At 28.4% G+C, this 72,089-nt stretch overlaps 2 protein-coding genes, 1 long non-coding RNA gene and 1 pseudogene across 5 annotated transcripts in view; 1 reads left to right on the plus strand and 3 right to left on the minus strand.

Moving 5' to 3' along the window:
* Positions 1–11,054: 11,054 nt before the first annotated feature.
* Positions 11,055–20,106, minus strand: LOC111038951 (mitoguardin). 2 transcript variants are annotated; one of them, XM_022322221.1, is made up of 10 exons: positions 20,029–20,106; positions 17,007–17,166; positions 16,778–16,939; positions 16,508–16,698; positions 16,324–16,425; positions 14,725–14,822; positions 14,426–14,594; positions 14,123–14,356; positions 11,700–11,870; positions 11,055–11,500 (listed from the first exon to the last, which is right to left on the minus strand). In XM_022322221.1, the coding sequence occupies exons 1-10, from the start codon at positions 20,104–20,106 to the stop codon at positions 11,339–11,341; spliced, it is 1,527 nt and encodes a 508-aa protein (XP_022177913.1). In that variant the 3' UTR covers positions 11,055–11,338. The 2 variants fall into 2 exon arrangements, with proteins under 2 accessions (XP_022177913.1, XP_022177914.1); XM_022322222.1 differs by lacking the exon at positions 20,029–20,106 and adding an exon at positions 18,616–18,634 and having other exon boundaries at positions 11,056–11,500.
* Positions 20,107–23,509: 3,403 nt separating this feature from the next.
* On the minus strand, positions 23,510–35,830 carry LOC111038953 (X-ray repair cross-complementing protein 5-like). 2 transcript variants are annotated; one of them, XM_022322224.1, is made up of 15 exons: positions 35,214–35,830; positions 34,082–34,195; positions 33,758–33,993; positions 33,121–33,243; positions 31,812–31,878; positions 30,834–30,968; positions 30,545–30,722; positions 29,778–29,911; positions 28,766–28,903; positions 28,462–28,601; positions 28,223–28,399; positions 28,005–28,144; positions 26,251–26,460; positions 25,596–25,720; positions 23,510–24,179 (listed from the first exon to the last, which is right to left on the minus strand). In XM_022322224.1, the coding sequence occupies exons 1-15, from the start codon at positions 35,229–35,231 to the stop codon at positions 24,162–24,164; spliced, it is 1,953 nt and encodes a 650-aa protein (XP_022177916.1). In that variant the 5' UTR covers positions 35,232–35,830; the 3' UTR covers positions 23,510–24,161. The 2 variants fall into 2 exon arrangements, with proteins under 2 accessions (XP_022177916.1, XP_022177915.1); XM_022322223.1 differs by having other exon boundaries at positions 28,005–28,147; positions 35,214–35,829.
* A 4,415-nt stretch (positions 35,831–40,245) lies between these two features.
* On the minus strand, positions 40,246–43,763 carry LOC111038955 (annotated as a pseudogene).
* Positions 43,764–58,352: 14,589 nt separating this feature from the next.
* Positions 58,353–72,089, plus strand: part of LOC111038950 — a 20,945-nt gene continuing 7,208 nt past the window's right edge. Inside the window, exons 1-3 of the long non-coding RNA XR_002605041.1 lie at positions 58,353–58,481; positions 58,546–58,757; positions 58,820–58,908. This is a non-coding gene — a long non-coding RNA (uncharacterized LOC111038950). The remainder of the gene's footprint in view (positions 58,482–58,545; positions 58,758–58,819; positions 58,909–72,089) is intronic.

Here is a 72,089-nt window from a genome sequence, read left to right on the forward strand (position 1 = left end):
CGATATGTTCTTTGTGTAATCGTGTGAAAAAAATATTTTTTTTATAATTTCGTTAAAAAATATTTCAAGTTTATTTTCTTTTCTATATTTTTTCTATTGTTTTGTTATCGTTTTACTGTGGTTTTTCGTTTTATTTTTCGTTTTCAATTTTTTTTTAATAGCATTTTCCACCACAGAGTTTTATAGGTACCTATACATAAAGGATGTCAGATCGTCCTCGCACAGAAACCTTTTTTGAGTGCAATGAATTATCATAGGATTCAAATTTTAACACGTCATACACTCATATGCATTATGATGACTCATTCAACGACGAAGAATGCTCGACACCTTTTATACAAAGGACTATGTACTTTTTTCGTTCAGGTAATGATGCAGAATTCATCCATATTTTAATTTTTGGAATTCTCAAGCTCTAATACGTCTTAATACTTAATAGCAAATAATATTATCCTGAATAAACTACTTTTTTTCCCAATGAGAATCACGCCTTTTCCTTTAAATTGTTAAAGACGATTTTTTTTTTTAAATGTTGATGATTTCTATATCAAAATGCAAATGATTAGTTTTTGAGTACCTTTAACTTTGTGCACACAACGTTGTGCTGTGGCGAGTGATTATTGTTTTGCAATGTATGGACTTTATTTAGATTATCATTGAAAACACTGTACCTTTAAAATAGTGTAGGCACCATCTACCATGTGCATTGTATACATACCTCAGTCCTACTACAATTAGGTCAATACTAAGGGTGTACCTAGTCAATTTCCGTTTAACACAGACTTCGATGCCAACCCGTCATTCCATTTCATTAGGGACGTGTCATCGTTCATTATTATAATAATAATATAATGTACTAATATAATAGTACTATTATGTTGTTTTCGTCAGTCGGTCGTGTTTGGACGTTAATGTAGTCGGACTCGCGCCGCCGCCGGTGAAGCTTTCATGTCGTTCGGCAGTATAAATTATATAATATTATATAAACGTGACTTATTAATATAGGCTCGATCCCTAAATCAAGGACGAGTTGTGACCTGGCCGGGTTATAAGATGGTTACTTCGGACGAATTACACCAGTGGCCATGTGATAATTAAGTACCCATACTAATTTATATTAGCCTATTAACGATACCCCCGGGAGACCAGGGCTTGACATTGATTTCGAAATATCGATTAAAATCGTACAAAATTGTCTAAGAAATCAAAAGTAAGAAAATGTAAAAATCGAGATTTTTTAACGATTTCTAAAACTTATATTTAAAATTGAAAATAATAATCGTATTATAATGTTAGTCCACAAATGGATTTAAATTTAAAAAAAAAATTCAAACTCAACAAAAGCCCGTAGGTTAGTCTGTTTGGTCGTAGTTCATTAGAATAAGTAATAAGTAATAGTTCTAAGATTTATGTAATTATAATGTATTAAAAAAACCAACTTTCACCCACTTCCTATCTTCTGACCAAATAAGATAAAATAGTTTCCTCTTTTCGCCTAAAAATAATTGCATTCTCCTCAGTCCTCGCCCACTGTTTCTAGTTCAATATTTTAAAAAGAACGGTCTTAAAATGAATTTAATAGAGACATTTAGGATTAGCGGTGTAACTAAGAGGGGACGATAGGTGCATGGTCCTCCTTGGAATTTTATATTGGTGATGTTTTAATCACGGATATAGCCTAAATTTTAATAAAATAATATAGGTAGTATTTAAATAGCACCCTTCCCCTTGATAGGGTCCCGGCTACACTACTGTTTAGCATATCTAAGTAACCGCCCAAGATCTGCAACACAAGGAGACGGCTTCTATTACTTTCAAAAAATGTACCCATTGTGTTTGCGCACATTAGAATTTGGGTTGAGTCAGTCGGGGTGAATTAACTGTCATAAAAAAAAAATGTTATCTCATGTATAAGGATTCAATTATAATTTAAATTTAAATTGTTTGTATAGATGAATCCTATAGATTTAATAATGTCATAGGCACCGACCAAGTATGTACATATTCAAATTGTTGAAATTGAACACTACATGGTTTGATTCAAAGTTCTTAACACAGATTTTAGCCGACTAAAAGATCGTTCGACTTCAACAGATGTAATCGACGCAAATTTCGTAATTGAGATGTCTTTTATTTTGCAAAGGGTATCCATGTGATTCATTTTAGACAGTTTAAACCAGAATTTTTAATTTATACTCTGTGTAAGAATTTTTCAACTGTCACTTCCAATAGTCCTTCACTCCCTCTACTTGTCTTATACATTAATTTACAACTTCTTTTATGAGTCCTAAACTTTGAACTATGGTCTTTTCTTATATTTCTGATTGTTCTATTGTGTATCCTCCAAAAAACCTGAATTTATATCGACCATAAGTCATACGTCATGATTGGCGATTATTTGGACACGTAGATACTTTACAAAATATGAAATCGTCACAGAATTTATTGAGATAAGTTCAGAATTTTTTTTTTCATAGACATCTTCTCAAGAAGTAAGTTGACACTTAATTTTGATAGAAAAAAGTGCAAAAAAAATCATCAAACCTCAAAGTGGCCATTTCACACATATCGTTCCGCTATACACTTTATTTTTGATACAAGAACCAATTTCGTATTACCCGTTGGCCGTTATTATGATGATATCATCAATGATATTATTATTATTAATTGTATTAATAATTTATTCGGACAAAATACAATAATACGGTGAATACCAAAAGCAAAATATACATATATATAAATATATATGGGTAGGTATTATATATTTCGTTCGTGTCGTTTTTAATATTCGTCGGTTCCGCCTCGGCTGACAGTTGTTTCTGAAATGGTAACAATAATAATATTCCCATCGCTAGTCTACGACGATGATACCCGTGATTGATATACCACACAGATTCACGATGATTATACGCTTTTCCTTCCTTCGATTTATCAACCGCATATCTTTTTGTGTTTCCGACATCTCTCGTTTTGGCATCGACTTTGAGAGCGGTTCCGTGTATACCCCTCATCAACGCTCATGACGGCGTTTTATGAGTTTTGTTTAGCAGACCTTTTACTACCGTGATACCTATCTAATAATTTACTACCTAGATATTCCATCTTAGTTAAAATATGGAGCATTCTCACAATGGTTGACCTCCGAATCAATGGTGATAAATAGGGCTGGGATTTATATGTAATAAAAAATCAAAAATATGTACATATATATGTAATTAAAATTGCCAAAATATGTAGTATAAAATAAAAAATATGTTCATAATTGAAATACAATAAATTGATGTTTAATCAATTGTAAGGGAAACAATGACAAACCATATATTGTTTTAAATTTTCAAAATTAAATGTACGGCGATTTGGTCTTAACACTGACTTATACCTACTAAAGGAGCGTTCCACATCACTAGATGTTATCGGTGCATACTTCATAGCTGTTATTTCACTAGGTGAAAGATTGAGCTCCATCGTGTCTTCATCCGCAATACCACAAAGAATGTTTCTTATACATTTAATGGTCTTCAGTCCCGAATTTTTGTTTAAAACGACGTTCATTTTATTCTTTAATAATTCTGCTGTTGGGCCCTCTGATTCATTAATTTTTGAAATAGATAAATCAATAATTTGTATGCTTTCACTCAACGGAATCTTGGTGTTTTCTAATTTTGAAATTGATTCACCCAAAAAACTAAAATTAGACACAATATATGATAGAGCAGAATTTATATTAGGTCTCTCAAAAATTTCTTTTCCCTTGGAAATTGATGCTGCATGTTCAGAATCCAACATAAATACTATATTTTTAATTTCATCATAAAATTTGGAATAATAGTTTACGGCTTGTAACCATGTCCCCCATCTTGTTATAATTGGCTCCGGAGAAAGCGGGATATTTGGATAGTTTGGAAGTCTTTAGTTTATAAATTACAATTTATAACTCGAAATGCAAAGATGTTTCACAACCACGCGAACACAAGAACTGATAGTCTGATAAGGTAGGTGCTGTTGTAAATTCGTAAATATATTTTGTCAAATAATTGTATAAGATAAAGTATAGTCTAACATCATTAAGGTATGGTTATCGAACAGAAACAGATAAGATAAACTAAAATCAAGTTATTAATATTTATTTTAACCTACTTATTTCCTATATGCATTATACACTTATAATTTGTCGAATACCGTTATCGAAATATAAATGTAAAATATTACTAAACCACTGAAATTGTCAAAAATTACGAAGTATGTAAATAAAAACGAAAATTTTACAAAGTATGTAAAAATATGTATTTATGNAAATATGTAAAATAAAATATGTCTTATTTTATTGCAAATCACGTGAAACGAATTTATCATTTGCAATAATTAATTTATCGTGTTTCACTAAAAATATGTATTTACATACAAATCCCAGCCCTAGTGATAAATATAGGTATACTAAAGATTTATTTGTCGTCATCTACGAACATAATAAGCACGCACAATAAAAGCTACGCATTTCATATATATATATTATATATTATAGACATGATCAGGGGGGAGAGCAGTATGCCATGGCATCTTATGTGAAGTTATCATCAGGGCTCGTAAGTTCATGCCCTAAAAAACGCCTAAATAATCATGCATATTTTATGCACTCAAAATTGACAAAATATGCATTGCAATATATGACTTAAAAGTTTAAAAAATATATGCATTTATATGCTCTGAATATCGAAAATGATGCACTTCAAAAAAATTACATAAAAATGAAATAAAAATAAACAATTTTTTTTTTGTAGTTTCTTGAGCCTTCGTGTACTGTGTATAATGTACGTCCTTGTCAGTAATTCATTTTATGAATGGGTTTTTTTTTCGTCAAATGTTGATTTTTTCATAGTACTTAAATAAAAAAATGCGTATTGATATAAGTATGTAATAATATGAATAGGCATATCAAAATCGTGAGTAATATGCCCGATAAAATAGAAATATGCATAAATATGACAAATAGGCCAAAAAAAACCTTTAAATACGCAACAACATGCCAATTAAGACTTCACATATTATTTAACCGTGGTACCTCCAAAGTTGAAATGGATTTATATGCCATCTAGCATTAAATAGAACTTAGCACGATTTACATGCAAATGCATGAACTTACGAGCCCTAACCATGACCTACAAGTTACACGTATACCTTATAATACGATTACTAGTTATCATAGTTCATGATGAGAATATTTAAATATATATTTTTCATTTTTTCTCATAAAAATATTGGGAGTTGTGACGACGGACGAACTCAAATATTGACAAGATGTCTTGATTATATTTTTATAATCACCACGGATAGGTACGTATAAATATTAAAAGAGATTTGTAACTCGTGATAATAATATATACATAGTTGGTAAGTCAAAATCCACCATTTTCCACCAATCGTAGGTTTTGTCACAGAGCTATTTATTTTCAGACTTGTATTAAAAATAAAACAGTTTCGGCCAGTTAGTTTGTCATTCTTGTCATTATTGTATTATTTTAACAGTTATTTTTTGTATTGAGTTAGGTGCAAATTCTGGGATACACTCCGAAAAAAAGTCTGCATACGCCTGTGATATATAGTAGTATGCATATAACTATGTATATGTCACCGGCAATATGAATAATTGAGGTATTTTGAAAAATGCCTAGGCATTATGTATACTGCCGACCCATTTTAGGTAATGTAAATAAAACATTGGATTTTCAATATTATTTCATATATAACCTAGGTATTTTATGAAATACCTAGGCGTTATGTAAAATACCAATTTTTTTTTAGGCAAAGTAAAAAAACAATTTATCATAATATGTTGTAATATTATAATAAGATTCTTATAATTATAATATATTATTACTCGTATTACAAAATCTAATTTTTATCTACTATTATATTTTTTTACACAGGTATTGCTGTATTATTAATATTATTGTTATACCTATTAAGTACTATTATTACTACATGTTGTAGAAAAATGACATTTTGAAGTGCAAAAAAACATTATTTTTAAGGCATATGCACTTTTTATTTGGAAACTTGATCATACAAACACATTTTAAAAATCATTGGCTAGTTCCTGTCACCTGTTCCTTTGCGACTGTTCTTAACTCCACTTTTGTGCCTATTGGAACATTGTAAATTTGTAGCAGTTTTTTTTGACATACAGTGAACTGACTTCAGAATTTCAATCCTCATTGCACCAAATCGTGCACACGCGGACACGGTGCGTGCATTCACGATAAGGTTAGGTTAGGTTAGGTTAGGTAAGTAAAGTCGCTGGTATTAGGCGATACCCAATTTTGTTTATTTTTATCATATTTCCTACTCCGCCTTGGGGATTATACGTAATACCTAGGCAAAGCTTGTATCATGTATATTTCCAAATGATTTTTGGCATTTTATATAAATCCTAGGTATTTTGTAAAATACCCGATTCTCCATATTGCAGGTAACATATTATATAAATATTAAACTATACGTTTATAATATTTTATGATAGTCTTTAACTAATACACTTATAATACGCTTTGCGCAAGAAAAAATTATTGACAGTTGTTTATATAGCTTAAAAAATGTTAAAATTCAGGTTAAAAAATGTAGTCGCTGACATTTACAAATAAATCGCACCAATAGAAAAACACAATGGCACATGACAACACAGCTGAACTGATTGCGTAAAATAGAGCAACCACCTACCTATCTATATTCATATTCCAATATAATACAATTTAAACTCGGGACATTCGAAATACCTGAGCACCTAACCTAAGCCACGAGGCATGTATAAAGATAAAACATATTGTCTAAAAAAAATCTGAATTTTAAAAACCTCAACGGTTTGTAATCAATTAGAAAATAATGCAAATGAAACCCAGTGTAATGATGTGTTGGTGGATAATTAAGTTAGCTAAAAAAGACTTGAATAAAATTTCTAATAAATAGTTAACTTATTAACCGTTACAAATTAGTCGACTTTAGCTAGATTTTTCTCTTTAACAACGCAGATCGCCGAAACTGGCAACGGATTTTGTTGTTTTGGGTCTTTTATTAGAATCGCATTGGCTTGGAAAAGTGAAGTAAAAAGTTTAGAGACCTCTACCGTTAATAGCTGGTCATTATAATATTATGGAGACCTTAAAAATTTTACATCATAAAATATACGTTGACAAAGATCGATGGTGCAAAAAAAAAAATTTGGGGAAATCATTATTTTTAAAGTTATATCCTTCCAAAGTTTGAAATTATTACTTTAAATACAGTACAACGCTATTATATTTTACTGCCTCGCGCAGCACTTAAAACGAATTTTGAATTTCTTTTTACGTAATTTAATAAGTTTAGAGTGATGGTGAAATCACAATTTGATCAATCAACGGGTCCCCTTATTCTCTTTAACACATTGAACCAGGACATTTAAAAAGTAAGATAAACACATTTCTGACTTAATTAAAATATTATTTTTTTCCTTTTACACATCTTAGACTTCGTTTTACATATAAATTCCTCATTTTTATTATTACGTATATTTAGTTATCTTTACGATAATATAATTTGCAACATTAAGTTATTTTGCAATTATCTCAGGTACACTACAGGTTAATATGAGTACCTATGTATATTATTATTGTAACCTTGCCATTTAAAGTAACATAATTATAAGCTGATGACCCCCCGGACCACCAGTTGGAGGGGGGCTCAGTCTGCAAGCCCCCGGATCTAAAATAGCCAAACCGGTGTTGAGGGGAAGGGATGAAGCCCTTCAGGATAGCTTGGGAGCATGCCTGCCGCCCGGGCAAACAGCTGACCTAACATGTAAACTTAACTTTGTTAGTTAAAGTAACACAAGCATAGCGGCTCCCTTCGCCTACCGGTTCCTGCAGTCGCAGCAAACTATTGAGGTCCTCCGCGCGGCATTAAAGTATTATGTTCTACGCACGCGTATAAACGTATAATTACAAACTTTGAAAAAAATCATAAAAATGCCGGGTAGCTATAATTAAATTATGCCTACAACAATTACTAGGTACTAACAATTGGTATCTTAAATCGTAAAATATCGTCATTATTGTCAAAAACCATTAACCCAACCAGTAACCTGCAGTAACCATTCGACTTTAATCACGATTCTAATAATAATAATAGTTTCTTTGCTTTTTTAAAGCATATTACAGGACGAGAGCATGTATTAATAGGTGGTTGTGTAAGTATGATAAAATAAGATATCAACTTTTAACTAATATTACATTATTGTACAACACAATATATACATTGTTTGCCAAGTTCTAAATAAAAAAAATTCTTATTTAATCATCAATGTTTTTTTTCATATTTACGTATACTTAGGTAGGTACTCAACTTTTTATTTATACTTATACATACCTACGAGTGCATCTATAATTCACTATTTAATTTAAGAATATATTATTGAACATATATTTTTCTTTTATTCGTCTAAATTAATTATTTTTTAAATACCTGCCTAGTTTAAACTAATTTTATATTATACATTTATACTATTAACTTCAATACTTCAATACTCGATAACGATCACTAATATTTCCAATATACCTACTAAGTATATATTATTTTAATCCAGCATAATCATTCACAATTCACTATATCTACCTACCTACTCATTATAGTTTTACACTCTCGCTAATGCGCAATTTTTTACTGTCTTCAACATAAATTTGTATATTTATAAATTGTACTTTGAATAATTCAGTTTTAAAGTGTACTTACTGATAATAAGTATATATATTTATAAGTCACATATTTATATATACCTAGTACAGTAGTGTGGGTAGTATAAAAATCTGTGATCAACAGATAGATTACCTACTGCAAGACATCATGAATATTCATGATACATTATAACAATATTAGACATAACATATGATGAGGACTTTTTTAAAATTATTCCAGTCGTTTTCAAAATAACTTTTATATAAAGTTTCTTTCAATTAATTTAAAATCAAATTGTTTTTATAAAAATGTATACAAGTTTCTAATTGAAATAATTACATGTCTAGGAAAAACCATGCCCATTTAAAGTGTAGAGGAAATTTCTTAGCCATCATACAAAAGATTACCTGGATAATATTTATATTACAGAGCAATAGCTGTTAATAAGAACATGTTTTAAAAAACTTATAAATACAGAAAACTCTCAATTATCTACGGAATCTCAAGGTAATAACATTATTACATAATATGTATACACATAATACAATACATCACTACATTTAAACAAATTGTTACAGTCGCTCTAATCAGTCTCAACAAACAACTACCCAATTATTCATTGTGAAAAAGTAAATGTTAGTGTAAATAAAAATTCAGTATAAAATGTTTTATATTTAATTATAATTTTTGATAATAATATATTATTATAGCATTTTCGTTTAAACTTGTGTTTTTCTTCAGGCATATTGCAGATGAACCATGGAATTAATTTATAAATTATTAGCATCACCTTTATCCTCACATTACCGACAGTACTTTGATAGTATTATAATTTATAATAGCCATAGCTCACCATATTTAACAAAATAAGGCATTAAGGGTTAAAATTCATTAAATACCCAGTGTGGTGAAATTATTATGAAAAATAAGTATTATTTCATTAAAATAATAATATTATTAAAATATATCTAATAAAAAAACATATTAAAGTTAGAAATTTACATAAACATCATAATGTTAATAACCATTGTTCTAACAAATATTTAATGGTTAAAATTGTACTGATTAATATTAAGTCTTAGTTAAATACTAATATTACTGTATGAATAGATAGGACAATAAATAATAGCAATTGATAACACTGAAGATTTTTTTTTTCAAAAGTATCAAATAAATTGTTTATGCGTGATCATTTATTACAATAATCATAAAATAAAAAAAAATAACAGTACATTTATCATATTATATTAAATTAAAAATTGTATCCCCATATATAATATTATTATAATACATTTCCTATTATTAAACATTAGACTTATTAAAAAATACTCAAACCATGAACTATACATAGATAGAATTAGTTTATGTATATTAAATTATTTACTTGTAGGTACATTTTTGTCAGCCCACAACGATAAACCCAGAACATATAGGTATACGTTGCAATTAATTCTAAAAAAAATTGTTCTGAGATAGTAATTATATATTATGAACTAATAATTAATAACATAGAATACAAATCAACTGAATCTAATTTTTCTAAACTAAACACATTTATAATAGTATACCAAATAACAATAATTGTCAATTAATGTTTAACTTTTGAGGACCACATTAGGAATTTAGGAAGTTTTCAGGGGCCACCAAAATTGAACATGTTTATACAAAAATCATTAAGGCAAAATCAAAAAATTAATGAAAACATAATTTAATTCACCATATAAAATAAAAATGTCCTGTCAGCGGACAGATAACATGTGTCCACAAGTAGACATTTAGTGACTCATGCTATATAACAATAATATCTAGTGATAATTGTTTTTTTTATAAAATAAAGTAAAATATAAACTTATTATCTAAATCACAAGTATAAGACTGTTAATAACTTCATTCACACTGATAGTTCAATATTTATCATTTGTATACTCTGTACCACAGAGAACGTATACGGCGGCCCGAAACAATGGAAGAGCAAACATTTGGGTGCGCGAACAATATAGGTTCTCTAGTAATACAGAGTATAAGTACATTATATTATGTTTTGCACAAATTAATGTAGAAACAATTTAACATAGCCATTTTTTCTTGTGAAAACACATTATTGATTATTATATTCTTAGAGAATGAATTGGATAACATCCGGTCTTAATGAGACTATGTTAAATAATTTCAAATCTATTAAAATATGAAATATATTTTGAAAATACAATATAAATGTAAGTTAAAAATAATCATGAGAATGATTCTTTTAATAACTTAATAATGAACTATTTTACACAATATTGAACACGGATGTTTCATATAAAAAATCAAATTCCAATAAAATAATATATAATAATATTAAATTAAATATATTAACTATAAATGTATATTCCAACTATAAAACTTAATACCAAACCATTTAATTAAAATCACAATTATTAATGATATTGAATAAAGTAAACTAATCTAAAAGCTAGTCACTTCAGTAATAAAAACTAAAAAGTCATACATTCTTACAACAAAGTTAATAATAAAACTATTATAAAAAAAAAAAAAAAACATAAATTAAGTGTCAATGTTAAACAAATGAACTAAATACATAAGCTGGTAACTTTGCAAATGTATATTTCAATCAAAATCAAAAGATCAATGATTAAGATTTAACATCTAAGCTACATTTCATTTCAATCATTTTATTGATGTTCTCTGCTCGTATTTTGAATTGCTCAAACATGTCTGACGATAGTTCTTCTTTAGTGGTGTAACGACATTTATCAAAGCTGAATATATCACGCATTAATTCAATGACTTGATCCTAAAAACATTAAAAACAATATACAACCAATACAAGCTTTAAAAAAATATTAACTTGATAGAATAAAAATCTATAATGCTTAGATCCACTATAATGAAGTGGTTTAAGTAAAGTGATTTAAATTAACTACACTAATATTGTGGTAGTAGTAAGTTACACTAGTTACACTAAGTGATATAATCAATTAATATTTACGTACTTTGAAAAACAAACATATTCGGCTCAGTTCTTCATCGGGACCTAAGAAGCCCCATGCAAGTAAAGGTGACATTTGCTCAGATATGTTGTAAAAGTGATGCATAAAACCATTTGGGTATTTCAATTTACTACGCTTGGCGCGGAGGACTGACCATACTGCAGTTGATAAAGCCTAAGAGACAAACAAATACAGTTAATATTACATAAAACATTTTTTACATCATAAACAATGGATAGAGCCATCATCCATTACTACTCTATAAAGAGTTGTAACCAACATAATAGTAGGATTTAATATAACAAAGCATGGGAAAATGTGTTGCACATTCTCACCAATATATCATATTAATAGTAGATGGCAATATCAATGTATCATAATATAATTTTTTTATTTTGTCATTATGTTAAAAAACATTCATGAATAATAGTAGTTTATATTCTACGGCATATAATCAACATTATAAAAAATTGTTTCGCACCACCTATTGCACATGAACTATTGTTTTAACTTCCTGGTCAAGACCAAACTCTAAATTGGTGCAATAGTTTCTGAGTATAAACCACAACCACAAACATATTCTCTTTTATATTGTATTATATCTACTGTATAAAAGTAAATATTTATTTATCACCCTAGTGATATTTTATTTCAATACCTTGTGTTGCATAAAAAATATATATTTATTTAAATATATTCTTTAAATATTTATTATTAAATGTTAGGTAATAGTTTATGCATATTGTATACCTTTTTTTACTTCATAGTTTATTTTTTGTTATAAAACAGTTGCCTGATGTGAAAAAAATTAGATATTAAAATATCTTATAATGAAATATGATGTGGTCACATCCTATCTTTTGTTAAGACATTTTTGAGTCGTAATTTGATGACCTTAAGGGTGGGCATTGACGCCAGAAGCCCTAAGAAGATCGATTTTTCAAAAAATTATTTGGAAGCTTACTCACTTATACTTTAGGTACGAATGTACTCGTAGTCAACTTCCCAAGCAATTTTTTGTAATTTTTGTTGGAAATGCTAGTATTTTTATGCTAAATGCGTTAGTGAAATCAGAATTTACCATCTTACTTACTTTTTATTGATAGCAAGTAACACTTGATTGCAGGTTTTAAGTGGTTTATTAACAATAAAGAAAAAGTTAGTAAGGTAAGTAAATTCTAATCTCACCAATATGTTGAGCATAAAAATACTTACAATTCATAAAAAGAAAATTCCAAAAAATGTAAATTTTTAGTATCTTTAGTTTAAAAACATGATTTTTCCGAAAATCAAGCTTATGAAGTTTTTTTGATCATAACTTAATTAAAGTTTGAGAGATTTTTATTTAAAGTACCATCAAATTTAGCATGCAAAAACACCACTATGGAAAAAAATTCTAAAAATGGTTTGTGTGCTAAACTGCATTCATGCAGTACTTAAAATTATATTTTTGAATTTAAATTGCTGTGTACTTACTCATAAAAATCAGATCTATAAGCTATAATAAAGATTATTTAATCAATCATATTAATTACAATGATTGTTGATCAATGTGCTATTACTATGTGTATTTGTTCAGAGTATTAACACTGAACCTCATATTAGCATATCAGGTCATATGAGTTAATTATTAGGTAACTAATATAGAAATACAATTTTGATCATAAATTACAAATTTAGTTTGAGCAAAGAAAAATTTGGTGTTCTATCTAAGATATTTATTTTATTTTCATACTGTAATATCAAAGATAAGTCCCTACATGGTGTACTTGTATATTATATAATAAAAGTTATGATCAAAAAACTTTAAAATACTCTTTTTTTGGAAACATCATGTTTTTGAGCTTAAAATACCAAGAATTAACATTTTTGGGGATTTTCTTTTTACAAAATCAGAATTTAGATATCTTACTTACTTTTGTTTATTGTTAATGAACCACGTAAAACTTAATTGTAAGTTTGTATTTGTTGGTTCATTAACAATAAAAAAAAAAGTAAGCAAAGTAGGTAAATTCTGATTTCACCAACGCGTTGAGCTTAAAAATTAAAAACATTTAACCTTGGATAACTATAAAGCATTTTAAAAAAAACATTTAAAAATATTGATTAGGAAGAAAACTACATTTGTTAATACAATTGTAATACTGAGTAGCAGTACACAGTATTTTTTGGAAAATCAACCTTCTTAGTGAGCTCCTGATAAAGCCATCAAATTGAGACTCACTTTTTGACTCCGAGTGACTACACCATGATAATATTATCTACATCGTGATTTAGATATTGGGGTTAAGTAAACGAGATAAGCAAGTGCGGGCATCAATAACCAATATTTTAGATTTATTGGTTACATAAATGGTTCAAGTGACACTTGCATTATATAGTATGTTCTAATGATGAATCTAATATAATATAACTTTTAAAATTACAGTTTCTTTAAATCCTTTTGATAGCCAACGATTTTGTATTACTGCAATCACTGATGTTGGAGGAGCTTCAAGATCTTCAAATGCATCCATTAAAATGTAGTCCATAACAATATCATAAAATGTCATTTGTTTCACACCCCTAGTTGACAGTTCTATTTCAGCCTCTGCCCAGTGTGCATCAGTTTTTGCCCAACTCAACATCTCTTCATAAGCTAAAAGAAAATCTTTGGGATCCTACAATAAAATAAAATTTTTATTAGCTAATAAATTGAAAGTCAAATATAATGTGACAAAAAACATTACTTTCTCGGCAAATAAAAATATATCAGTTAATATACGTCTTCCACAATCAGCAAACCACATTGAATTTTTTTCATTCTTGAAAACATTTTCAAAAGCTTGACGAATACAGTGCAATTTGCACACATATTCTCTGTCCGAAGCACAATTCACTAATGTTGTTCGATAAGTCCTACACAGAAATCAAATAATAGGTATTTAAGTATGAAATAGAAATGTAATAAATCATGGTATTATAATACCATATTCAAATGACAAGTGGTTACTGATTAGTTTAACTACAATTAACAAAAATTAGGTACCTGCATGCTATGCCTTCAATTTCAGAGTATCTTAAAGCATTTTGATATAAATAATAGTTGTCAAAATTTAATTCTTCAAATTCTTTCAAATTTGCTACCTATAACATACAAAATACTTACTATGATATTCAAAATAAATATGATTAAAATAACACAGTAAGACATGAAGGGCAAATTTAAATTTATTTTTAGTTATCAACTTGAACAAAAATGTAATCAATCTTTTTTTTAAATATTAATCTAGTATCACAATATATAAGTCATTGTGCTTTTACCGATAAATAAATCAATCTATCAGCAGAAAAGCAAGTATTCATAGATTTCAAATTGTTGAAAGATAGATGTATAATATATTATAAACTATGCAGCCATCTTCATGTTATCATTGAAGAATATAATTAGTTATTTAAAAAAGAGTGTTAGTTGTATAATATACTCTAAAATATACAAAGATAACTATGGAATGTATGATAAACTAGATAGCTGACTTCCATAAACAACAACACCTGGAACTCTGATACCCGTTAGTCACTTGGGCAATATTCACAAATTGTTATTATTTTTATACAGTCCTAATTTCTTATCACAAATAAATATTAAATAATAAAATTATTCATAAACTCGATGATTTAAGATAATATGGACTGGCAATAAGTGTAAAAGTATTATTTTATGAATATTTTATGAAAATAATTAAAACTAGTTAACATTAATTTAACCATAAAAATACTTGTTACAATATTTTAGCCACTAACTATTAGTATTAGACCTTTTACATTTTTTTTTTTATGTGTGGAAATTGAATATATGTAATGTAGACCAATGGGATTAATTTTAGTATTTGGATAGTGGCATAGTTGGGAATTAGTTAAGGCAGAGGTTTTAAACAAATGATATAAAGACAACAACGAACTTGCTAGGATAAGAACTTATATAAATGAAATACATTTATTAACATTTAAACGATTAGTAAACACTGCCCAAGTTCTAAATGGCTACTGAGCATCATTAATAAGAACAGTTGGCCATCTAGTTATTATATATTATATCTGTGTGTTTATTCAGTTGATAAACCGTACACCACAAAGTTATTGAAAACAGATTTTGTGAACATACATGGCAACACAGTCTATAAAACAAAGTTGGATTTAACTTGCCAACCAGGTAGCCTAAACTATAGTTTGAGTTGTTTTATTAATCAGTAGAAATACAAGTATTCATGGGATCTAAAATGGTTTTAAGGTTATCATATAAATGTAATACATGTAAATCATATCAGATAGAATGGACTAGAACAAGGGCCTAATCATAGGACAGCTTAAGATTTAAGATAGCTTGGGGGAAATCAACAAATACATATCAATATACTAGATGATGAATGCAGCTCTCTCTCAATACACTTGTTGCATCCCCCCTTCCCCCAATCGAAAGCCAACAATAAGTTCACTGACGCTGGCTGTTTGCTTCCAGTACATTCTGTTAAATAATTTCAATTTTTTGTTCAACAAATGACATTACACGAGGATAAGTAATAGGTTATATATATATATATATGTGTGTATCACAGTTGAGACTTGTGATACAAGATATAAGGCTTACATCTGTGCGTGCCGATACAAAACTATCTACTGACGAACGACGATCATCAAACTTCAATGTGTCTCCATTGCCATTTAGTTGAACACGAAATAATACTGACCTCTAAATTAAGAAAAAAATATGATATTATAATTAACTGCAACTTACATAAGTTGTATATTAAATACAAATATTAAATCCTTACTTGATCTAAGAAAAGTAATTGACATTGATCTTGCAATGAATAAGCAGAATCCACTAACAGCTGAAGTTCCTTACAAAATTGAGAATCTTCAGTAGACATAAGTTTATTGGATACCATTGTAGAATTATTCCCAGAAAATGCGGCCAATGCATCTTCCCAAAACGATATACTACAAGCTAATGATTCCATTCCTTAAAAAAAAAAGCGATAGACATAATTTGTGTATAAATAATTAAACAATACCAACTAAACTTTTAAACCATTACTTACCCATTACACCTAGTTGTTGAGGTGCAGTATACTTAACATCTGAAGATTTGCAATGGCTTGGAGAATCTTGAGTTGAAGATATTACAGATGTTTGTCTGTTGGTGGATTTGATGCTTGGACTTAGTGATCTATGGCTAGTTCTAAAAATTCGAAAACTAGATACTGAAACATAAAGCATAGAAATAAAATAAAATTGTTATTATTTTTTTGAATAAACATTTTAACTTACCTGAAGGTACGTCAACATTAGCTTTTCTTTTGTCGTAGGAATAATGTTTAATAACTGGTGCAGATTCCCGAGAATACTTTCTTCTTTTCCAATAGTTTCCTAATACCACAATTAATGTAGTACTTATAACTAATCCCATAGATATGGATACACGGAAACACTAAAATAGCAAATAAAAATTATTAAGTTTTTATTTTCATAACATTGAATTAAACACATCATTTAATTTTCTTAGCATGTCAAAAAGGTAAGTAATTGCTTTGTTTGAAGTAGTTTTTTTTGAACATGTAATGAAATTGAACAGAAAACGTCATACCTTATTTTTCTCAAATCAAATTTTGATAATGTATACCTACTAAAAACATCTATGTTTTCATCATTACAGTTTACACTTTATAAGTAAGTTGTTACTAATCTTCAGAATAAATCTATATAGGTATTAATTGAAAAAATAAATATTGAGTGTATCAAAGGTTAGGCTGATAAGTTTATGTAAAGAACAAAACAATTTTAGTGTTAATATAAACTTTAATCTAAGATACTTCTTTAATGGTTTGTTTCTAATGTGTGTTAGTTTCTAGTATCAGCAAATAATATTTTTAAATTACAACAAAATATCTAAAATCACTATTCTTGGTTGTAATATGGATAATTTCATCCGATTTTGAAGTTAAAATAATAATAAAAAAAAAAGGTAATTTAAACCTATACATTTTTAAAGTTTTAGGTTACAGAATGATCTTTTTATGTGGAACATTGATTTAACATTTTAAACCTAAGTTAGAAAAATGGAACATTTTATACATTTTTAACTACAAAATAATTTGTAAATTTAGTCAACATTTGAAAAAATAACACTTTTTTGACATTTATAGAAATTCAAAATTCAAAATGTCTGTGAACAGCTCAACATGAGCCAAAATATTTTTTAAATTGAATGATTTATAGAAAATTCTAATGATATAAACATTCAATGAAAATGTTATTTATTTACAGAAATTGTTTTCAATGTTACACCAAAAACAAAAATAAAATTTTGTTGAAACCTGATTCCGCTAATAATTTCTGTATTTCATAAATTTTTATTTTTTGTATCTCTTGGAGCTTTAGAAAAATACTGGGTATTTTAAATATTTACATCTTGAATGCACCAACTAGATTCATTTTTCTATCCGAAAAGATACTGAAGTTGAAAGTCAAAGCATTATTTTGATTACATATCATGTACATAGATAAAAAAATAAATATTTTTTTGAAACACGCTTCATTGTAAAATCAATACATTCATTGATCCACTCAGAATCTTAAAGAATCATTTCTTTATAATTCTACACCAACTTGTTTATTCAATAATTTTTATTTATACTTATTAATTATTAAAAAATAGTATATACCCATAAAAAAATGATCAAACTATATTGTAATAGGATTGAAAACCTAATTTGGCAGATCAATTTGTTTATTGGCTACTTAACAAATATTTTTATATGCGCCTATCTGTTCCATTTAATGTGTGTGCGATTGATATTGATATTGATTATTTAAATAAAAAATATACAATTATATTGTAGGCATATAAAACTATTAATAAAATAAAAACATAACTTACAATTTATAAATCAAATAATTTTGATATAAGAATATCTAAGGATGAATAACCTTGATTGATTGATTCACTGCCTATGTAAAATTAAAAAATGTATAAAGTGCCATTTATAGCAATTACTTTATGGAATTTCATTGGGTAATAACTATGTTAATTATTTCCAATATTTGTATTATATATTATTATATTAATTTAAATAGATATAACTTTTAAATGTTAGGTTATATAATTTAAGCCGTCATAATAAAATATAATAGGTATAAATCTCAAGTACAACACAAGTTACCTAATCTAAAACCTACTGGCTTCAGTTCTATTGTATCCCTAGATACAAAGGTATATGCACTTTATTTTGGTAGAAATATAAAAAAATTCATCAATATTTACTGTCAGAAAAAGAATAATGGATAGGCGGTAATGAAAATATTATGGTAGTATCAATATAAAATATAACAAATAGTTAATGTTGGGTAGGAATAATAGGTGTTGCTTGAAAAAATGTAATGTATATGTACATTACCAAAATAATAACATTAATAAATAACACTAGAAAAATATAGGTATAAGAGATATTAAATATTTCAAGTTATGGGTTTAGTGCAGCGTTTCCCAACCTTTTTCCTTCGCTGCACACTAATCCTAACCCATATTTAGCCGAAACACACTTGTCACTGACTTATATAATTATATGTTTACATGTTTTTTCTTTAGTAGGATTTCATCATATTAATTATTAATACCAAAGTAGTTGAATATCAGTACATTACCAATAAACAATTAAAAATGGTGTGTTTATTAAAGATAAAAAAAATATTATCACAATTATAATTAAAAATATTTCAACCTATTACCGAAATTTTAAGTAAAACGTCTAGCCTAACGTTAATAACCGTACATTTTTGGGGCACACCAATGTGCAGCGGCACGCTGGTTGGGAAACACTGGTATTGCCTAAATTAATTAATTACAATTAACAATACACTTAAGTAATACATATTTACAATACAGTAATAGTAATAAGAATTTACTTGAAACAAAAATATTGTAAATGAATAGCAGTTATAAAATCAACAATACCTACTAAATTGAATTATGTAAATACACAATCCAATTGCGATAACATAATTGTACGCAAGTAGGTATTAAAGCTGGAAAATGTGAGGTTTTTAATTTTTCACCAACAACTTACATAAACACCAAGTAGATTTTCTAATTTAAACATTGGTGAATTTGGTTTCAGTGAAACAAATAAAATAAAAATGACAAATTCTGTTTCATAGCGTCTAACGTAAGAGCACAGAGAAAAGTTAAATGAGTCGACTGTCGATCGAATGGCTGTGTTCCGAAAATGTAAAAATGAAGTGAATAATGTCCTGAATAATATCTCTTAAAGAGTTCGATACAAGACTGACTTACATGTTCCGAGATGTGCTTTCGCAAGATGCCGGTGAGTTTGGTCAATGGATACAGGACCAGAGCAGATTTTTTGCCCATAGTTCGGCGACTGATTGATTACAACTGGCGCACGAAGACGTTTTGTACATAATTTATGGAAACACGAAACACACAAATAAAATATAATATATCAACCATGATTGCACACACCGAAAACGTAAAGAAAATTATAGTATTATTGGGTCGACGGGAAAATCTGACGACGTCCGTGGCCCGTGTGTCCGACCGCCGATCGCAGTGTGAGGACGTCGTGCCGTTGCGCCGAAGCGGTGTGCGGTTCTCACTCGCACTCGCTAGGAAGACGTTGTAAGCGATGATAAACAAGCCGAGTGGGTTATCACATCTTATCACGATCACGATAAAGCGGATTCGCGATAACGCTGCTAATCACAACTCCGGTAACCGATCGAGACCGGGCCCGGTGCGATAACAGTGAAGTAGTGAAAACATTTCGATACGTCTGATTATCCGTTCGATTATCCAAAATTTCTGAACAGTAATTTGCAAATTCACCACTGTTCTGGCTTCCAAGTTCCAATTGTCTTTCCTCTAAGTTAGTAGTTTCAAATTTGTACTAGGCAAGTTCATTTATCAGTGGTGTATAACGTGAGCATCAATCCAACCAGAGCTGAAGTTCTAATGTTTTGTAAATTGAAAAAACAGTACTCACTACTACTATTAATAATTGTTAATTATTGTTTATGAAACGGGCGAAGACCAACAATACAGTATAACGAAAAATAATAATAAACGAGTACCTACCTGTGTGACTTTTGTAGTGATTGTGTGTATCAGACGGGACGTTCGTTAAAATGTGTACTGGCTAGGTGCATTACCCGCGAATATGCAATAAGGCAACGGTCGGTAAATATTGAGCTGAGGATGACAGAAAAATTGGACAGTCAATATATCTTACAGTTTGTTTTGTCTTCATATAACTTAATATATAACAATATAAAAATGTTACAAAGATTTTTTTGTCTTCTGGACCATGTTAATTTATTGTTTTAATATTCCAGACTTCAATAGAAATTACTTGCTGTCTCCTGGGCTAAGAAATATTCCGAGCACAACCAGCAAAATCTTTGAACTCTCTCTTGAATAGATGAATCAGTAGCGGTATAAGAGTCCCTTATAACGAAACTAACCATACTCGAATGTGGGACATACAAGAGAGCTGTATAGGGTTTGGAGAGAAGAGAGTCTGAACTCAAATAAAACACGTTGAAGATGCCCCCCTAACATTTTATAAGCCTTACAATTAATTGACAGAATATGAGAACGATACTTGAGGTTAGTAGTTAGAAGTATACTGTACACCTAGGTCTTTTTGAGTATAATTTTTTGTATAGCTAATGTAACAGTATAATAATAGAACCATTTATTTCGTATTTTTGTTCATAGTAATAATCTATGAGTCTATGACTATAAAATACCGCCAAAATATACAGATCAGTGTTGGCACATTGTCCTTTTAAAGGTTTAAAAGTACCTAAGTAATGACAACTTATTTTGTTTTGTTTGAATACTTTTAAATTTACCTGTAATATATAAATGTATTATTCATATTTATTAAAATGACACAAAATTGTTGTACATGTAACTGTACAACTACAGGAGTACCTACATTTTGTGTAACCCAAAATCGTCTGGAAAGTTGTTGAGTGGTTCAAGGTAAAATTTTAAAATTTGGGGCTAGGATATGTTAATCACATTTTCAAAAGAATTTGTTAAAAAAGAAGATAATAAAGAACCTAATAGAACAGCAAAAGTAAGCAAAAATGTACATACTATTGTTGTTGTATATAATTAGATAAACAAATAGTTTTTTTTATTAAACTATATTTTGTATTTCTTTCATGAACATTTAACAAAACTCAACATTACATTTTTAGAAAAGTTTTTTATCAATGATAATATGAATATTCAATACATACTTTTAGTTAATTTCACTAACATTTAGTATTTTAAATTGAATTTGTTCAATTTATGTATTTATCTAAAATATATATTTTTTTTTATTATTATTAGTTATAAACTTAAAAAAATTATTTTAATCTCATTTGACATATTTAAAACGTGGAGCTATGCCATACTTCCTGGAATTTTAAATTCTACAGATTACGGTGAAATTTTAGCTTTACCTGTCCAGCTTTCGCCTGTCACGAAAAACTGAATTGACCAAAAAACATAAATGTTACTCCTTCTAAGACAGAAAAATTAAAATTACTTAAATAGCTAAACAAGTGTTTCTGTAAATTCTGTAAAATACAAATTACTACTAGAGCGCGTTACAAGAGCTGAAGAGCTTGACCCGACAATAAGAGCACTACTCATTTGTGTATATTGGATTATGAGTTGCATGGGCCTGTACCAACCAAACATGGGACACCAATAATAATTATGTAAATATACAATATCAACAATATTATATAATCCGTGGTTTAGGCCTCATCAATTTTTAATTCTGTCAATCCAGGGGGGTTGGTCCAGACTCGAAAATCCCTCCTTGGGTACGCCCTTAATGTGCTAGATGTAACATTATCATTATCATGCAACATCAATTTTATTATTTGAAACAGTCTGAATATACATACTGATTGTGCTGACTGACGATATGATTTGATTAAATGTTAAAGTAAATAAATTATTTGATATGTTTGTAAAGTGATTTCTATTATATTGTTGTTACTTTGAAACAATTCTATTGCAATGCCACATCATGTCATAATGTACACATTGTTATGTTACTAGTATTACTAGCCAATACTGATTGTACGTCTCATCACAGTATGCATTTACAAAGAAATACTACCAAACAGCAGAAAATGAAACAAGCATGATGCCTCTCATATGGCAGTTGCCCCAATTCCAATCCCTAAATTGAACATAGACTTATCGTGTCATTGCACACATGACAATTTTGTCTTTAAACTAAAATACTGCACAGCACTAAGCAATGTCTGTGATCTTTAAATCTTTGAGCACTGAAAGCAATTGACATTGAAATGCATCATTAAGCCAAATGCAGACCTGGGGTACAATAAATGTATCCTGCTGTACGGTGCCACTTTAGGATGCAATTCATGTGAATATTATTGTATAGATACTAGATTGTGAAACTAAATATGCATAGGAGACCGCTAGTAGGCCACTACTCGAGCCGCACAACTAAAAGAAATTAAATTACTTTTAAATTAAACCAATGTAAGTATTTAGAACGAGTTGATAAAACAAAACCTTAGGATGAAATTTAATCTGGCAATGGAAGGTAGAATTTGATCGATATTGTGCGAATAAGAAGCCAATTTATTACAGGGATGATCGCTGATAGGTGATCACCAACACTAAAAATTATAACATGTATTATTTATTATTTATAAACAAAACCATATTATGTTATTTCATTGTACACAATTCTTAAATTTAAATCAGACTCCATATTTTAAAAAAAAAATAAGAATTACAATAATAATTAAAATCTTATTACACATTTAAAATCATTATTTTTCCCACTACAATACTATTTGAAGCTTAATAAACTAGTTAAAATAAATTTGTTTTTATAATTATAAAATTATTATTATTCATCTTCTGTGTCGCAAATAATATAAAATACTTTACATTGATATATTATGATTGTATACTAAATCACTGAAGTCATTATTTTTGGAACCACAATATAAAAAATAATAAAAAAATATTTTGTATTGAACATAATATCTAGCATTTACAAGATACATTTTTACTTTGTATTTGGTACTATATAATAATGGTCGGAAACTGGTGGCCAGCTCAACTATTCAATACTGCCATTATTATTTTTTAAATAAGACTCAAAGACTAATTTCTATCTAACATAGCCTCAAAATATTTTAATTTGAATGCGGCCCTAGATTCTAAAAAGTTACCGACCACTGCTATATATAAAACTGTATATTAGTAAATACATAAATTCTAGTAATATTTTATGATTTTTACTAAAGAGAATAAAATATAAATCATACTTAATTTATAATAAGATAATTTGTATTATTTAATTGTGTAGTTATACTAAGTATATTTTTATACTATATAGTTCTACTTGTTTCCATTTACACAAATTCTATCGGCTGAAACATAATAAATCAGACTATTAAAATATCCATTAAAATAACTTGTTATGATAATAATTGTAAATATTTGTACGGCATTTTTGCTAATCATGGGTTGGGAATGTATTATTTTCCTCAATCATAGGAGTTGGGTCTCATATATTAAATACCTGGGTCGTGGATGTATACATAATATTTGAATAGTACTCAATATGATAAAAAATAAGTTTAATATGGTAAATTTACCCAAACATATTTGATAAGTTTACAGAAGAACATACACAAAAATAGACTTTTAAAGTATAATTATTCAAATAAAAGTTAAAACTGTATACAACATTTATTATTTTTTCAATATGCATATAAAAATGAATTTGTTTAAATTATTTCATGGTACTGATTTATTCTATTTAATAATATAGTTGCTACTTCTTTTGAATACAAATGTACCTAATACCCCCCTATTTTTTTTGTTATGTCATTACATACAACAAAAAGTACCAGGATTAACATCATATTGTGTGTCTCCAAAAATAAGGAACGCTCTATACCTAAGTTCATATATTACTCAGTACCATATACATATTTTTGAATTTTGATAGATGGATCTGAAAGTAGACTGTTGGATTATAAATTCTTATAACTTACATTTTTTTAACTATTGTATTTATAACATGAGCAACAACTTAACTATTTTTGTGTACCCTGTTTTAACGGACAACCGGTGTAGGAATACAAAATTTACTCGGTTGGCAATGGGACCCCCCCCCCCCCCCCGCCACAAAAACAAAAAAAAATAGTATACTTTAATACATTACTAGAGGACGCTACACTCATATTTGTAGCCTCTATTTTACAAGTGCATAATATAGCAAATGTACACAGAGCAGATCACGTTTAGCTTCTATATAGTTTAAAGTAGAATGCAACTTAATGTTAAGAACATTACCTATGTCTGTATGAAAGTTTTTAACAATAATTCAGTTTATATATCAGTTATAAGCATTTTAATTTGCTCTAAAATGTAATATAAAAATGTATTGAAAAATTGAACTATCATCAAAAAACCCCCGCATAAAAACATAGATAATGTTCCAACAATTAAGTTTCATGATAGGTTGATTCACTCAAATTTTTAAACCGAAGAAGCTGAAACTCCTAAATGTGATATGCTGAACAAAATTTGCTACGTTATTCATTTATAAGGCAGAGACAACAAATGTGTGTAAAGTATGGGTGCGTAATAGCATGGTAAAAATATTAACTGTATGCACTAGCTAGGACATAATGTAATATTTTTTTCCATCTTTAAAAAAAATAATACATAGTGTATAGTTTCATTTTTGGCATCACACAAAAATTATCAACTATTAATGATTCATTGTACATTTCTTTAAAACACAGCTATATTGTTTTAATAATAAATAAACTTACTGGATTAATTTCATCCATAATAAATTCAATGCCCAAACCTCCTGATATTATTTTAAATTCTTCAGCTGATTCTTGTGAAATATCACTTGTTTCTATTTCTTCCTTTGTAATAAGTTCTATTCCACCTTAAATACATTTTTATATTTTATTATATCTGTACATTTAAGATTTAATACATTATTTAACAGTTTTTTAAATTATATATGTTCATATAAATTTAATATAGTCAAATATTATTATGTATTAGGTTCATCCTTATTTTTATTACTAAAAATAATTATTTCTACTAACATCTATGATGTATCCAAAATCCATATAGTTTTAAGTTAGGTAAATAATTAAAGAATGGCTATACCCTCAGTTTTTACATTATTAATATAAAAACCAAAAAAAAAAGTTTTAATTTAATTAACCAATTAATTTGATTTTTTGTGTCATGCTACAGAAAGAAAGGTGCACATCATGTAGTAAAATTGAACACATTACATATGCAAAAAATAAAAAATAATAAAATAATAATAATACTCCAAAAGAAAAATTAAGAAAATTAAATTTTTAAAATAATTAAATAATAATTAATATGGCCTACTCAGCTTGATTTTATATTATTCAATAATAATAATAAATAATTTATTTACATTTATGAAACACTTACTCTCAATGAATTTTGGCCACATATCTTCTTTACTAGTTATCAGAACTGCATCTTTTACGAGATGCATAAAATTATTATAAGACTTCACATCATCATTGGCAATATAATATTCTCTTAAGGCCTTCAAAGTTGATACTGGTTTGATTAAATCTTCTAGATTTTTACTACGCTCTATGAAGTTTAGAGTTATGTATTGCATCTTTTTACAAACTGCAACAATAATTAGTATAAATATATAAATAAATTTATTTAGTATAACAACAATGAGCCAAACAGTAATAGAAAGAAAGAAAAAAAAAAATTTATTTGAAATATTGAATTTTATCTTCATACAAGAGTATGGCCAAGATGATGCCGAGGCACAGTTTCTTCCTGTAAATCGTGATCAGATCACACTTTTATAATAAATTATTTTTAAGGTGTTCAATTCCGTACAAGTCATAGATACATCAACTTGTGAACTTAGTTGTCAAGTAGAATCAAGAGAATTTAGTGGTTAATCATTATACCTGTAACTTATTTTTGACTATTTTCATCAGTGTGGCAATGCGTTTTTACCAAAAGGCAATGACGATATCAATGACGATGTAGAAAACATGAATGTACTATTATATTATACGATGATATTATAAAGGATGCTCATCCCATTTTAATATTAAAATTATGCTAGCATTCAATTTCTGATTTTTGAAATTTTAAAGTGTAGTTATAAACTATATTTTTAAATACTTAAATATTTTTTGATCAAACATTTTCAGAAAAATCTTCCAATTCACTATTTTCATTAAAATGTGTAGGTTCTCATAACCAATGTTAGTTAAGCTACAAGATACTCCATACATTTTGTGAAAAGTCTAAGTATTGAAAACATCATATTAGCATTTAAATGTATGCATTATTTAAACATAAAAATACACTCTATAGTCTGTACAATACCCAGTAAATTAGGCAATTAGGTATTATTACTAAATAATACTAGTTAGTACAAGTCAATAAGTGTGTTATAATATTTAAATACCTACATAATATGGATATGAAAAAATTCATCACTTGTACTCAGAAGTACATTAGTCTTAAATATTAACTATTTTTACCTTATAATAATTTAAACATACAAATTGTTCTTTCAAATGATCTCATTATTCAGACATATCACCATAACTTATAAGTTATAAACAAAGCAATGCCTATGCTAGAATTTATGAAATAACTTATAACTATAGCTATTTTTGGAATTCTAAGCAGAATGCTAACAAGCTGTAATGAACTTTAAAATGTTAACTTTTTATAATATAAACCAACAAACACTATACTCTGTCCACAAGATAACATACCAATTCCACGTATTACCTTGCTATTGTAACCGGTCCCTCCCTAGCAGAGTGTGGCAACGAGATGTGCAGAATAACTGATTTTGGTCTGGCAGTACCATGTTTTCTCGTGGAACCGGGTATGCTAATTTTAGATACTATTCTACTGCTTTCAATTACATTAGTTAGTGTGTTACCTTTATTGTAATATTCTTTATTTACTGTATTATTATCATTAAAAAATAATGAATTTTAAGCTTGTCGACCAAAGAATTTAAATTAACAATTAATTGAATTAGTGTTTTCAATATTAGGTTGCGACCCACCCTCCAATAAAAAGTTTGGTTACGTCATGTCTTCATAATTAACAAGAATCATACAATATAACAAATAAAATATGTACTCCTATAGCAAAACAATATAGTAAAAATAAATTTTAAATACCAATTGCAGAATCAAATCCATTTTTCAAAAGTCTTTTAAAATCTTCTATCGGGTTCAATACTGTAATCACACATTGATTAGAAACGTCCAATTCTCTATGACGAACAAATCTTATAGTATCATTATCTTTTTCTGAACAACTGCTAAAAAAACATATTTTTATATATTATTTTCATTATTTATTGTTTCATTTCTTAGAATTAATACAAAATACATACTTTTCAGAAACTTCTTGTGGAAGTGAGAATGTTTTTTTAAATCCTTCATCATTTTTTGCAATGCTTTTAGTTGTGTTCATTAAATCTAATCCATCTGGACTTAATTGTCGAACAATATAATTATACAAAGATTGTAAATTAGGGTCGTATTCATATTCTGACATAACAAATTCATTCCTTAAATAATATTAATTATTAAAATAAATAAATAAATTATAATAAATAATATTTTTATTTACCCATCTTCAAATATATCTGTCACTTCTGAGTAACTATATTTAAGATTCTTGTCTTCAATATGTTGGATAATTGGATCTAATGATGGAAGTGTAAACAATGGTTCGCTTTCAACATATGGAATATTGACGTAAACAAAAAACTTAAACAACAATGTGTTTTATAAGAATTATTAAAAAATAATAGATATATATTGTATACATTTTTAAAATGAATAATTAAAAATGGAACATTTAATGTAGGCTCAAGACTTTAATCTAATTTATAGGCAATGGTTGGTTAAAATATACATTTTGATATACATACTTCTTCATTATCTTCTTTTTGGGGAAACAGTGCACCAATGTTTGACAAATTGATATTTAAATCAACTTTTCTAACAAGCATTACTTCTTCTTTTTCAACCATAGAATGGAAAATAGCATTAAATGCAATAACATCTTGCTACACATAATAATAAATAAATTAAATACATTATAACAAAATAAAATTATAATCTATAGTTAATACTAGTTATATTACTCGAGGTCAGGGGATAAATGAAATCACGATGGGCAATCCATTTATGGCAGACCATGGGTAACTTTTTTTCTTAACTGAACCAGTTGTTGAACCAAATGATTTTAATATGATAAATAGTATAAAATAACTAATTCAATGTATCATCTAAACTTTCTCTGAATCTTCAAAATTGATGGGATATTTCTGATTCTGTAAGCCTCAGCAATATATTTTACTTTTATTATCTGTGGCTTCTATTCTATACTCTAATGACCCATCCAGGATCCCGGATAACATGTGAGCAAAATATGGTGGAGATTGGTCAAAAACAGTAGATTTTCATATGTACCATAGAGATATAACACTAATAATAATATCTGTATTAGCCACCTATATATTATTGTAATCAATTGACCTATCTTTTCTGTTTTTGTCAAATTATATTAATGGTCCAATGAACAGAATTATTAGAAAAAATTAAGCAGAAAATCATTTTTAAATGCTAGAATATCTGTTGCCTCCCATCATACTTTAAATTATTCTATGTTAAATAGTCCTATAAATAGCATCAAAGTTTAAAACTTGGATTTCAGTCATGATTCTTATAATATATTGAGTGTATTAGTAATGAAAATAATATTAACAAAATATATTGTATAGTTTACATTCCACAATTATGTAAATAATTTAGTTTAACTTGTATAATTTGAAAATATAAGCTCTGTATTTTAAACCTGTGAGGTGTTAATAAGTTGATAAATAAAATTGAAGATAAAAGAAGAAAAAGTAAATAAAAATTAACAACACTTTAATTTACTTTATGGGGTATAAAAATATATGATGCTCCTTCCATTAAAAATGATCTTTGGCTATTTGTAGTTTTTGCGAATCCAAGTACTTGTAAACATCTTTTAGAGCTGACCTTAAAAATTGTATTACCTGTTTCTGGATCTAGGAAAAAAATGTCATTTATACAACATATTAGGTTATTTAGTGGTTTTCAACCTGTGCGTAGTGGCTCACAACCCAAAGGGGCATCATCGGTTATTATGAAGAAAGACAGCGTTTGCAGAAAAAATTAAAAATAAAATTATAATATATTTTTCACTTGGATACCTAACCTTACCTATTTCATTTTAAGTTATTATATGAGAAGAGCAAGGTTTTGTTATCTTTTTTTCATGGCTGCGTAAGTCCATTCTCTCCATATATGAACCGTAACCCGTACACGTGTGTGAGACACCTCGGCCAGCAATAATCGGCTCCAATCCATCAATTGTACAACAGACCATGGTGGATATAATAATTTTATTTAATTTATCATGCAACACCCACCACTTTGTTTTCAGTGTGGTATGCATATATCACTAAATAAAGCTAAATTAAATAATGTGAATATGTTTATTTTATTTTTACCATCATCATTATTTGTATGGGAGCCGTACATTTGATTTCAAAATCAAAAGGAACCGTGAACCCAAAATGGTTGAAAACCACTGAATTATATTAATTGTTGTGTAATATAGTCACTAAATTACATAACAATAATTTTAATTAAACTTAAATTGTTGGTGATGTACACACCGAAGACTGGTACAATTTTATCACCATAGTTATATGCATCTATCCACACTTCAAGAGCATGGATTTGAAATTTTTTATTAGCCTTTTTAAGAAAATTGTTCTTCATTTCTGCAGTAGAATATTGTGTTTCATAGTTCTTACTGAATAACCAATTAGAGCTTTCAGTAGTTACATCTATCTGTTATATTTAAACAAACGTTTACACAATTTAATTATTTTTATTATCTTGAAATAATAAAATAAATTAACAAAATTAAATATTCATTAGACACAAGTGAATTGTAAATACCTTTTTATAGCCAAAAACTTTAATATCAAAAACTTCTCCAAAGCTTAAAGGGGCGTTCCATGATTTTTCAGTTACTTCTTTTTGTCTATAATAACTTAATTTGGGCATAGCTAATTCAAAATTAACAGCAGTCGCCTAAAAGATAAAATAATTAATCATAAACATAAGGTTAGGATTATTTTTTTTCTTATAAAATGATCTGAATAATACGATTTTAACATTCACTTAATCTGCTTGGCTTTAAGGCTGATGCACTTAAAATAATTTCATAAAAAAGGGCCAATTTTGTTTTAACAGGGTGTCCAATATAGAATTGAATTAGAAAACAATTAAAACAGGTATATATTTTTATTTTATCTATGTTCAATAACATCTCCAATTTACTTGCAAAAAATAACACCTGGCATATATCCAAAGAGGTGTAGCATTGAAATACTTTTCAATTATTTTTTTAATCCCTGAGGTCCAGTTTTACTATATCTAAACCCAATGGTTTTCAAAGATGTATCTCCTTTTGTTGTGACTCTCTTAAAATAGATTTAATTATTTAAGTTCAAAATTAATGCCATAGGCTTTTTGAGTGTTACAATTTACAATATTGTTGAGATAAAATTAATAACAGTTTTTATGATTCATATAAACATAAACGAGACGCACCAGTTGAGCTCAGCCCTTTTTTTAACGAAATCAAAGTAAAATACAAGTTTCATAGAAACACTCATATACCTTTTTACATAACAATTGAAAGTTATAGAGAATATGATAGCTAAAACAATTTCATCATAATAATTGTTAATAAAATAATGTTAATATTTGTAATATAAAATACATTTTGTACATTGGCTATCAATTCTAAGAATTTAGATGTTTCCTAGAGAATGTATTTATTTTTTGAATTATCATTATTGTGGAAATATAAATTAATCTATATAATATAATATACAATAATATACACTAAATATGATACAATTATTTTACCTCGGTTTTCTTAAGAAATACATCTAATGCAGGATTGAGTGATATTATTACTTCACAATCTTTACCTCTGAAATCATATAATTAACTTTGAATAAGATTTCTTTGGTATTTAATTAAAGGTAATATTATAAAATATATATAATCATCAATTCCTCTAAGAGATCCAACCTGTGCATCATTGATTTTTATTTAATAGAATACAAGAAAATAATACAGTATTAATTGTACTCAAAAACTTATATAAAAAAAGAAATCTACAAAATATCACAATAATGATTTCTAATTGGTAACAAATATCAAATAAAACAACATAAATTCTAAAGTGGCATTCGGGTTATAGCTCACTGTGATACTTCATGTTGAGTTTAGAGTTTCATTATTGTACATCACATAATATTGTATTATCAATATACCGTATAGTTTTGAATAAATATTGATATAAATTATTTGGTTAGGTAAATAAAACTAATCATTGAGATATAGGGTTAAAATTTAATTTTTATATTTAATATAGATGAGATTGTAAATGTATTTATGAAAAAAATTTGTAAAAATAGTTTTCACATAGGTAGTAACATTTTATTTACATTTTTAATTGATATGTTTTTCACTTATCTATAAAAACGTGAAAGTAGATTCTTTGTAACAGCTAATCTCAGAAACGGTAAGATCGATTCGGCTGATTTTTGTTTTTGTTGTGTTTGTAACTGTCAGAACAGGGTTGATATAAAAGACAATTTTAGGAAAATCTACAGAAAAGTAGAAAATCTTCATTGCAAAAATATCATGGTGACATCTTTTCAGTAGTAAAATAAACCAAATAATAGCTTATTTTTCAAAAGTTGCCCAGAAACCTACATGCACATTGTAAACACTTTGGCAATTAATGTGTTAATTTGTGTCCTTATAGGCTTAAAGTGTTCATGGTACATTAATACTATGATGTAAATATGTGCTAAGAAAGCATTCAAGATGATCAATGACATTTTTTAAGTTTGAACATCATTAAACCCGAATATTAAATAACAATGTGAACAACGTTTATAAGGTAAAGAGTTGGCATTTTCAACTAGCAACAAACCTTGTCACTGGCAATACTGAGGACAGCTAGTTATATTACATAATTAATATATTTGTACTATTGTATAATGATGAAATTTTAAATTATAAAAATGACATCTGAGATCTGATAAATAAATAATTTTACTATTTTAACGCAGTGAAACTAGTTAGTTATAAGATCTCAGCATAAAATGCTTGTAATGGTTTTCAGTATAATATACAAACTATATTTTTAAAATAAACTTACATTATGGTTAAATGAATGTTTTCCGTTTTTAAGCAGGTTGCTATTACATCTATATTACCAAGTGCGATGTCAGTTGCAAGATTTGAAAACATAACAATTCGGAGGCTAGAGAAGATTTCATTTCTGAAAAATTAATTGTTATTATGTTTAAATATGATTAAACATTTACAAGTTAGATGAATAAGTAGATAAATAATAAAAGCAAAATAAAATAAATAAAAATATAGCTATTATAGCTTAAAAATAAGTTAGTATCATGTAATTAGTTATCAAAGTATGAAATTAGACCATGTGATACATGGACAAATTTAACGAAATCAAAAATATATTAAACTTAACTATATGCAAAAGTCTAGTTGATGTTCAAATTTTGAAATTAATATAGTTGACTCTTTATTGTACAAATTTGGAGTTTATGTGAATATTTTTATTTTTAAACAAATAAAAAGTATTAATTTCTTAAATTTTTTATTCTAGTACAAAGATCACACTTGACATTTATGGAGAAATAAATAAAATGGGAATTGATTAAAACACCTAGTTTAATATTAATTGTTTTAAACATCAAATATATTTCAAATCAAAGCAAAATATAAATTATCATTATAATTATTTTATAATAGTGTAATATACATACTTGGTCTGATTTTTAAGCATATCTGCAGCAAGAACAAAAGTACTGATCCAATCCGAAAGTGCTAAATTTGATGGAGATAGACGATGAACAGATTTATATAAATCCCAAGTTGCTGGACCTAAACCAGTAACAATTTCTATATTGTTATAACAACATCCTTGTGATGAGAGATGATTAATTGTACGAGATGACCCAAACAATATTAATGCCAAATGATCTTTACTTTCAGTTAATATCTAAAACATAATATGCAATATTAACATTATTTATATGCATAATTTATTTTTTATAAAAATGTAATTGATAATATAATTTATAGGTTACTTTTCTCTTTAAAATCATTGAAGCACAAAGTACAGATTTTTCAAAATATGTTTTTCCATCTAAGTCTTGCTGTAAAGAATTTTTTCCAATGTCGATTGCTAGTATTATTGCTTTCTATGATACAAATATTAGTAATTATTATGAAATAGGTATACAAAAACACGTATATTTAAACATGACAATAAACTTCGTGTGCAATTATGTACTACACATTAATAATACAATATTCTTATTATTGAACATAAACAACATATGAAGGTTATGTTAACCTAACTTGATCCAATGACAATGTTTTTCAATATCCCGACATAACAATATGTTATTTATTAATGTTAATTGGATAACAGAAGTTAACCTGTGGCATTGACGAGATATTTCTATTAATACTATATTAACTACTAGCTAGGTATCCCAAGAACAGCAGAAATGTCAGTATAGGACATTTAAGAAAATTAGTTTTAATCGACATACATCAGATAAGAATGTCTTAATATGTTCGATTTAAAATAATTAATCCATAGCACATAATTCAATAACTGATTAAATTATCAAATTTTTCCAGAAAAATGTAATTTTAACATTAAAACCAGTCTCTGGCAAGACATCTATGTAATGCATTCTTCCAATTCATATTACCTTTCCATAAACAACAACACCTTTCTCATTTTCCTTAACATAAATACCAGTAAGATCTGTGGCATTCACATATTTTATCATTCTCACTCTAGATCCACCAAACTCCACACATTTTTATAATTTCTAAATTCTACTAAATTTTTCTTTGCCCTCGACAAAAATGTAATATCTTCAGCTATGATCTTCATCAATCAGACAGTTCTTCCAATAATTCAAATCTATTAAACAATGTTTTGTATGAATATTCTTTATTCAGAAATGGATTGAGACAAATACCTATCATCAATAGATTAAATAAAAAATTGGTACCAAAAATAATCAAAATTTTAAAATGATTTAATTGCTTCAATTGACGTTTCAATTACCTAAGTAAATAAGTTAACTATTTAAAACCATTGTCCTGTGTCCTAAAGTCAGTCTGTCAACATAATATTGCTCTAAACATATTTAAATTTGTGATTTATCACTAATAAATGAAAATAATACATCTGGGTACCTTTTCGTTTGCCGACATTATGAGTTAGTATGTGTAGGTCCTGCGAGAAAGACGGCAATGAAGACCAACAATAATTTCTACACTGTGCCTCGTTATGCCAACTGCAGGTCAGTAGAGTGCAGTGGAGTTGTTTGATGATGCGTTACTGGCCACCGAGCACCGACCACTCCAAAAGTCTTGACGGCTCACTTTGCTCGTTGGCGTCGACAATCGGCGAACCGAAAAGATAATGGCGAAAGACGATAGGTTATCAATGATAGTGCGGATACTGTATATTCTTTACTCTATGGTATCAAGTGATAAAATAAATTGGTACTTTTGCAGACGCAATAATTCTAAAACCAGAACCACGAACTAAGAAGAACGACGAACCGGAAATCTGAGACCAACAATATTATAATACGCAGTAAGGTCGTAAGGAGTGCGCGTCTTCCTCCTTTCTCCAAATACCGCTCTCCTCTCTCCCACACGGATAAGCGACGACCAATCACCGCCCACCGCCGAACCGACGCCACCCAGAACAAAAACAACAATAGTAGGTATGACGCGGGAGAAAATAAATATTTCATTGGAAGAAAAAAGTATAGACGAATACGAAGAAATACGAAAAAATACGAATTAATACGAAGAGATATGAAGAAAACTTCAAATATTTTTTAATATTTAATTTCTATATCTTTCTTCTCCATGAGCACAACAACCGCCGTGTCTCTCTCTTTCAAACGTCATGGGTTTCTCTCTTTAGACGCAATCGATATCACTTTCAATATGGCAGGACTATAATATTATAAATACATTATAGTGAACTTGATTATTCGAGTCTCGATCTGCCACCGGTTGAGATGACATTTAAGATTAATAAATTAACTAAATAATTCAATTATTCATCATGTGTGTGTACCACTGTAGTATTATAGGTATACTATAGGTAGGTATTTATCTCAAGGCTCAATAAAATTCATGTTTGATTATGTAAATAAGAATATATTTTCTAATACCTACCTATCGACATGTGAAATTATTATTTAGAAAGTCACACTTACCTATTCGTAAAAAATGTAGTAAGGTTGTGGACACAATTGAATTAACTAATGTTTATATTAGGATTTAAAACATTATTATAATGACTAGTGAGTCTAGTGACTGTGTAGTGTTAAATCAACACGCTCTACGCAGTGGCGTACCAATAGGGTGGCATGACGGGCAAGTGCCACGGGCCCAGGGCCCCAGAACGCCGGGGAGGGCCCTTCAAAAAATGTAGCAATTTAAGTAAAACAGATTACCGTTATTACAGAATTTTAGTTATTAATAAGTTCTAGTAAAATTAAATCATTTTAAAGTAAAATAAATGTAATAACTAGAAAAATAACTGATACACGCAACACGCTTACAAGTCTAGGATACCGTATTGAAGTCTCAGAAGTCTGTCGATTTCTCGATTCGTTATCAATTATCATTTGTCATATTATACGCTATACAGTCTATTGTACTGCCCAGCTGAAAATTGAATAGCCGTCGTTTTTCTATATTATTTTGTCATTAGTTATTCTGTCATCAGTTGTGAGTTGTCGTCACTCGTTGAACCAAATAATTGATATTGTGATCATGTCAAAAAAAGTACCTAGTGGCTATGAAAAGCGTAAAAAAAATGGAAGAACAAGAAAAAGTATCAAAACTGCCTAAAATAAGTGGTTATTTATAATATTTAAAAAAATAAAATTCTTATTATAATGTGTAACAAAAAATGACCATATTATTCATAAAAGTATAATAAATATGCTTTTAATTATTTATTACCTTTTATAGCAGGGGTGGGTCTAGATATAAATTGTGTGAGTAAGTGCATGCTCTTCATATTACAAATTTGAAATCTAAGGACTAAGGGCCCGCTGGATTTTTTCGCCACAGGCAATCGAAGTTTTAGTTACGCCACTGGCTCTACGGCTATTCTTTCAAGTGACAAGTACAGCTATACTATGTACAGACAACACGTCAGTTTCGACGGTGTTTCAGATGAGACTTCGAGACTACGTCTCGCCGTTTCTCCTTGAAAAATATCCAGCTACTTCAAGGTCCAAAAATGTTTATAATTAAAAATTAAAAAATGTTTCATTTTTTTTTTCTGTAAATGACAACTCGACCAGTCTATTGAATTTAAGATAATTAGATTGTTAAACATATTATAGCTATTTAAAAATTTTTTTTATTTTGTGATTTTGTAATGTGTTGTGAATGCAAATAATGATTAACTCTAGTCAAACTTCGATGATCACATTTTGTTTTGATAATTTTTCAATTGTTTTTATAACAATAGTAATGCGAAAACAATTATGAAAACAGACATCATAAAATGTCATTCGTAACAATATTGATTCGCAAATGTCTTAGTTTAATCAGTATAAACAAAATTGGGATCACGCATTACATTATTATAGAGTCGTTACACCATCGTAATTTAATGTATTTATTTATTATTATTTTTTTATTGATATCAATTACAACTCTGACACTATAGGCCATTAGTTGACGTGTCTTAATAACTATTTACAATTATTATACATTATATTCTTAGTTTAACAATACGATTAAATTTATTCTATTAGATTAGTTAATTTTAGAAATTTCGGAATTTTTTTTTTGGTGTGGGTTGGGTACGAGGATTGCGTCGAGAGTTTCGGAATGATGTCGAGGTCCTTATCATACTTAATAATTAAGCTATATAGATTTTTTATTAATTAAACAACTTTGGTTCTAATATTAATATTTCTATTTTTATATATAGCCATACATAATTTATTCACTCTTCCGCTACACGTTATTAAATGGCCAATTTATGAATGACTAAATACGTAATAAGAAACTTGGTAAAACATTTTGTAATACGTATTATAAATAATTAAAATGACAATTAGGATTATTGATGGATTTAACTTGGTAGAAAGTAATCAAACAAATTGCAGGAAATAAATTATTATTATTAATAATTACCTATATTATTTACTTTTGTTTTTTAGGAATTTATTTATAATTACGGTTATTTATTTGTATCTGTTTACACTTCCCACTAAGTAAACAAGTGTTTAACTTCACAGATAATCTTTTTGGTCTTTATAGGTATTTGTGATAATACAAAATGGTATTTCACTTCGTTTCTATATTATATCACGTATTTTAAAATTTAATGTTACTACATTACATTTTTACCTTGGTTTCTTAGTACAGAGCTGTGAGTTAGAAGTGTTATGAAGTGTTTTGGGTGGAATACTACTCTATCAGCTATTTCTTTTTCGAATTTAATATAACATAGGAAGCAACATAGTATGATCCAAATTTTTTATTTTTATTTCCAAAATCTGTAATTGAATAGCTATGTGAACATTTTATTAGCTGCAGTTATTATAGCCTCAGAAAAGGTCATTTTTAACTTGTTTATAAGTTAATTAATCTATTTTTTTTTACTTCAGTAAAATGTAAATATTTATTTTGTTTTTGTAACTCAACTTTTTTGTACACCTTTATTATTATTTTAATAAAACATTCTGATCATTACTTGTCTTCAACAAAGTAGGTACGCTCTTAGACAATTTCATAGGTACATAATTTTAATATTTAAATAAATATATATAAAATTAATATTTACTTTAATACTTTATGCATATGTTATAATCGAAATAAAATTGTATTACACCGCTAATGGTTCATGTATCCATACGCAGGTTACGTCATAAAAAACAATAATATTGTTATTTGTTAGGCATTAACAAAACATATATTCATTAAACAAATATCGTTAAATATACGGAAATAACACAAAATTAATAAGTAAATAATTCATAAAACTTTACAAATTACATTTAATATGTTTTAGTTCAATTTTGAAGCTCCAATACATATTACTGACTATAGCCAAATACTTAAGTACATTTTTTGGCTTTTTATTTTTCACATGCACTTTGTATTCCAATTTCGGAAATAAATAGCCGATATTCAATATAAGCCTTCAAAACATAAGTCAGAAAATAGTGTATCATCCGTATAAGTATTTACCGTGCTCCTTGAAACTTGGCAACGTTGCTTGAAAGTAAAAATAATAGAGTGACAGATAATCGTACCGCGTCTCAGTCGTCATGTCATGTAACGCTGTGTCCTAGGTGAATCCGACAAATGCGATAATCGTTATACGACGCGACCGATGCGAATCGCGTTGCCGTCCGTCAATGCGATTGTCGCGGTGGTGTCCAATGTAAATACGACGAATACGATAATATTGCAGGGGATCGCAATACTAGTGGCATATGCAGCAGTGCAGTAACGCCAAACGGTCGTTTCCTAATATACTAAAGTTCTAAAATCCTAAAGTTGTATTATTAATATATATACATTATACCTATCACATATACAGACTACAGTGTTGGTTAAATATGTCTCTGCCATTAAGTTTATTAAATAAAATGGTTCTAACTGAAAATACAGCACTTAAGTATTTATTATATAAAAGGTATGTAATAAATTGTAATAAAAATGTATAGTAGGTAAATGTGAAATTATAAACATTTATATTATGTTCAGGTATAAAAAAATGAAAAGATCGTTTCATACCAATTCAGACATTTTAAAAGATCGTTTAGTTTTTGGAGAGTTTTACCATTTATATAATAAACTCCGGAATAATGACGTTTTGTTTCGATCGTATACCAGGATGACCGTTGAAACATTTGACTACTTAGTAGAAATGATAAGACCAGAATTTGACCTTAAATATACAAATTTTCAAGATCCTATACCAATCGAAGAAAGATTAGTTGTAAGTGTAACGATCAGGTAAGTAAATAATGCCATTTTTAATTTAATTACAAGTTTATTAACCTATATATTAAAAAAACAAAAACTTAATATAGGTATATAATAGGAATAGTTAATAAAAAATATGATTGTCAAATATGTAAAGTTAAACAAATAATAATAATTCAGTGTACCTTCACTGAGAATTATAATAATAATAAAACAAATTCTTAAAAAAATACTTTTCCCTTCAATTACAAAAAAAAAAAAAATAAAAAGGTAGGTTTGTAGGTATTTGCAGATGACTTCTCTACTTTTTAAAATAAAATGTAACAAATGTAAATTGAATTTTTATTGAACATTAGATGAATGAATGTAATGATAACCTGGTTCTTGTGAAGTATATTGCTGAGCGTTGTATGATGAAACTGATAGTTGAGGATCTGGAGTAGATTCTGCGATGTATGGTGGTATATTTGAAACATTTAATGCCTGTTCTCGGATCGGAAATAGTTCTTCTATTAAAATATTTTGAAACTTATTTCTAACTCGAAGCTTTTGGATTGGATCTAATTTTTTAAAATATGGAATTAGAGACTGAAAAAATGACATATCTTCGTCGATTTCTGAAGTGGTTACATTATTGTTATAAGACTGCTTTAAAAATGCCACTTTTTGACTCTCAATGTTCACTGTTCAGTAAATCTTCTAAATATTTATCTTCATTTTTTTTTTTCTTGCGAGGTTGTGTGTGATCAGAATTGCTAGATAAGTTTGTTGTTGACATTGATATTGATGGTGTACTGCATGATTCAAATGTTGGAATACATTCAATTCTTTGCCTAGTTTCTGTTTCAGTTTCCGACACATTAAATATATTCATAGTATTTGAGTCATCGTTATCAATATGGTCTATATCATTATCATGGTCACCATCAGTGTCAGGACATTCTTGAAGTGTATCTTCTTCGTCTGAAATATTACCATCTGAAATTCTCGGATTAGTTGTGTCTTTTAAAAACATCATCAATTTATAATGGGACCATTTTCCTAAATACACCTCAGCGCCTTCTTGTGAATCTCCGGAACGACTTTTTTTTAACTTTTTTCTTTTCCCTCAAAAATGTGTCCCGTAAACCTCTCCATTTTTTTTTCACGTCTTCCTCTAAAATTTAAATTATTTATAAAATTAATAAACTAACGCGAAGTAAAAGCAATGAAAAAAAAGGCGGGTAAGTGGATGTCGCTCAGCTGTTCAGTAGGTTACAAGTGGGTCACTGTAATGAATGGTGTTAAATTTAAATTCAATGATTGAATAACTGACTCTGAGCGAAAACGGGCAGTCAGCCTATTATATTACTAACTATATTGGATGATATGAATAAAATAATTTATATATAATAACCTACTAATGTTGAACCATATTTTAAATTTTCAATCCTTAAATCCTATAAAAAGTTATGAGTTTATGACCTATATTTAGGTGGGTAACCCTGGCACCCTAATGTTCGAATTTTTTATTATTTTTTTTAACCATTAACTATAATATAATTAATTGAAAAAAAAAAATGTTTAAAAAATGCATTATTTAGTTATACTTTATCTGAAGTGACGTATTTAGGCATACCAGCGGAAAAATTGATTTTTCCTAGTGGAAATATTTAGGTACAAATTCTTAAATTGTTGGTACAAATTGGTACAAATTATATTACAATATATTAATGGTTAGAAAAATATTTTTATATTTTTACTGAATAATATTATCAATTTAAATTTAATTTGTTGGTTCTCTTCGTCACTGTATCATAATATCATAGCATTGTAAATAAAATGTATATTACGAATTCTTTCGAAAAATAGGGGCTGCATCACGGACACAAAAAAAAAATAAAAACACACATCATTGTAAAGTCAATATTATATTCATCGTTTCGCTCAGAATCTAAAATTGAATAAAATTATTTTTAATAAATATAAATAAGATGTTTGCAAATGCAATAATAAAATATAAAATATATATACCTACATATTGATTATTTCAAACTTTATTTTCTATATGTGTAGTTTTTTACTTTATATGAATTAATTAATTAATTAAAGTTTAATTAATAGCTAATTAATTCTAATTAAAACAAAATTTTTATTTTTATTTGAAACCTTGAAACTGTACATTAATAATGTCCTGGTTTAAAATGTATCGGATCATTAAAATATTATTAAAAATAAAGGTATTCTAAAAAATAATACTTATTTTATTATTTTTATGTAGATACTTGGCCACAGGATTAGCATTTCGACAGTTAGCGCTAACATTTCGAATTTCAAAGACTGCTGTATCAAATATAGTCATCGAAGTATGTATCGCTATTTGGAATGCATTAAAAAAAAAACATATGCCTACTCCTACAGTTGATGATTTTAAAAGTGTCGCTAATGAATTTTTCACACAATGGAATTTTCCAAATTGCGTTGGAAGTGTTGACGGGAAACATATTAGAATAAAATGCCCTCACAATTCTGGTAGTATGTTTTATAATTACAAACAGTATTTTTCAATTGTTTTAATGGCTGTCGCCGACGCCAATTCTAAATTTTTAATGATCGACGTTGGTTCATTCGGCAAAGATAGTGATGGCAGTGTTTTGTGTAATACATCGTTTTATAAACGTCTTGAAAATGGTACTCTTAAGCTACCGAGTCCATGAAATTTACCGAATTCAAATCAAAAAGTTCCATATGTATTTATTGGAGACGAAGCTTTTCCGTTGAGAAATAATATTATGAGACCGTTTCCAAGAAAGCAGTTGGACGACCACAAATCATATTATAATTATCGACTTTCAAGAGCAAGGATGACGGTCGAATGTGCTTTTGGTATTGCATCTTCGAAATTTAGAATTCTTCTTAAAGCAATAGAAACTAAAGTCGAAAATGCAGATCACATCGTTAAAGCCATTTGCATATTACACAATGTGATAATTGATAAAGAGAAAGAAATATCGTCATGTCAAAATCACCTGTCAGACTATTTGAATAAAAATGTACGTGAAAAAAATAATGCTATGTTGGGACTTCATGGGGGTAGATCCAATAACCGTGCTTCGCGTTCTGCAATTGATGTAAGAAACACGTTTGTAGATTTTTTTAAAATGAATAAATTAGCGTAAAAATAAGTGTTTATAATAATTGCAAGGTATGTAACTTATTATTTAAATAATTAGTTTATTTTATTATTATGTAAGTAGAATTTTGCATAGAATTTCTATCAATTTCGTCATATCTTATGTTAAAGTTTTGATTGATAAGTATTTTATACTTAAGATTATTTTTCCTAAACAAATATAATATTAGTATAAGTTAATTGTACTTTTTATTTTATATATTCTAGCCTCTATGTCTTTGTATCTAAGTATTTAATATAATGTGGTCAATCAAATAAGTATATTAAAATATACAATACGTACTTGTCATTTTTGTTATTTTAGCTACTTCATCCCATGCCTTGTCAGAAACTACCCTGTCTTTATATTTTTTGTCCCATTTATTCCATAGAACTTTTCTTTTTTGTACTTCTGAAATTAATAACTCCATGGATACGAATGAATCGCACGACGCAACGACCAAAAACAAACTATTTTGTTTTTCAATTCGTACGACTAAACGCATACGAAAAATCGGACGCATCGGTCGTATTTGTCGTGTCACGTAGGCCACTTCCGTTTGTTTGGGTTATTTTGTTTATTTTAAGAATCGCATCGGTCGCGTCGTATAACGATTATCGCATTTGTCGGATTCACCTAGGACACAGCGTAACACGTCTCCGCCGTCGCGAGTCGCTGCAGCAACAACGTGAGTAGCGGTTCGGTTTGCGGTGGTTCGGGGGGATGGGGGGGGGAGAGTGGAATGATATTTACCATGATCACGATGTAGTATATTATCTAAATTCTTGACCATGACCTGACCCACATCTATTTTGTCATGATATTTACTATATTATCTCCTGCCTAATCGTATACCGTCCAACTATATCTAAATTTCCACTGGACAGATTTGTATGATTTTTTTTTTTGAAAGCAAGTACTTGGTGTGGTGTGTAATGCGCAGATGAGCCATCAAATGGGAAAAGCCCAAAAATGAATTGATTAAATATTTTTTAGAAGTTATTAATTTTCCGTGTGGTTGAGTGGCGAAGCGAGATGCTTGCCGTGCGCACACTACAAGCCACACACACATGTTCACAACCCCCTCCTCCCTGCTGCTCCTACGTCTATTGCATTAAGTCTTCTACGCCGTTGCCGTCGTTCTTTGTCTTTCCTTGTGGCATCACTACTGAAGGGGACCGATCTGTTCACACATTTTTTGGCCCTACACATTCCTTTACTGCCTGACGTTACACTGTACACGCACATAATCATTCCCTTCCCCCTCATTATACCTGCGTCTATTAATGCGTTATCGTCGTTGTCATGGAACTTAGGCTATACTAACACTGTTTACGATTTCGTGTATAGCACTACGGAACTTACAACAGAAAACACTGAACACTGAACAGCGGTTTTTAGAGTGAACTTGTAATCTTTATATAGTATTATTTTGTTTGGTTTTTGCTTAAAATGGAATATCACTAAATTCTATTTAGTAGGTGATGGAAATTGTTTATTCCGTTTCGTGGAATACGCATTATTTGGTACTAAAACAAAAACATCGATAAATTCGATTGAGAGTTATTAACTCAATTATAAATAATTGGGAAATATAGATACAGATAATTTGTCATTGGCGATCTTTCATGTCGATTAGGTACCTATTTATAATATAAATTATAATGATTTATGATTTTACACTGACTCTAACTTGAATGCATTAGTCCACTCCACCCAAATACTGAATTTCGTGTGTAATGATCTTACTGAGTTGATTTAGGTGTAAGAATGTGTAATTACATTTTTTTCTGGCTCTGTTGGCGTAGGACATTAAGGTGTTTTAGTTTTTGGTAATAACATCAAAATTCAAAACTAATTTATTCTACCTAACGAAATAAATGCAAACACTGTAAGACGCAAAAGAAAAAAACGTAATGAGAATCGTTTAAACCAAAATCAGAGTGTATTTAAAATATGTTCACCTTACTCCCTACAATTTGGGTGATTTAACATTTAGATGTGTGCATTGTTGTTCGTTGCACTTCGAGTACAAAAAACGACTAAAGTCAGTGACCCGAAAAGTGGAGGTTGGCCCCTGTCGTACCCCGGACCTCACCCAGTCGGTAGACCGCAGTGGTTCTCATTTTACTGGTACCGAGTGCTGGATACCCGATATACCAGCTAATGTACCGCGAACAATACGAATATTGCCCAGGCATTAAACATCAAATTTATTGTTGTCTCTTTTTTAACATATATATGAGCTGAAAATCTTTTAAAAATATGTATTTTTGTAGGTTCATACAAAAAAAATCAATGATTAAAGCTGACGACATTTGTCACAATTGAATATAGTTATAAGCTTATACATTTTAATTACATAGTATACCTACATACCTATCAAATAGGTATATTAAATGCTATATATTAATTACATAATTACATTTTTCTATACACAGGCACACAGCAAATGGCTTTTTCAAATTATTTAAATTAATTTTAATATATTACTTATATATTACATAATATTATTTAGGTATCATAAACGGCATAAACCATAGTAAGTAGTAACCATTCAAATTCAAATGTATTATTTCAGAGACCTCGCATCGACAATAAACACTATACGTCTTCTAATACATCAGAGCGAATTTTTGGGTAGTAAGTTTGTAACTAGAAGGGGAGGGGCCCGAAGTATAGAACAGATATTTTTTTATAGTAAAAAAACTTGTTTATTGCTTTAAACATTTTTTGTTAAAGCAGTAAAAACAAGAATAAAGTGTTTTCATTATTTGAACAAAAAACAAATTTACATTTTATGTAGCTTATAATTTATGTACATTTTAATACTCGTTACAAAAAAAAAAAACTATATTTCATACAGTATTAATTCATGAAATATAATTGTATATAGTACATTTTTCTGCCGTGCTGTGGAGGGACTTAGAAATTTCGTTTTTATATTCGTGTGGGAACATTAGAACCTTTTTTTTACCGTATAGGAACTTTCACACCTACCTTTTTTTTTATCGTGTATTAACTAACTTTTGTTTTTTTTTACCTGCTATAGGTCTCACAATGCTTACCTGATAGGAACTTTCATTCGCTCGACTACTGAGCACCCGTATCAGCCAATATTAACCCAAATAATAGCGGTTATTAACTCTGTGTTTGAATACCCAACACATCATCCAGCACCAAAAATACGAAACTCAAATAAATGATTCGGGCGCAAGGCCCTGAAAATAACAAATTACATACAATTGCATGTAATAACGAACACCATCAAAGTGAATATTTTTTTCTTTTTAAATTTTAATCGGTAGTCGTCAAAGTATCAATATCATACGTATCAAGCTCAATGTGTATAATTTTGTATGGACTTTCTAAAATATTGTTTTAATTCCTTTTAATTCATTGTTCAATATTTGGCTATTTAATATGGTATAATAATTTAATATCTTTTTTTTACCACGGTAAACCGAAACTCATCTAGTGTATAATACCATTAGGTATAATACTCTGGTCTCAACTAGGACAATTTCAAAATGGTATTTTTTTTGGACGCAGTTCGAATGACGTACTGGTAGTAGTGACTACTTAATCTACATGTAATTAGTAATTACTAATTACTCAATGAAAAATTCAGAGAATCCCGTCGCACGTCCTCCGGCAATCGTCACCACAACCTGTTTTTACTTTGACCGCACACAACGTGAATGTTCGAGTCCTACTATTTAGCTGCGTTTGCACTGAATTTTGATGAGTAACATTTTTTAGCTTTCATAAGAATACTTTGCTACGAAAAAATCAAAAATCTCATCGTATGATCCAAATTTATACAATAATAATAAATATTTATTGGCCAAAAAGTTAGTTACAAAATTAAATATAATAATTGAAAAATAGGTAAATAAAAAAAATAGTAAAAAAAAGTAAATACAAATATATAACAGATAGAAAATATATAATATAAAATTGTTGAAACCTTACCTCACGGCCGACGATAACCTCTTTTTGGTAATGATAGAGTATTAATAACAACTATAGATATAAACATTTATACAAAAACATTACATTTATTTGTTTGGATATTTTTTTTTAATTGCAATTTTAATAGAATTGTAAAATATTTTATTATGTTCTATTAATTTTATAGTACCTATTGTTTTGTAATCACGATACTTTGAAATGCCCAAAAACAAAAAGTTATTAAAAATGTTTGAATTCTGGGTGCAACAGATAATAATTAATATCATTAATATCAGGGCATAAAAGCTTAATTACTTGTTCATGAAAAGTCAAGTACATTTTTAACTCTATAAAATATTTAATATTTTGTATGAAAATAGGTTTGTGTCTGGTTTTTGCGTGGACCTATTATCAATAAAAAAATATGACTGAAAAACATTGAGACGTTTAAAAAATAACAAAATAACAAAATCCTATGATAAAATTCACGGTGGTCGGCGGTGGTCGTGGTGCTTACCAGTTTAGAAGAGTTCGCGTACCAGGATCGTACGGGCTAGTCATTACTTTTTTGCACTTTCGGCCTCGGCGGCATCGGTACTGGTGGTCGACGGCGGCAATAGGTCAGCGGTCATATCACGGGATCACAGCATGAGTCCCTGGTACATTTCTCCGGAGTTTTCCCGAAAAATTGACATGTTTCCGTTGCAATATTTCTGTAACGTTTCCACGACGTTACAAGACACACTGATACTACTACTACTACTACTACTACTACTACTAATAATAATAATAATAGTAATATGAGAAGTGATGAGAATTATTTTATTTTTCTGTGTATAATAAATTTTACAAAAATATAATCATACATAATATTTATTTATAACGAAGAAAAAAGGTACTAATCGAATGTGATAAGGGACACGAGTCACTATTTTTGCAAACACTCATAAAATTGATAAAATTATTTTTATAAGTCACCAATAAAAATTAAACTTTTCATTACAAGTATTTAATTTCAATTTATAATGAAAATAGTTAAATTTTGATGGAAAGTGTTACACTTCTTAGTTCTTAGTTACTTACTTGGATTTCCAAAATTCTATTTCTAAATCAGACCAGGAGGCGAGAGTGGGGAGAGATTTTCCTGTACAACCGGCTATAGTGTGTGCTCAGTGCTCAGCTTGCCCAGCGCTCATATATTACTGTACTTTAGCCTTCATGGGTGTTTATTCAAATAAATAAATAACGAAGTTTTCGTTAGTCGTATATATTCAGAGTTGTTGAGCTGTAACAAACTAAATCAATTGAAATAAATAACAATAAATAACACGGGAAAAACGTATTAAAAAATTATGATCACAAATTATGAATAAGAAATAATTTTTTTTTGGTTATAGTCTATTGTTAACGTTGAAAATCGTACACTATAATTATTGTAAACGGTTTCTATTGTATTAACATTTTATGTTATATAATTAAATTATTATCGCATGAAATATATATATATATATATACATAATACATATATTTATCCAAAACATATTTTAAACTTCAATTGACTTTTGTTTTTGTCATTTTTTTTTGCAAATTAATTAAAAATGTTATAATATCCAACGCCAAGGTCGTTGTGTGAGCCAAGAAAAAAAAATGTAGAGGCGGCACGGCAGTGTATATAATCTCGAAGCAGGAGTTGTACATTTAAAAAGTGCACATTTTGGGTTTTTTTTTAACCCCTCTAATTTTCTACTAAATAAATTAGTGAAAAATGAGAATTATGCAGATGATATTTTTGTAGAAATCATCGAAGTCGTAAGGTTAGAAATGATGTTATGAAAGGAAACGCTCAAACTTTTTAATAGGTAATTATAATGAAACCTGGAATCACAGACGCCGCATCTCTCGTTGTTGTGTCGACCGGTGAGGTTCCACCAATACATTTTGTGTACTCAGTACAAAATTAAGACTCATTTTATTATTGCTATCGCGTACCTATTTATTATTAATTGTAATTAATTATTATTAATTGTTGCATATTTCGTCATCGACTATCACTTCATTACATCGCGCATCCAACTACGATTCAAAATATTATACAGTTATAGTAAATGACATCTTTAATCGTGATTTAAACTATCATACTAATAGATAATTCATTTTTATATTTATTATAATTCTATTCTATCATACCTACATACTTCATAATATTTTTTTTCTACAGCCTAATATTGAGAACAAAACCAACCAGACCTCTTAGGCTTAGGTTTAATGAATAAATTTCACCTAACCACCCAAGTCAAACAACAATCGCACAATTTTGATTTTTTCAAACCAATATCTTTTCTGCGTGTTTTTTAATAAAAAAAAAATGACCATCGGCTTATATTTTTGCAATTTCAACTTCACAGAATTACCGGAAATTAATGATATCCGAAAATATATTACCATCAAAGAAAGACTGTGACTTGATTTATAATTTTATATTTGTTTCTTAACTTTAAGTATAGAGAATCTGAATGTGGGTTAAGCATCTCAGCGATTTTCAAACCAGAGGTCACCAACCATTTTTGAAGAGTTGTCCTTACGTACAATTTTTAATGCTATCATAATAAAAGGGACACCAAAAATCTTGTTGACATTATAATTGGTGGTAGTGGGATAAATATTAACGATTCCTAATATCGGCAGCGTAGGTAAGATTACTATAAGTAATGATTTTAGTCACTAAGTTGGTTTTTGTTCCGTAATTCTAATATATTGTTTTTGGTTTGTTAAAAATATATTTTTTTAAAGAATCTACGATTAACTAAAATTATTTTCATTTTTTTTCTATACAACATAAATATATAATCAAGACCTAAGTTGTAACTTAAGCGAGCGTGACCTACTTTTGAAAAATCGATTTGTTCCTTGGCGAATTGTCTATATTAAATGTTTTCTACCGCGTTACCAATTTAAACACATAAATATTTTTTCCTAAATATCAAAAACAAAAATAGTACATCACACATTATAACTACATATGTTTTTAAAAATAATATACCTAATTTGACTAGCTTTTGGCTTCAACCTGAGATATTTTCCAGTATATCATCGCTACATAACATATTATCACAACATTTTTAATCAACCGCTAAACATAGTATACAACATATTATATATTTAAATTTGTAGAGCTTTAGCTTTTCTTAAAAAAAATATAATCATTTCTAATATTTTAAGTATAACTTTTATTCACTTTGGTGCTTCGATAACGGATTAAAGAGTTTCACTTCAAAGCCATACCTATTGAAGTTAAACTTCTTTATGCAGGGCAGTGAAGAAAAAAAAGTAGCGAACAGGCAGCCGTATAAACGCAAACTTGGACATGTCGCTGTGCGCAGCCGCGGATTGTCGTAGCTGTATTTTGTAAACGGCTATGGGTTTTTGGTTGGGTAATTAAACAAAGAATACTCAACAATAATATCAATGAGATAAATATTTAGATAAAAATGGAATGATCGTCCGGGATGATTTCATACGGTCGTCGGGGCGGCGGTGCGAAGCGTATCAGTACGTCATGTACATAATATTATGTATTATAAATTATAATGTTGGTCGGTGACAGCCGATGCGGTTTCGACGACGACGATGATAATAATAATAATATCATACACTCGAATATTGTCACTCCATCGATAGAAATGACAGTTGGGCAGTCACAATACAATAAATCAGGAGCAACGTCAGTCGTTGAATATTGCATTGCTGAATGCTTGTTATCAAATAAAAATATTATAATAATGGTTGCAATCTACATCTCCCCAAATCAGAAAATGGCTGATATCATCAAATTTATTCATTAAGCATTTGTAGTGTATAGCCATGAAGGCGCAGCTCTTTATGGTGGTGACGAAGATACGTACATGTGCAATGGTCATGAGGGGGGATTTCAATGTTAATTTTACATCTTCTGATTTAGCATGCACCTCTCGTAACTTTATTGCGAGACAAATTCAGTTTGCAACTGAATAATGATCCAACAATATCGGCTACTAAATTAGGCACATCGATGCGATTTTTAGGCGATATATGGATAATGCTCAGTCGCAAATGTACGTTTCGTATTTCAGTCATCATATGCCAATCATAACTACTATACCGATTGAGCAAAATGATAATCAATCATTAGCATAAAAAATAATAAAAAAAATATATAAAAAATATAATTTACATTGTTTCTTTTCTTTCTTTATTATCCTCATTACTCCAGTCTATCCATGCCTTTCTTTCTTTTTCACTCACACATGTGTACCGTTCAAAAGAAGTTTAACTTCCCGCGCGCGTACTGGTAACACACACACTGGTTTTTTTTTTGATACACACGGTACTCATGCCTAAAATTTTTTTTTTTTCCTATGTAATAATATAATCGATACCTAAATTTCAACAACATAGCACGACCCAGTTAAATTAGATTATTTTATGTCGGGAATTGTCTCGACGTAGATCCAATCGTGGCTCGATAAACGTATAAAAACACATTAACACTAACCATCATTTACGACTGAACGACTTACACAATACACAATTGTCACAAATGCCATAGGTGCCGGAATTTAATTGTACATTGCATAAATGTTGCCCGTTATTAAAGACAAACGAGCAGGCTCCGCAGCACACGTATATTTTGTGTGTGTGTTTATGTATCGTGTTCTATAGCAGCTGTGAGCGGTGAATAATTACACATACTCCGCTATGTTCGATTAAAATTTTTCATGGAATTATGAATCGTTTGTCATAATATCCTGTTTTTTAGTCGATTTTGAATTTTAAAGAACTTCATAATAAAGATATTTTTAAAATTGACTAAATTGAGTGAAATAACTTCATTGCATTTGTATTAATTTTGAGGGAATCCGGTTTTTAATAGAAAAGTTATTCCAAACAGCCTGTAGCCTACTGAATTAAACCATTTTTTCGAAACTACAATCGAAAGTCAGAAATCATGTTTAATTTACTATGATGTTAAGTAGTTTTTATAACTATATTGTTTGCATAACTATAAACTTATATTAAGTATAATATTTTCTCAGAAGTATGTGCGTGCGCGAATGAGAGTTAAAAGCAATAACAAATAACACTCACTAATGTTCATTTACTACTCACATATCGATGCAGCTCAAAATATGTGCATGTCATATGAATTGTAGAAATACTACCCCTTAAAACACGTTGCACTCCAAAGCTATAAAAACGTATTACGGTACCTATTTACTATGTGCTTGTACAAACAAATATTTGTTTGCAGTATAATTGTATTAAAATAATACAATTGTAAAACATTCGGATTTAATAAATTATTACGGACAAAATGAAAAATAATGTTATAACTATATATTATTATAAATTATGCAAATTAATAATATATTTGTTTAATATATATAAATGTTTAAAAATTAATCTTGATTGTTAAATTATTGATAAAGTTACGACAGTTAGGTAGGTACATGTTTTTATTTTATTAATTATTAAAAATGTTGTGTATTTGCATTATTTTATTAGGTTATAAGGTTTTATATGTACGTTTTATACTACACATTTTGGAATATTAAGTGCATATTTTGAAGTTTATAGTTTAAAGTTAAGAGCATAATTTAAATAAATTATTCTATAATATGCATGTATTATATTATATATTATTAAAATAGTTAAAATTTCCAAAGTTTTAATAATTCACAAGTGAACAAATTTTCGGCCGCAAAATGTTGGCGCCCGAGTCAGTTATTTCCAGTTACCGCCTGTAGTTATCACCTGTCATCACCATTGCTCACCTTAAGACGTGTCCCTGTTTCCCAGTATGATAGACAGTGTGGTTTTCAAAATTTTGATATTAGTGTTTAATTTTAAGCTACCTGTATAATTTTATGAATTATTGTGACCGAATTTGGAGTTATAACTCTCTTCATTTACTCTATTCAGCAGAAAAAATCCTATTTTCGGTCAGTAAGTTTATATTATTTTTATCTTCCCTATGTTTCAAATTGTGGGAAAAAAACCATTTTTTTTTTAGTTGTCTGAAGACACCGTATTATAAAGTTGAAAATCTGCTGATGTCTTTTATAACTCAAGCATAGTTTTTGTTAAAATTCGATTCAGTCGTTACATTTTTGGCACCAAACAAGTTAAATTTTAGGTTTTAACTGTAGGCATCTCCGGAGCATTCGGGCGTCACGTGATATTCGCATACGATAAATACCGGCGATTTCCCCCAGACGATTGTTTTCGAGTCCCTAGTTACTAGGATCCCATACCACCGAATATAGAATCGCCGTATTCGCAGAGCCATCAGTATTCCGTCTACATACACAGCTATTACATGGGTACTCCGCCGTCAGACGGTGCGGCGCACGGTCGAATAAAATCAATAGAATAAGATTTTATTATAAAACTCTGTAAGGGTGGGTCGAGGAGAGTTTTCATCGAGGAAAAATAGAAAAATATAGGTTCACTTGTAATAATTTACCAAGTATTGAATTTAAGTCAACATAGTGGACTATACATTTATGGTTCTGAATTTTAAATACTTCACTTGAGATATTTTAAAATGGAAAATTTCAATCTTATTGAAATATAATATTTCAATGAAATTATGAAAAATATTTTTTTTCTTTTTAACTTGTTCCGTTATGAACAATTAGAAAAGATTATTGATTGCACACATAACATATTGATAGTGAATTACCTATCAACCGAGGTTTACGATTTACTATGTTATTGGTTACAAATTAGGTATACAGGTAAAGGGACATATTGATTCGAAGACATTTTGATCCGTTTTGGGTCAATTTTGATTCGTGGATGTGGCATACACAATTTCGCCCAGGTACCTATCAATGAATGGAAAGAAAAATGAGATGTGAGTATTATTTTATTGTTTGGGAAAAATATTTTCAACTTTACCCTAATCTTTTATATTCGTTAAAAATTGTGGTTTTCTAGTAGACAGTTGTGATATAAATATTTATTGAGCTGAGTCAAATTTACAGAACGTTTTACTCGATTTCGCAATTTATTATTAACTTTGCAATGACATTTTTATGATAAAAATATTAATAGTTATTGAAATGAGTTTTAGTTATAAATTACAAATATTATGTTAACCAGTTATGTTTTTTGTTTTTTTTTATATATTTAAAGGAAAAATAAGGATTTCGGTAAATTTCTAAAAGTAGTAAGAAAAAAAAATTTACAAAAGGAACATTACATTTCCCACCACAGAGTATTTTATTGATTAAAATATTTAATTAAATTGTTAAAATGTTGAGATTTATTTTAAACTATTATTAAACTAACAATATTATGCATAAGTACCGTACGCAATAGAGGTGTTGACTTATGAGACGTTATTAAGTTAATAGGACAGGTTACAGACTTACAATAATGACAGGTTACTACTTAGATACAAGTTTTTAATATTAGCTATCGATCAATATGCCATAATAATATTATATTATGATAGGGTGGTCATCGGTTCCGCGAAAAATTTGATTATCGTTTCCGCCAAAACAAGAAAAAGGTTCGATTTTCATTTTTGCCAAATCTATTTCTATACCTATGTTATTGAGGTGGGATTTAGGAACACCTAGTCTATCTGCTGTTTTATCGATCACTGATGTATGTAGATAAAACATTTGATATTGAAGATATCATTAAGAGACAATTGATTTTAACTCAAGTATAGAAATTCCTACCTATTATAAATAAATATAAATAAAACTAACCTATATCACGTATATACTATATATATATAGTGTCTGTGATCTGATCTGTGAGTTCAACTGCGCCTTAGGTATGCGAAAACCTATAAGATTTAATCTAAAAAAACGACGAATTGATGCAAAAATTAAAGCAATAGACGAATACAAAAGTAAAATAATTTCACCAAAATAAAATTATATATTATATTTGTTTTTGGGAAAAAAATTAGTCATTGCTCAATGCTCATTACTTATAGGAAAAACATTAAACAATTACCATTAATAGCAATATTAGTAAATAATAGAATATCCATAGGAATGTATAGGCCGTCTTCGTTTAAATCTATTGTCGTAAAAAAATTTCAATATTCTTATACGCCTATAAATAGTTCAAAAAGAGTTTCAATATTTCGAATATGATATGGTACATACAGATATGATACAAACATTCAGATTTGAGTTACATTAAATAAATTGATTTTTTCAAAAGCTGGTTTTGTAAAGAAAACTTAGTTTTCCTTAATTTTTGTTTGTTTTTCTTGACTCCTTAGAAAACTATTCAGAATTTTTTAATGTTGAATCCTCAACTTGATTCACTTTCCTATCAGAAAAGAAAAAAAGAAAACACATCATTGTAAAACTAATACATTCATCAGAAATTCGTTCAGAATCTAATATTTCAATATTATTTTGATAAATTAAAACGTTCAGTTCTAATGAAAATAAGAAAATTATAAGAAAATTGAAAAGGAGCTCTGCCCCCAGAGTCTTCCCACCAAATGTGAGAACTGATAATCTGCACATATATTATACATTTACACATAATAAATATTAACTTGCATTTCATTTTCAAGATTAATGAAAAAACAAATAATATTTTATTGAAAATTATAGAAAGAAAAACTAATAAAATTGAAAATTGAAAATGTCCGTATACAGCTCAAAACGAGTTAAAATCTTTGAAAATTGTATTAAGTATCTGAATTGATAATATGAACATGTGGTGTACATTTCAACATCAAGTACCTGTAGTTCATCGTTTTGAAATTACAACAAATTAAGAAAATCGCTATATGAAAAATCAAGTGAAAATCCATTGTTGTAAAAATTTCAAATTCAAACGCGCATAAAAATTTAATTTGTTTTTCCGGTAGTTTTTTTTTTTAAGTAGAAAAACTAATGAGGATTCTTGTAAAAAATTTTAAAATCTTAGGGATAGATAAAATTTTTTTATGGATTTCCAACTCAAAATTATTTGCAAATTTTTACGAATTTTGTCGAAATTTTAAATTAAAACGCTCTTAAAAAATTATTATGGATTTAAGCTCAATTTTTTTTTTAATTTCCACTAACAATAAACCACGAAGAACTTTGTATTATATTTTTCATTTTTTTGAATGTGCGAAATTTTTTTTATCGAAACTATTTTAAAATATACAAATAATAATCGAACATTTTATGCGCCTATAAATAGTTATAAAATATTTTGAACATATTATGATGTATAGAAAACTCGAATAAAAAGATTCAGTGAAAACTCATATATCTGAGATATTTTTTTATATAGTTACATCAAACACCAAAATTAATTTTGTCAGAACCCGATTTCCTTAAAAAATTCCCGACAGAGACAAAAAAAAATAAAAATAAAAAACACACACGTCATTGTTATAATCGGTCCGCTAAAAATCTAAAATAAATATTATGTTAACTATTAAATAAAAAATTGTATTTAGTACAAAAAAAGGTATACAGTAGTTGCTGAACTCATACCCTCCCCTTCCCAAAAAATAGGTGTATCTGTGACTATCTAAGTCGTATATGAGATTTATATAAATCAAGGGCGATCCTCCAGCAGTGTTAGTTATAAAAGCCGAATGACCGGTCGGCTACGTAGTAGGAAACATTTTGCCGCAGTTTGTGAACGCGTTTTAAACGTTACTATTCGGCGAAAAATCTGGATATCAGTACCAGGAACTCAGACGGCAGTGGCTGCCGTTCATCGATTACGATGGATGTGTACTAGTGTACTACGGCGGCAGCCGTGACCGCCGCGCCGCCGCCGACGTCAAAACCAAAGAACGAGCAGCGCCAATTACTGCGGTCCTGGTACTGAAGGAGGTAGTTTCAACTTCATGCAGACGCACATTCAGTCTGTTAAACGTACACGATTTCGGCACCGCTACAATAAATTCTCATTGGTCGGTTTTCCTACGTTAACTGTTATCACATAGTTTGATAAATTCTGTTATCAACAAAATATAGCAAACATTTCATAAAATAAAGATTAGAATATTTTATTATTATTTACTATCACTTACTTCTATTATAGCTTCGTCTTTCGCTATTCGTACTAATGTCATTGTTTTTAAATCGTCTTAGAACTAGCATCGAAGCGTATGACCTAATTAAAATGATTAATAATTACAAACATCTACCTGCGTCGTTTACAATCGGAACAGTGAGCGGCAATAATGAGTTATATGATTTTCGAATTTTCGATCTAATATAAAAGATTTTAACTCATTTCATAAAGGGATAATGGATTTAGCAGAAAAAACAAAAAACAAGTCGTGTTGTTAGAAATACCAAAAGTGAAGGTGAACGTTTTGTCTGCGAGTAAGTCGAAAGTGTGGGTAACATTGTAACGTTCAATGTCTGATTTGGTTTTCCATTAACTACCTATTTATCCTGATTATGAGTGTTAATTCACATAATATAATATATCTATATTATGGTAACAAATTAATAAGTAACATACTAAGATCGTTTATGTACTATGCGTGTAATGTTTAAGGCAATCTTAATAGTACAAAAAATGGTCAAAATAAAATGTATTATAATTTTATTATAATCATACAAATTGTCATATACCTATGCCGTTTGCTTCTGACGCACACTATTAGACACACACAATGATTAAAGTATACCACTTTATTAATGTTTTCTTCAACAGTGTCATATTGACCACATTAAGCGATGTTCTTTGAAAAACTCATATTTGTCTAGTCCTGTCACATATGTATTGTGATACTTAGTTTCTATTTTACTACAACTTCTAAAATATTAGTTTATTAGTTTTCAGTTATTATGTACTGCTAATGTTTTTTGCTTAGGCACATCAATCAAGTTAGAAAATGTAACAGTAATAACAAAAAAACCACATACCCATGAAGGAAATGATAATATCTTTATTAATAATGAAATGAAAAATCAATTTAGAAGCGTTTTGGTAGAAAGGGAAAATCAGAAATTAATCCTCTAAAATCAATTTATGATGACCATTCTCCTTGGTATGTCTAATTCTTTAAGTTTGTAGTTGTACTAATTTTGGTAAACATGATTTGTTAGTGGAATTTTGCAATAATAATTTTGGATAGGAACTTTGGTATCATATTTTGTTGTATTTTAATTTATACAAATTGTGTCTTTGTTGATAGGATTGATTACCTATACATTTTTAACCTAAAATATAATAATTATAAAAATTATAACTATAGGAATCCAAATGTGGCTGTAATTTACTCATGGTCATCTGCAGAATCATCAATGTGCCACGCTCGTATACAGCATATTTCACCTCTACCTTTTACTTTACCAGAACTAAAAAAATATTTGGATTCAAATATTAACAAGTATTATTAAAGATTTATTTAATCAATATCATTTAATTTAATTGACACTTACTACTTTGTTTAGTTCATAATATCAGTATAGCAATCAGTCATTTTACCAGAAAAGGATTGTGGATAGTGATGATAAATTTAATATCATGTTAGCTTGTAATGACATCATAAACGCTATAGCTCACAACGTGAGGGTGGTACTCTGTTACATGCAGATAGAACATTGTGCCATCTTATCTGCATTATAGGCATCTATTAACTATGCGACTAATTTCACAAAATCACGTAAGACAACATTTATTTTACAATAATTAAAATTAAATAAATAATTTTAAACATTCTTTTAGTGAGACAATCCCTGTTGGCTTTGTATTGATGGAAGCTAAAATTGAGGCTTTGTTCTAAAAGGTGTTCGTTCCTCAATCAAACTTTTAAGGTATTGCATCCAAATCTGTATATATTTCTAAGCTAGTTATACAAATTAAGTAATTACGATGTATGTTAAAATCTGCTGCCTAGTTATTTTAAACATAAAATACTTATAGATATTTAGTACTATTTATTTAATTTTATAATTTATTATAATTTTTTATTAAATCATTAAGCACCATTAAGTTATTAAAAAAACTAATTAAAATGTATTGGTCATATGTAAAAAGTGGATTATAAGGTTTTTATAAGTGTAAATATGATTCTCATATGCTCTAAAAAGTCTTAAAATATTCCCTTAATAATCATTAAACTGGTGAAATATGCTGAAAATATGCTTTTTTTACTTCAAATAGTTTTAAAAATACTTCATTTACCATTGATTTATATGTTTTCATAAGTGAAAATACATGTAAAATTTGTTTTTAAATTTAAATTTCTATTGCCCTGAGACCCAAATAGTTTCAATCCAGCCTTGCTCATTAATATTTATGTAACAATCCCCAAGTAGATAAATAATATATTTGTATTGTGTTCAGAGTAGTTCCTAGGAACCGTGTTGCATGTGCAGAACACATACACTTGCGACTTGTAGGCATAGAGTATTATGCATGGATTTTTTAACACTGTCAAAAGCACAACTATGTCCTCTTTTTAACAGTGATTTTTATGTGCTATTACGTATTTAGTAGAGTATTAAATATTTATTCATCCATAGCAAAAACTAGATTCTTGTAGATACTATGCAAAGTGAGCATTTTAAATTTTAGATTTTTTATTTCACCATTGTAGTATAACTCAGATTTTTAGGTGACCTAACAATCGGGTCCTTTGGTCTTAGGTGAAAGGTCTTATTAAATACATATAAAATATATTATCCTATTAAATAATTCACACTAAACAAAATATAAGATATTACAATTGAAATCCCTATAAAAAGAAGGGGCCAATATAGGCAACTTTATATACGGATCCGAAAAATCAATTTGTGTTTAAGTGCCGTGGCTACTAGATTCTAAGGAACATTTATAAATTCAGCTGTTGACCATGTCATTGTTGTAATTAGTTAGTTGTAATTTTGTAAAAAATCATTATTTATTATTGTGCGCATAGACAGCACTAGACCAATATTTTTGGGAGTAATCTTTAAGAATTCCCAGGACCCTTAACACAATATATTTTTACATATTATTATTATTTATTTTTATATATTATGTTAATAAGAATTTCAAATGTATTTTTATGCACTATATTTTAACAATGATGAAACAGTAACAGATACAGAAAATACAACTGGAACAACAACTTTAACATGATTTCCAAGTCCAGTAAATTATACAACAGTATATAAAATGAGCATTGATGAATTCAAGGCAACTATTAAGTAGCTACCTTCTATAAGTGCAATTACTATACCCATTATAAAAACAGAACAATTCTGAGTGCAATTTATTATACCAGTTTTAGAAATCAAAAAATTATACTGTATTTTGGAACAATTTAATGGGCATTCCATTATGTTTATATTGTTATAAAATTATTCAACTTTCATATTTTTGCTTAGTATAATAATCGTATCTTGTTAATAAATTTAACTATATTCATATTTTATCTTTTAATTTTACCTATCTACCTAACACCAGATCTGAACAGACTACCCGTTAATTATGTTAGGGTATTTGTATTTTTTACTATAGAGCCCGAAGTACTATTTGTTAATATTTTTAATTTTTATTGTGCTTTCTTAAATCAGTTCTAACAGTGTTTGATGAAAGATTACTGATAATTATTAAAATTAAAATTTTTACATGCGTTATTTAAATAAACCAGGTAAATTTTTTAAGCATGCTCGACGTTCGTCCTATTCTTACGCTTAAATCGTTAATATATATTTAAATGAACTCTTGACATTACAAACTACGTGTTTTTCATATATGAATCCCTCTTTTCACTTTTAATTATTGAGCAGATGTTTTTTGACAATTTTGGTGTATGTAAATCAAAATTTAGAAGAGTAGTTTCTGAGTTGTTATATTCATTGGCATGTAGTGATCAGGTATATTGAGGGGGGGCTGAAGCTCCACTATACATTCTTAATGTAGCCCTTCTCGTTTGCCCTTCTCCCCTCCCCCGTCCTATCAATGATTTATGTTAATGACATTCATTTAACAAATATTATGCCTATGCAACTTAAATATTTTTAAATAGCTATATAATACAACTTATGAGGAACCTTTTACTGAAAAAATTTTTTACCTATAGACATTCATAGAAATAACGAAAAAAAATGAAAATGTCCATTATAAAAATTTCAACAAAATATTTTGAAAATGTTATCATGTATGTACCTACGTATAGAAAAGGCTAATAAAATGGTTTGTTGAAAATGTAAAGATCCTACGTATAAGGTTAATAGTTTTTGAATAACTTACAACAAAATAAGAAACTCGTTTGACGAGGGATCGTTATTTTCCTCCCGAATTTCCAAATTCGTCCAGATTAACGAAATTATATTGTACATCAAGTTAATCCATTTCATGTTAAGTGTCCTCCCGGACTTAGGATACTTAAATTAAAAAGAACGCATAATTTCACCTTAAATTAGAACGGAGTTTTTTTCCCCACCATCCCCCTGTTCTACAAACTGGGTATAATTAGTATGAGCTGCACAATGGTATCTATGTGATGATAAAGCACTTTTGCATGTACCGGTTGGGTTAACGTAAAACATGATTTTTTTAAAATAATTTATGTTTTTGAAAATATATGTAAATGTGTTTAACATAATTTTGAATCGTTAAAAGACAATTGTTATTTTCAAAAAATATATTTTTTGTTATTTTCATCTCGTCGTTTTAATTTTTTTAAGTGACAACTTGTATTTTTAATTCTATGCCCCAAAACAGAATATTTTTTGAAGTACTGTGATGCATAAAAATCGAGTTTCAAATAAGTAGTTTATGAGTTACAAATATTTTAAGAGTTGTAAAGTATTGAGGAGAGGTTTTGGGGTAATTATCTCACAACACGTTACTCCACTACTTCACTAATCCAAATATTAAAAACGTGGAACTAATAAACTACTTTCCTACATTTTGGACAATTTCTGTTTCAGAATATGAAATTTAAAACGATAAAAAACAATAAAGAATAAAAATAAATAATTTAAAAAAACTACGAGTGCCTAAACTAGACCTTTATCGACTGAAAACTAATGTATTGTACAATTTTTAAAAATACGTATATTATGTTAGACAGTAGTTACTTCTGTATTTTATCAAGTTAACAGTCAAAATATTTGTATTAGCTTATAATACTATAAAGTTGTTTCTTACGATTTGGTAAAAGTTAAGAATGAAATAATAAAAACTGAAGAGTTGTTTCAAAAAGTTTTTTTTATCAAAAATGTGTCTTCAACTATATGACCGTTTATATTACACGTTATAACTATTTGAAAAAAATAACTCGAACAAAATTATAAATAAAACGTAGGCAAGAATTTACTTATCCATTTTGCTGTGCCGGTCAGTATAGGCGTAATAGATTTGAACAATTCATGTAATAAATTATAAATCATTTGTTACGCTTTATTTGAATAGATGACATTTTTTAACTAAAACGCACCAATATAAAAAAAATGTGCTAATATATATTTTATAAGATACTTGATTTTTAGTAATAAGTAGAATGAGTAGTTAATTAAAAAAAGAATTATTATTTATTAATTATAAGTAATCGGTTCAGATTATTGTGTACACACGCGTGACAAATTTAAATCGACATTTTCTCCACTTTCCGAGCTGTACATTGAAGGTACTCACCCGTAATCGTGATTTGCAATAATTATATTGTCGGGCCTCAACGTCAATGAGACGTGACGTTTAATTATCATTGTTTGTATTACAATGTCTATCTCGATCCGGAAGACCGGAACCCATGACCCGGGGAGTAGTAGATTGGTAAATTGGATTATGTTATCAGCGCGTCCCTCCGGTTCGTCGCCGCAAATCCAACAGGATTTCGGTGATACATTTATTACATGTCACGGCACGAACGTTGTCGGTCGTTATACTCGACGAAAGCGATTTAACGAGAAATGTACTGTAGTGACGACCACGTCTGTGTCCATTAGGTACCTATCGGCTATCTCAAATGGAAAATCTGCTCGAGTAAACTCTCTGTCCCATCCAATTTATTTCTGTTTGATATTTTATTATGCAAATAATTAAAATCTTCCAAACCATTTAATTCAGCGATGCTTGGAGCAGGCTAGGTATTTGGAGCTTGGTATAAGCGTCAACAAAAAAAAGCCCACTTTAGAAATGTAATTTGTAATAATTTAAAAAAAAAAAATTGAACTATCACCATCACCGGGATTAAAAATTATTAAAACTGTTAAAACTCAAATAATACCTGCCTATTTATTTTAGATGTCGAATAGGTAATATGCATTATGCGATGAAAGCTATGTGTCCATTGTACAACAAGTAGGGTTCTCAATTTGAAAATTGAAAATTGCACTCTTCGAATGTTTTAAAACTCTAACGAAACTATGAAATATATATTTTTTCCTTTAAACATGTTTGGTTAAAAATGATTAGAAATTATTATTAATCAGTGATTACACACAGAAAATATCAATAATGAATCACTTATCGGCCAAGGTTTACGAATTACTATATTAAAGTTTATATGTTGCTATTTTAGGTATAGTATAATACAATAAATAATAATAATAATATAATAATATAGTTACGGGTAATTTATTATTTATAAGTTAGAGTAACTCTAGATACTTTTAGATATGATAAACAATTTTTATTATTTATATTTTACTAATAAATTAACAAAAATAACGGTGCACCGTTAAGGTTAGGTTAGGTTAAGACACACGCATCGTGACCATTTTATACTATATCACTGAGATCCGCGTACAAGGTCTTTTTTGGCAACCTCTAACAACACATACGTTTTTTTTTATAATAACTTAACTAGTTAACTCTACACACAATTTATGTTTTATTATATACACATAATAGGTATTTATTATTGTATTAATTAATTTATTGTTTAATTACAATGTTTGTAATTTATTATTCAAGTTAAATAAAAATAATTTTAGGTAGGTAATACCAGAAACGGCCAAAACTGCAGCTTCATTTAGACATGTATCAGTGTATCACTAACATTGTTTTCAATTATTATATAAAATAACTCCCAGTAGTATAAAAATAATAAAAATAACTTACAAAATGCATTGTTGTCGTTGCTATAAAATAAAATGATGTCCAATGTATATTAAAATTAAATTCTATTAAACCGACCCAAATTGTTTACCAAATATCCCTATCGATTCTGTTGTCGTTATAAAATTTTATTTTTGAATTTATACAGTTTATAATGTTTATATATTTTTGTCTGTGTTTAGGTTTCCCTACTTTAATTATTATTTTTAGAATTCATTCGTATGTAAGAATCCTAAATGATACATTTTTAATGAAAACTGCAATATGTCAAAGTAAATAAATCGTCTAATTTGGCATGAAAAGGAATGCAATCTAAATAATTTTGTGTCTTTACATGGAAAAGTCGACTACATTTGTAGCTATTTTAAATTTTTTTAACTTAGTGAAACGATTAGTATTATAATCAAGTCCCTTTCATATTTTTCCGTTACTAATCGTTTGTCGAGCAATAAAATTGGTGTTGATATTTTTATGTGAATACCTGATTTATGATAAAAATTAAAATCAACGAAAATTGTGTTCAATTTTGTTTTATACGTTTTTTGTACTAATTTTCATCAAATTTGCCTGACTTTTAACTCAGTAAAATATTTTTGTTAATATTTATAATTATAATTACTTTTTACTAACAGCAAAATGTTTTCGTTGACTGCATGTCTGTGTACAACATTCATTGCACTTTCCATATTTAAATAAAACTTAGTTAAATAGATAATGTGCAATAATTTTATGATTTCAAAGAATAATATTTTAAGCAACTATTGTAGTTAGAGAATCTCCAGGGAACTGAATTCTTTCCATAAATATTACACACCAGTAGAATAAATACATTGGTTTATAATGTTACCTGTGAGTTATATGGCATGCTTACTTTTCTTGTTTAAAATATGTTTGGAATGAGACGCTACGGTGTGTCCGAAAATAAATAAAATACATTTCATGGAACTTTGAACCCCGACAATAATAATCACATTATATAGGCATATTGCGTATTTATGCAATAGTATCAGGAAATTCGCTACTAAAATATTTAGAGCTGTGTTTAGCAGTGCAAACACGGTCCCCTATGGTTTTACATTTAACGGCAGTTTAAAACGCTGTTATGAGGGGTGAACAGTGTTTGAACTTAAACACCGTATTTGGGATTATATGTATGGAAAAACCTCGATTGCGTTTAATAAAGTTAAATAACGTACTTGTTTGCTCCCAAAAACACAAATCAATAATTTTGGCAACATTGCACTAGATTTTCTAGTTCCACATTATTCAGAATTCAAACTTACATAATATATTAAATTATATTTATTATGGCACGGTTATAACGTAAAAGTTATATAAACCAATATACAATTTTTCTAGTAGAAAATGAGTAATATGTAAATTAGAGTAGTTGAAAAATGAAAAATGCATTTTAAGCTTTTTAATTTTTATTATAATTTTTACATTTTTATTGAAAAGCAAAGAGTTATTTTATGTTGAGTTACTTAAAATATTAAATAAATTATGTTACAATTGATTTAATTTTTTTTAAATGTCTATAGTGCCTGAAGTCATCGATTATAATTATAACATTGGTTTTCAATAAAAACTACAATAAGTGTCAGAAGTCATCAGATTTTGTTGATCGGTCCGGACAAAATTCAACATTTAAATAAGTGGTATCTTGAACGACTATAATGATTATTCTTATGCTATGTTCCAGTGTGAATTCAACACACTTAAAGAACATGGTATATTATTTTCAGGCAAATGTAAACTGGGCCCGCGATTACGTTTTTTGTTGTAAACTCGGCCCGAAAATTTTAGGTAATAAAATAAGTAGGTTGTAATCTCGGCCCGATAATATTTACATAGTAGAAGATGCTATGTTTCCACCTGATTTGTGGGCCTGTGCATCAGTTGATACGTGTTTAACAACTAATGCATGTGAATCGTTTCATGAGCATTTTAATTCAAGTTTCAATTCCACTCACCTCAATATATATTCAGTTATTGCGAAATTAAAAGATATACAAACAGAAACGTACATTAAAATCAACAGCCTAGATGCACCATTCCAATTTCAGAATACTAAAACTAAAAAAAAAAAAAAAGAACTCTTAGAAAGAACACTTACAAAATATAAAAATAAGGAAATATCAGTAAGTGAATACGTTAAACACATGCCTTTTTACTTAAAAAAATAGATTTATACATTATATTTTTACACTTTTTACTATTACAAATTTACATAAATACATTTTACAGTTATATAACGATTTTCATACTATGAATAATAATACGAAAATGAAAATAATTTTTGGAGGATAATGAGAATCGTCTCCTCGTGGTGTCCTCTGGGTAATGCTAAATGGTTCTTAAAAATATTATAAGAAAATTATATAAAAACATTTTATTTGGGCCGAGTGTACACCTAAATAATTTTTACCTGAAAAAAACACGGGCCTAGTTTACAATAGACCTTTTAAGTATTTTTTTTCCTCGGGCCGAGTTTACAATCGCCCATTATTTTCATCATTGTAGAAACTTTATATTAGATTATAAGTTTCAAAAAAACGTTTAAATCAGCCTATTTTAAGGTGGGTATAAAGGTGTACAGGATAAAGTTTTCTGAAGAAAACAAAAATGAATTCATGTATCGTCTATGCGTGATTTATGTGCAATAGCGTTTTATGTATTATAACAAACCTTCAATAGCCGTATTCACAAATAAAGTAATAATATTTGTAATATTTAATATAGGATATAAATAATATTTTTTTATAGTATATAATATATGCTATAAAAACCTTAGAAATATGAACTATAAAATACCTATGTATTTATGATCTTCTTTTGTAGAAATAAACCCTTTAAATTAATAAATATGAAAAAAATATGATTTTCAAGCCATTTGTAGTAAAAATACTTTTATGTTGTCTACAAATTTGCTTAGCCCACTAAACGTTATTGTAGTAATTTTCAACATTTTAAGTTTTTAAGTATTAATTAGTTTAAGTATTGTGAGCATTTGAATTGCGACCAACATGGACGAAACACAAACAAAATCAAAAACCTACTCAATATACAGATTACGCAACAACTAGTCTTGACAGAATTACCTTGATCTAGAAGCAATTACATAATATAAAAAATAAATTACTTACGCACCATAGTTATATTGTAGTAAAACATGTATGTATGAGACACGTCTTAGAAATCCGTAAAATACAGAAATATGCAAATATATGCAAAATAAAACTTTGTATTCCGAATCTATTGATTCAATTCCAACTTGTAGCTTAACTGAGTACTTTTCGGACTGAAATATATGCAAATGCGTATAAATCAGGACCCTAACAATAACGTAATATTATTGTATCAGATAACTAAAAAAATATATTGCCTATATATTGTTCTGTCCCCTTGTTTGAAATAAAAAAAAAAATATCAAATGAAAAATCCAATTTCCAAAATTCGTATAACCTTTTGGGATAACCGATTTAACCGAATAGTCTTTATAAACTTTGAAATATCAGACATAAAGCTTGCAAGATATTTAGGAAATAAATAAAAAATGTTCGTACTCATTTTATAATTTAATCAATTCGTATGATTTATTTTTTATACAATTGTTTTGTTACTTTGAGTTGGAACGAAAAGCAATAAAAACCAAACAATACACATATTATTGAGGTACGTGACCCCTCATTTTCTGTTTAAAGAAACCTTTTCAATTATTTTAAATTAAATGCAAATATAATAGATACCTACCAATATAATATGAATACTTTTCAATAAATGTTATCATTTATTAAACGATATTACATGTTTTATTAAAATACGCAGTACTATGGGGAGTAGAAAATTGTTTAAAAATATAAATATAATGTTTAAACATCCTTACAAAATAATGTTGGTAGGTCCCGAGGCTCTGGAAAATATGAAAAAAATGCTGTTTAAATAATTTATAAAATAGTTCAAGAGGGTCTTTAAATTCCATCCAAATAATGTCATATATTATTTTTGTATAGATTCAATTCGAATATCCGGGATATCCTCGTGCGTCGTGTTTACATAGTACCGTAGCTAACAAAAATAATAATAAGTATAGTCAGAGGGGTGCTGTAGGCACTAAAAACTTGCCGATCTTTTAGTAGGTAAACAAGTTATAAAAACCATAAAAAATATACAAATATTAAATAACGGACAATAGTACTGAAATCCAATTGAATTTTAGACTATTTGTTTTTCGCTTTTATTGGTATTTAGTCTACTTTGGAAAAATCTCAATGGATGACCACCAAGTTTTAATGAAAATCTTCAATGATCATTTTCATGTATTATGAATCATCATGAATAAAACAAAATTATAACAAATTTAAACAACATTTTTTGTATTACCTTATTTTTACAATAATATTCATAAAAATCGGATGTTATAAAAATATTTTTATATAACAATTCTAAATTTAACTACCTATTTTAATTGTAGAAACGTCTTGCTTTTAAAATATTTTTATAGATACCTACTGACTACTCAGAACTTGCCTAGGTCTCGTAGGTTGCTTATTTGGGCGATTGTAAACTCCGCCAGACTCTCGGTCAAGATAAATAGGTCTATGGTAAACTCCGCCAGTTTTTTTTCTTACCTGTAATGGGTATATGTAAACTCCGCCGTTTTTTTTTTTTCACCAGGTCAGTGCGACAGTGCTCACATTGCCGCGTGCCTTCTCACATTAAATACGTTTACATCTATTGTGATGATATATGTCAAAATTGATAAAATATTGTAAAGGTTAGATCGATTCAAATTGTTAATAATTTTATCTTCATATTATCTGAAATCAGGATTTCCAATGATGACATCGGCAGTAGGTAAGGCATACGTAAAGACGTATACTTTGACGAACATAATCATTCGTAGTCCGCGTGCCTCCGTGTATATTTCCGATATTTCCGATACTTCTGATATTTGTATATGTCCGAACGCAATATGTCGCAAGAAAGTAATAATATAAAATTAATTACTGGCCAACGAGGCAATTTATTGGTTGTATTTAAAAATTATAAGTATAATAAAAATATAAAATACGCGTCTGGTGAAATAAAATGGTGGTGCAATAACAAAAATTGTAATGCATTTATAAAAACTGTTGGAGCTGAGCAGCATAATATTACTTTAACACATTTTGCAAATGATACTCACATTACTTCATGCCTTCCAATTTCAATCCAAACACTAGAAAGACAAGAAATAAGTAGTTGTGTAAAGAGGAAAGCGGTGGAAGATAGATATTAGTTATTATGATTTTTTATACTATGATTTAAATATTGATATGATGAACTCAATTTTACCTGTTTTTTTCAGTGGCGAAGTTTACATGAACCCAATTTTATCGTTTTTTTTTCTGTCGGAGTTTACAGTAAAAAAAGGTACCTGTTGCGGAGTTTACGTGCGCCCGCTTATTTTGGAACAAACACAAATGAAAAATAATAAAAAAATTATTCGTATAAGACATAATATTAGCAATGCCTCTATTATTGGTGAATTATATAGTTGTATATAATGTGGCCGTGTGGACGTATTTGTAACGCGGCGACCTGGACTCTGTGACGCGCGGTTATAAACTCGTCCCGAAGAAAAGTAATATGTTCAGATCTTCTCATATCTAATTAATAATTATATTATATAATTTTTCGGGTGAAATTATGTTGTAGCCTTTTATATTTTATCTGTGAAAATTGTCGGTCCGAGTTTTCATCAACCTTTTTTATCACCTGAAATTTCCGGGCCAAGCTTACAACAAAATAGGTCATCGCGGGCCCGATTTAAGTGTGTCTTTCGAGGTTTAGTGAGTTCGCACATGAAATATAATAGGTAAACCAGTACATATGTAAGTTCCAAGACGAAAAAAAAAATAGAAGGTAATAAACTGTCAATCAATCATTTATTTGAAGCTTAAATATACCATTGTGTATTTTCAAACAAATCCATAAAATTAAATGCATTAATTTCTATCCAGACTTAACCTTATTACCTATGGGCTATGATAATATGAAATACATCAGTCAACTCGTCACTCGTGGTATAACTAAAACTCAATTTAACGAATAAAACCTTGAAAATCTCGTGACATAACGAAGATTTAAATGTATTTTAGTTCCCCCTATACAACGAAGTTTTTATAGATAAAGAATTTTTTTTAAATTTAATTTTACTTGTGTTTTCGACTATTATTATTTTTTATGCAATAAAATAATATTCATGTATTCGTTTTTAAGTTATATGTCAGTTAAATATAAATTATTTCCAATTATATTTGGATAACACTATTGACCGCGTAAGCGCAATTGGCAACACACAAAAAATTTATTTTTTAAAACAACAAATATTTATGTACGTAATAATTAAAAAATACATTTTAATAAATATGTATGTAGTAATATAACTCATGAATATATCTATTGAAATTGTAATGATGTCTGATATATGTATATATCAATTATAATAACCTAATAAAATCTAAATTTTGAATAGTTTTTTTACATTTTGTCAAAACGAATTTTGGTTGACTTATGCTTTTGTAAAACGAATTTCGATGTAGTGAACTTTTTTCTCGGTCCCTTGAAATTCGTTATATAGTAGACCCAGTAATATGGACAGCTTATTTTATTGAATTCAGTACTCATTCATTATTAACATAATATGTAGTTAAGATTTAAACAATTTATAGAAAATGGACGTAATTTATTATAGGTTAGGTGAAAAGGGAAAAATTTTTTAGTGTATATAATTATAAACTTTATAAGAAACACCAAACAACAAATATTATATGTACGTACATATAGACGTGTGTAAACAATAAAAGCCGTGTTAAATGTTACACTCATACTGAAAAATTAGTTGAAAATAAAAATACACGTTTTTTACATACCCAAGAGGAAAAAACTATTTAAACCTGCAAAAATAAGTAATTCTTGTAAAACCATAAAAAATTATCAGACGAGAACTTATATGACATAAAAACGAAGGTAATTTGTTAATGTTTGATATATAGCTAATTTTCAGAAATATACCAAATGCTAGAGCCAGTATTGTTATCCTAAAATACTTAAGTCAATAGAAAAGAAGTTGATAATTATTTAAGTTCAACTGATGTAAAAACAAATAAAAATCAACATTAAGTTTTGAAAATGAAGATGTAAATGAGATGTATATATGTTCATGTGAGACTATAATATTGAAATTTTGAGAACACTGAAATTCGAGTAGTTACATGGATGGCGCTTTTAATTATTGTGATACAAATTTCACTTAACTATAAATACAGTTCGTCTATTAAAAATAGTAATTATATTCCATTAATATTTTGCTTTTTACCGGATAGAACATTAAAAATATATATTGAAGTGAATTTACATTCACCCTGACTTTCTGTACCGAATATACCAGCACCAGTAAAACGGAGCTCAAAGTGTTAAATTTAGTATTATCAACAATTGTTTTTCATACAACGCACATACGACTGTTGGATTATTTTTATTATTATTATGGCTATTTAAATTATAATGAATCAAAATGTATACATCATATACATTTAAAGAATATTAATACAAAAGTATAAATTGATTAATTTTCCATTATTTTTTTATGTATATGATGTATTTTAAACCAATACAGATTTTTCCGAGCTGGGCCGCTACCAACATTGCCTATATAATGGAAGATCCGCCTCTGAGTATAGGTTATTTGTGATATCAATCACAAAAAAACATATTTATTCATCGGCCTTGGACTTTGTATAGTAATATTAACTGGTAGATCCTTTCTGTTTTTGAATAACTGAATATAGATTATGAATTAATCTAAAGGTATATCGATGAAAGCAATTTCACGCAATGTCATGTGATCGTATATATAGTGTATACGAATAAATTGCGTCTGTGTGGAGCCCTAACC

Source organism: Myzus persicae, unplaced genomic scaffold (assembly GCF_001856785.1).
Source record: "Myzus persicae strain clone G006 unplaced genomic scaffold, MPER_G0061.0, whole genome shotgun sequence".
NCBI classification, from domain to species: Eukaryota; Metazoa; Arthropoda; class Insecta; order Hemiptera; family Aphididae; genus Myzus; species Myzus persicae.

What these genes read in the sequence shown, in the direction of transcription:
- LOC111038951 (XM_022322221.1), bottom strand. Translation starts at nt 20,106, where the DNA reads ATGGGCAAAAAATCTGCTCTGGTCCTGTATCCATTGACCAAACTCACC. An exon ending in AATTACTTTTCTTAGATCAA is followed by an intron (nt 16,426 to 16,507) that starts GTAAGGATTTAA and finishes TTCTTAATTTAG; the next exon opens with AGGTCAGTATTATTTCGTGT. An exon ending in GAATATGTTTGTTTTTCAAA is followed by an intron (nt 11,501 to 11,699) that starts GTACGTAAATAT and finishes TAATGTTTTTAG; the next exon opens with GATCAAGTCATTGAATTAAT.
- LOC111038953 (XM_022322223.1), bottom strand. An exon ending in TAAAATTGTACCAGTCTTCG is followed by an intron (nt 29,912 to 30,544) that starts GTGTGTACATCA and finishes TTTTTTTCCTAG; the next exon opens with ATCCAGAAACAGGTAATACA. An exon ending in GTGGCCAAAATTCATTGAGA is followed by an intron (nt 25,721 to 26,250) that starts GTAAGTGTTTCA and finishes AATGTATTTAAG; the next exon opens with GTGGAATAGAACTTATTACA.